We start from the raw sequence: 72,089 nt of genomic DNA, 5'->3' as shown, positions 1-72,089 counted from the left end.
ACTCAGTGGCATTGCATTGAAACGCATATATATGTGTGCTAGTGCCCCTGATCTAGGTTAAAACTGATGTAAATTTGAAACTCTTTCTGATGCAAGTTTGAAATTTTGCCTTTGTGTAGTACCTTCCATGTGTCCACACTATGTGACTTGGTCTTAGGGGTCCATAGTCAAACTTATGTTGACATTAGCATGACATCACCAATTCCACACAAAACTCTCTAATTTGTGCCACGTGTCACCCAAAATTTGGCCCTATTAGACAATCAAAATTTCCAAATCAGCATGCCATGTGGAACCTTTTCATGTCTCCATGTCATCACCATACTACCACATCATCATGTCCATGTCATCATCCTTGAGCCAAACTCATGCTTCCATGTGCCACTATGCTGCCAACTATGGGTGCACATCAGATGACCATGTTAGTTGTCATACATCACTTTCCATATAGTTGAGGGGTCCATTGTAACACACCCCCTTATCTAATCTGAAAACAAGGGGTGGTTACTTAACTAACCCGACTTCCAATGTGCAGTTATGGAAATGGGGTATAATTTTTTTTTTTTTCGAAGTGGCTTCAAGAAACAAACCTTGAGATTTGGGTTTATACCTTCGCTAGACCTATATAAAAATTCTCACATCATATATTTATATTCATATCTCAAGGAAATATCACATAATTTTGTTGTGATAGGAACAATTCAACATATGATGTTTATCTTATTTGCAAAGATATGTGGATGGAAAAATGATAATTCTCTTTAACTAAGTTTCCATCAAGGTCCAGAAAAGGCTCAAGAATTTCTATCAAATAAGATGTAGATGAATAATCCTAAACCTACTAAAAGAATTACTAAGGAACAACTTTATTTCTTGTTGCCTTGTTACAATATTGCATAATAACATATCTATTCCCATTTCTAGAACCATCAATAACAAGAAGGACACATTTATGTCCATGACTAGTCTTCACTTGTCCACCTAGGAAATCAACTAAAATATGAAGATTTGATAGGACTAGTAGTATAGTATATAACCATAGTTTTATGTTCACCAACATACAGTGCACAATGTACAACCTATGATATTTTCTCCGTGCCTATTGGCTACAAGAGCTTAAATGTCAACAAATGATATTGACATCACTTTAAACAAATGCAATGATCTACCAACTCCTTAATAGGAACACTTCCATCTTTGATATGTTCAATACCCAACTATATTTTCCTATGTGCATGTTATACAATTGATCTGGATACATAAATACATGTATTTACATAAGCTTCATAGTACATACAAATTGTGAAGTGTTGCTTCACAATCTGGCTTGAAAGAATGAACTTTTTGTCATCCCTGACATATACCACATATAATCTACCTCCTTAAGTCACCAATATGAGATATTTGTAAGCATTTTCCCTAGACCTTTAACCATTTGTACTCATCAAACCTCAAATAAAATTTTGATGACATCCAATGTGGCAAAAACCTATCCTATGTCCCAATCTCCAGATGAATATTTGCACCTACACCTATGAGCCATGCATCTCCAATTGAATTTTTTATTTCATGAGCAGCACAAATTTTATGCTTTTTAACCCCTTCACCACTTTACTTTTATGTTTCCCTCGAACATGCCAATTTTTGACCAAGACTACTAATTGATCGAACGCTTGAAAATCTGGCTAGAAGGTGAAATTAAACTTATTGCATCATGAAAAATTATATCCTCTTCTATTGTCATTTTCATGAGTATCAGACACCCCTTGTCTTAGACCTAAAGGTGATAAGGCATAATTGAATACATATCCTCCATAATTTCCATTTTCTTTAGTACATGACTATCCATATGAGGTGTTCAACCCATCATAACACAAATGTATTGTCAAGGTGGCAAGGGATGCGTCCTTATAATGTACTTATTAGTGGTTTCGCTATAAAGGGTATAATGAATCAAGCCAATGAATCTTTTCATGAAATCCGATAGTGAGGGTTCACTCCCAACTCTCCAGTATACAATATACAAATGCAAGCTTGTAGAAAATATTCACACCAACAATTTTGATGGTTCCACTTGCATCTATTTTTTAGGGAAGGTATAAAGAAAGATGGTTGCATCTTTTTTTAGGATCTATGGATGATGTAGGGGATGCCTTTATTAAGTGGGGTCAATGGGGGGATATACATACATACATACATACATACATACACACACATATATATATATAGATATATATATATATATATATATATATATATATATATATATATATATATATATATATATATATATATATATATATATATATATATATATATATATATATGTACACATATATATACATATATATATATAGATATAGATATATATATATATATATATATATATATATATATATATATATATATATATATATATATATATATATATATATATATATATATATATATATATATATATATATATATATATATATATATAAAAAAATTTGTATAAGGCGCTGCAAAACTCCACAAAAAGGCACCCGCGCATAAATTTTCATATATACATTAATCTATTGAAAAAAAAAATTTCATATACAATTGATGAAACCTTTGAGAACTTTGAAGAGGAGCCTATTACTTCTGGAAATATTTCCCAGGTGCATAAGGCTACTCTAAAATTTCAATATCCTAGTAGGAAGGTAAAGCCTATGATTGTTGTAGTAAAGGTAAGACACCTTAGAGTTAGTGAATTTGGTTCCCATTCATTCATTAATAGTGTACTTATTGTTGTGTTGAGGAATGTACTAAACCTATCATATTTGGAGGCTAATGATGTAGAATTTATTGTCTTGTCTAACAATAGTTCTCCTTCATTGACTCTACCCTATCTATGTCATTTTTCTTTATTATATAGGTTTCTAGATTCTTCATCTAGATATTTTCAACACATTGGATCTTGGGGGAGTTCAATAGTGCATATGGCTAACGATTATGAGAAAAAATGAAGATGATATTTTAGTAGAACTAGAAGAGCTTCAACAATTGGGATTGTTATTTCAAATTCCATATATAGAAACAATACTTGAAGATAAAAATGTTCATGGTCTTACCTTGAGATAGTGTCAATACCTTCCCAAAGAAAAAATATCTCGATCAAATACGCATGTATTGTGAATTATCCCTTCTCATTCATTTGGATATAGTAGTAGGATTATCTTTGAAGGAGTGCATATTGTTGATCCAAATTAGGTTGATTTTATATGCCGTATTTGTATCCTCACAAATTCAGTTTTTATGGTACTTCCTCATGGTCCAGTTGCTAACATGTATAGAAAACATATAATTGTATCTAAGCCCCATATGTTGTTCACAAAGGAGTCTCTAGTGGTTTCATCCTTTGATTTTAAAAACCTTCAAAGTTGTTCACAAGCTTTATCTTTGCTTCTCAATACTAAAGAATTCACTGACAAATGTGGATACCAAAAAATGGGATCATGAAAATTTTGTGAATCTACAAAAATGGTGTTTGAACCACCTTTCCACAAGTTGTATGCAATATAGTTTATAGGGAAGGGGCATTTGTTAATCCCACTTCTAGAAGGAAAGATCAAAGATTAATTTTCTAGGTTGTATTTAGGTATTCTTTGTTATTAATGGAGTTAGTTGTTTTTTCATAAAAAAAATTAGATGACATCAAGACTATTGTATGAGAGATCAAACTCTAAAAAAATACGTAATTAGATAACACCATAATATTGCAACCCTTAAATGTAGATCACACAAGTAAAATATATGAAGAAGCTCAATATCTCCATTCTCTGAAGGAATTGTATCCTCTATATTGTTTTCCCTAATTTTGAGAATAGATAGTTTTTCCAAGATCCCTATGTCAAAAGGAGAATTGCAGGTTGGCCTAAAACTAACTTCCATAGATTTTGAAGGGTGTCATAATACACAAAACAACTGTAAAACAAGGTGAATATTACTTCGAAGGAAAATGGAGTTACCCAAAGCCCAACAACCTTTATCCAACAACCCTTACACACACACACACACACATATATGTAAATATGAATTTTCATCCCTATGTGCAATGTTATTCTCATACAAAACTATGTACATGATACTATATCATCAACCCTTTGTCATGCAATCATACACAGTTTCATCAATAGCATAAATAAAATGATAACATGAGTAAAAAAATACCATAAAAGTACATGAATCATACCATCAAGTGGTATATAAACATCTTAAAGACTATAAAAATGAGTTCTATTACTCACAACAATTGTGACAGATACTTATCTCAAATTTAAGACTGGGCAACTAATCCATGGACTGCAACTCTCCACCCAACCATAGATTGGGATGCATGGTGGTATTTATTGTAGCTCAATTGACCCCAAGCCAGATTCCATAGCATGAGTGAGGGACATGTTCATGGTTTTCTTGGTCAGAACTGGGTCTCCAAAGAGGCGACCCCCTCCACCCTCCAACTAAACCTATAATGCCTAGTGGAAGTCATGCCTAGCAAGTTGAGTTTTGAACCTCCAAGTTCCATGAAAGCCAACTTTCATTGATGAATGTATGAAATGCATGGTCTTTGTCTTTGCCATCAATCTCCTTTCCAAACAATAAATACTAACTCTTGTTCTAATATATCTATGCATTGCTCCACTCTTTCACCCATTTTGAAGCTCATAATCTCCTCCATGAGGACATGAAAGTTGACAACATGAATATTTATATTCGTGTACCAATCTATGTACTTTTTCAAATGATTCTATTTTTCCCCCAACCATCCAAGTAAAACAACGTTTACAATAGGTTTGTTGTTAGAAACAAATCTTTCATTCTCGTCGTCATCCCCATCAGGGGAATGCCATACATAAGAAAAATTGTGTTGAGTAGTATAAGGAGACATAGGAAGGGTATAATCTGATGCTAAAGAAAATAACAAAGGTAAAATTAAATATAGGAAAAATAGTTGAATACTAGTGGTCTAATGTATAGTAAGGTATTTCTTCTAGCCAAGACATAAGTGGTCCTTCAAGATGTTTTAGCCCTAAGGGGTTGTCCTATTTTCCAAATTATGCTTCTCAAAAACACTATTAGAGAGAACTACGAGATTCAACTCCTCTATCTACTTCTTGTTCTCTTCCAAGCATTGCGTGAAAATTCCTCTTAAGAATTTGCACGGTTCTTTGGACCCATCATTGCCTAATAGATGGAGCTTGAATCCACTAATTGCAGTTCATTAGCTTTGAGTCCTCCGACTGTAGATCAGACAAAACAAGTAAGTTTCATCAATTAAGATGTCATTGTTGTGATTCTAATTCCAATACAACCACTTAAACACTAAACCATAACTGAGATCATCAGTGGTTCCGATGAATGGACTATAATTTTCTCAAAACCATTGCAACTACACTCCAAAAACCACTATATCATCACCATTTCTCAATTACATCATTGAAAGAGAGATAAGATACATATATGGCCACTATGTAGTCCCATTTCTTGGTTCTTGTGTGTTAATTTTTTGGACTATATATTGAAACCATTTATTCCAACTATCATGGTTTGAAGTTGCTCTACTTATCAATGATAGCATGTTTTATGTGTTGCTTGGTTGTGGTGGACAATCAACACTCAAATACCTGTAACTTTGGATTCTTTTTTTTCTCCACCTTGTACGCATTCCCCCACATTTTGTTACTGCCCTCCTTTTTTCTAGCCTTTCCATGATATGCCATGCTTTTAGTATCATCCAGTGCTATTATCATATGATTCCCCAAAATTTCTCATTAAGAAACCAACTATGGCATCACATCCTCTTCATTAAGAGATCAATCAGAACATAGAGGAAGACTCCTTGGTGCCTTTGAATAGAGGAAATAATTCAGACCATATCCCTCGATGTGTAAATTGATTGATGATATCTATATCTTAGAACTTGCCAAAAATATTCTTTCCTGCTAGTAGTTAGTGCCTATTCTAGAACAGGCCCTCTAAACCAATGAAAAGTGTCACATCTATCGTATGTCTCCATATTTTTAGGTGGTTGGCCCTGTCATCAAATTTTTTTGTGTCATCCTAGTCTTGGAAGCCAATCATCCTCATGCTATTTTCCCATTTGTCCCTTGTGTACACTTGTCAACCTCCATGGATTTTCGTCACATCCCAAGTAATTTACCGCCTTCCTCAATCTAGAATTTGTGTCCTTGACTCAACCTATTTAATTTAATTAAATTTGCAATGCTTAAAATAAGCGAGAAATGTAACTGTGTTTATTACAAACCCCTCCCGCTTGGGGGAACACCATCCTCGGTGTTCAATAATAGTATAAAATATACAATAACTTCTTAAAAGACACAACACAACTAATATAGAGCTTTATATATACAAATCTCTTCATATTTTTAAAATAAAATTTATATGCATAGTGGCTTACCCAACCACTCAATAACCTTTATTTTATAAAATTAGCCATTTTCCAATGGCCCTTTCTTACCGTCTTTTGATTCAATCCAATCTTTTATTTTTTCACTTTCCTTGGAGTTTCATCTTCCTCCAATATCCAACACTCCTATCCTTATGCTCCTTGTTCCTTCAGCGAATAGTTCCTGGCTCATTTTTCCTGGGCACACCCCCAATGTGCTTATGATTCAATCTAACTATGCTCATGATAAAAAACCAATTTATTTTCCGTCCTTCCCTTCTCTGCTTCCCAGTCCCTTAGAAAATTTGGTCAGCCCCCCTTTCGTGCTTCCTTGCATTAGAGGGGTATCAAAACCAAGGCAATCCTTGCCTCAAAACTATCATATTGGTCATAACATGCTTTATGGAAATCAATTGAAACCATTGGTGCTAATGTCCCACAATGACTCTATTCCTGAAATATTTTCGTTTTATATATTATTGTTGTTCCAACCTATGGTAACCTTATTCATTCGAACTTAGTAGTCTTATGTCTATTCCTACATCATAAGCACATAGATTCCATGAGACTCATCATAAAGAGAAATACAATGAATGTAATTTATACTTTAATAGAAGTTTATCCTTTTAGTGAACTTGGAAGTTTCCATAATTCCTATAGCAAAACAGTTTAGTGCATAATAAAATCATCATAAACTAAATCATATCATTAATTTATCTCAAAAATCCAAGTTATCATAAATCATGTTCATATTTTAAAGATTCAAAGGATCAATAAAACATTCGTACTTATCTTGATTTGATGGCTTCTTATTTTCTCTCACATCCATGGGGTCGATTTCCTACCATGGCAAGCACCTAGATGACAACATGTCCTCCATGGCCAAAGTGTCAGTCCAAAGTGGTTTCTCCAAAGCTCTAGGTACCCTCCAGACTATTCGTCAAGGTACCAAATCAATAGTCATGCTTCTCTAGGGCTCCAAGTACCCTCCAGGCTAACTACCTAGGTACCCACCCCATAGTCATGTTGGATCACAGTCATGTTGCTCCGGGTTTCTAGGGCTCCAAGTACCTTCTAAGCCAACTCCCCAGGTACTCACCCCAGAGTCATGCTGGATCAATTTCCAAAGAAACAAGGGAATCCATAAGCTCACCTACACACTGAATCATCAAGGGAATCCATAGGTTTATATCTCCACCAAATGATGATCATATATATAAGCCCACTCATGACTATGGACACTACCAAACCAGGTAGTCTTTTGTTGACATAAATATTGGCAATTGAGAGGCTATCCCACCTCCACCCAGAAGCAATAGATAATACATAAGCCCAAATAAGTAACATACATGTATACATATACCTGTGGTTTCATACCACATACACATATCACAAATGCACATATACACAAAGAATAATGGCATCCAAAGGCTTATACCTCCACCCTCAAATCAATACAGGAATCTAGAACTATGTTCGAGCTCCACCGAATACACAAAAAGATTCCAAAGTTCTTGCTCCACCTCCATGTCTTTTCCTCATTGTACCATGTGCATCTATATATGCATTAAATAACTATATCCCATCATCTTTCCCCAAGAATGACTCATGACAATACTTGTTAGTAAAAATGGCATCATTATATATACATATATGTCAACATAATCATGTATACAATATATAAGCACATGTATAACTAACATTAGGGTTAAGAGAACTCCCTTTACCATTTTTTTCTCCATCACCTTTATGGACTCAACTAGCCTACTTGGTTGGCATATCACGTGGCACTTACCCTTTTCTTTTGCATATGCATTTTGCCATGTTTCTACCATCTTGCCTCATGGTGTTCCATATTACCCTTTTTTTCCCTTCAACATGTTCTAACCCATGTAAACCATACATTAACTCTTCCTTATAAATCCATGTCATTCCCTGCTACCCAACCATATTTCCCCAGTGCCCCCATACATATAAATCAAGGGACATCTATAAAATCAAGGGGTAGTGAAAGATGTTAGTGTCAGTCTTTGAAGCCTTCCACCAATGATCAAACATGCTCTTACAAAGTGGTCTTAGGGTGTCAAAGTCAAATTTTCTCATTTCAGTGAGTCTTCAAGTAAAATTTGGTCAATAGGTATTAGGCCTAGGATTTGTTTTCACTCCTTTCAAATTTTTCCAAGCGTCGGTCCATGTCACCATTTAGCTGAGTATACCATCATTCAAAAAGTTGTCATCATCATTTCAGGTTCCAATGGGTCATTTTACACCTTGTTCGTGCTTCAGTTGTACTTGGGTAAGGCTCATTTCCCTCTCCTAGGGTTTTGAAGGTAATTTTTCTTGGATGGTCAAATCATCAACAAAACTTGTATCCTGATGCTCATACACCTTCCCCTATCCTTAATATACCTTCTTAAGCACTTCCCATCACTGATATCCCTCAAATTCATCATTTTCCCACAAACCCTAGCTTATTGCTACAATTTGACAATTTTCTAGGCTAGGCCTGTGTTTTGCCATTTTGGACCCCTTCCCCTCACTCAATATTTGAAATTCAACTTTCCCCTACTTCCTAACATCCCTCTCTATTTTCCAAAATTTTCTCAAGAATTTATAAGCCCCTTATCCCCTTCATTTCCCTTCATTTCTACAAATCCCCTGTTCCACATATCGGGATAGGTTTTATTCAAATGATGTTTCTGAGAAATAGAAGATGAATTTGAAAAAATTGAGAGATTTTTTTGAGTTTTTTGTCCATCATAGACCCAAGAAGAAAAAACTCATTCACTTTTTACACAGGTTTCATGGTTTGGGAGAAATGTCGAAAATATCATTTGCCTTAGGAGGGTTGATGCACCTCTGGAGTGACCTTCGTAAAATCAATTTTCTCCTAGATGGAATGACCAAATAACTTTCTTGATGAGTCAAAAGATAATTAAACACAAATATATTTCCAATGAGCTATTGTGAGCTCAATTTGGAGTTGAGAAAGACCTTCAAAAGTTGACTGCAACAACACTATGCATTTTTGCAGCCTCATTCTGCACATTTTGACCAGTATTGGGAGATTGAACATTTGATAGGGAAAATGAACTCCAAATTGAAAAATTCAAGATGTTCTGGAAAGTAGGCTCGACAAGATTTCCAAAGAGATATCCCACGCCCAATTTAGACACCGGGAAGGCCTCCAAAAGTTGCCTGCAAAAGGCGTTGTGCTTTGAGAGGGTTGCATTGCACTTTGAGGGCAATGTTGTGCTTTGAGGCAAAATTTCCAGTGCAAAAAACAACTGGCACTGCGCTTTGAGGTAGGTGCTACACTTCTGTAGGGTGGTGCTTTGCTTTGGCTAGCAAAGCCAAAAATCACTCCAAACTTCAAATTTCACTCAAATTTCCTCCAATTTCATATTTTTCAAGTAGTTCCTCCTATATAGTGTCCAGATTGCACATCTCATGTTTTGAACCTCTGCTCTATTCTTATTTCTAAACCCTAATCCTCCTCCATAAAACCCTAATCTCTTTTTTCATTTCACTAAAACCCTAATCTCTCTGTTCATTTCACTAAAACCCTAATCTCTTTGTCCATTTCACTGTTTAGCCTCAAAACTCAAGCCTTTCACTTATCATTCCTCCATCCTCACCTAATTTTCATCACTTATATTTCAGTCCCATAAACCCTCCTTTCACCCTTACTATTTTTGTCCTAACCACATACATTCACTCATAAACCCTAGGGCATACCCTTCACACCATTTACATTGTCCCATCTACATTGTCAACATTTGTGCAATTAAACAGTTAGTTCAATGGACAAAGGAAGTGATTCTGACTATGATGAAGAGATAGTTGGGCCTTCAACTCATGTGGAAACAGGAGATGAACACCAAGAGACAAAAACTGCTGAGATACCGGTGTTCTTGACATATCAGAGAGGGTCAAGGAAGTTGTTTGCAACTGCCAGGCAGGTGTTTACTCCACAAGGTGTGGAAGGGGCTTTGCCTTCTTCGTCAGCGAAACAGGTACAGGTTGAGCAGCTAAGCAAAGGCAAGGAGAAGATACTGGAGGATGACTTGGATGATGAACAAGAGAGGGAATTTTAGTTAGAATAGCATGATGATGAGCCATAGCACCATACCCATCATGGAGTAGAGATCATTGATTTAGAAAGCCAAGATGAAACTACAACTCAAAACATGCTTATGATGGAAAAGGATGCACACATTCGAATGTTGATGGACACTATAGCAAGGGGTAGATATATCCACACATATTTAGAGTAGGAGAAAAAACAGTTGAATAATAAGCAGGTCCTCCTGGAACTTGAAATTCTGAAGATGAAGAGGCAAAGTGATAAAGAGGCTCATGTCACTTTGACTTCCATTGAGCAAGAGATTGAAATGATAGGGAAACATGGCTTGAGAGGGTCAACATACATCTTGAAGGACTAATTGAGAATGCCAATAGGGATAAGAAGATGCTCTGACACATGGCCTACCATTACATGACCCGCAACAAAATCTGCAATATGAGGATTAGGAAGCTAAAAGCTAAGTTTAGGAGAGCCTTAGAGGGAAAGAAAGAGCAAGATAGGTTGGAAATATTAGTTGAAGCCTCACTAGCACATCAAAATAGCTGATGGTGGTGTCCAATGCCAAATTTGGGCAAGTTTTAGGTATTTTTTGCATTTTTCAAATTTTGAAATTTTCAACACAGAAAATTGGCCCAGAAGCGCAGCGCCACCGGTGCTGCGCTTTTTCTTGGAGCATCAAATGGAGAAAAAGTTTGTATTTTTGGATTCATCATGATGAGAACATATACCCTAGAAATTTTCATAAGTTTTGGAGCAAATCTGGGTCACCAAAAGGTCCAAAAACTACCAAAAAATGACCTTTCTGCCTCATTTTGGACACACAGAAGCAGTCTTGGGTGATTCAAGTTTTGAGGGGGGAAATGACCTCTAAATTAAAAAATTGAAGTTGTTACAAAAACTATACTTGAATACCTTTCCAATGAGCTATCATGGGCTCAATTTGGATGCTAGGAAGCCCTCCAAAAGTGACCTGAAAGCGGCACTGCGCTTTTGACCAATTTGCCCAAAAAATCCAAATTTCGCCTGTTTTCACTATAAATTCACTTTCTCTCTCCTCATGGATGATTTCACTGATGTAATTGTTGACATGGCATGTAAATGTAATGGTAAATAGTCTTAGAAGGTAGATTCATTAGTTAGATGTGGTTTTGAGGCTAATGAATCAGTTTCCATGCTTATAGAGGCAAGTAGTTAGACTGTCTATATTCCTAGTCCATATTTGGAAATGGTTGTAACAACCCCTTTTCTCATGGATTCGACCCTTGATGGTTAGGATGGGTGATTTTTATGTCTATATTATGTATTTTATTTGTCATTGGGAAGGGTTGGACTCACTTGGATGCTCTGAGCTAGATTGTACATCATTGTAAGCAGTTTGGCAAGGAAATTAACAGGATTTGCAGCTATTTTTATGGGATTCCTGTGGTATGGTGTTTTAGCATAGTCTCTTCTTTGTTATCATTTGTTTATATGTTTATGTATTTCATCATCTATTTCACTACTTCTAATTGAATGATATCAAGATAGATAGGTAGAATTCATTGTTTGCAGTGCTCTACCTTGGGAAATCATTCAGTACTCTATGTTTTCTGTTGTTTTAGTAGGATCCATGATTTTCTCATGCTCTCCTCAGCTCCTCACCGGTCTTTGACATCTCAGCTCACTAAATTTCAAGTGTTAAAACCTTTACCTACCTTGCCCCATAGAACACTCTGCATTCTGGCCTAATTTCCCGGATCTAAAACTGGGTAGCTCCATCTGATCCACAAAAACCAAACAAATTCAATAAAAATCCTTTGAGCTGCTATACCTAGCCTAAAATCCCTATCTGATCCAATCATTTTGACTGAGATCCATAAGGAGAGAGCCCTCTCCTAACCTGATAGGGCTAGCTACCAGGTTAAGCTTGGTTTGTGGTTACCCTAGAATTGCTTCAATTCCACCTGAGGTCAATCTAGGTGATAACACAAGAGACAAAATAAAAGGCAACATCACAAAAGAAAAATAAAATATACAATCGTAGTCATAAAGGAAAACCACAAAAAAGACAACATGTCATGCATTTCCATAAATCAAATCACACAAATAAAGTTCAAAATCACAGCACATTAATCATCAAATAAAAGAGTCCTAAAAATTGACTCACTGTCTTGATTTTAGCATACATGGCACTCTCCACCATCATAGCATGCATACATGTGTAACAAAATTAACTTCATTTCCCTATCTTTTTCACTGGTTCTTTCCATGTGCAAGTAAACAAAACCTGTAGCCCTGTCGTTGTTCATGAATCCATAGGATTGTTAGAAACTATATATATATATATATATATATATATATATATATATATATATATATATATATATATATATATATATATATATATATAGCATTCACGTAAGTTTTCTTTCAAATTAAGGAACACATATGCACATGGTCATATTATCCTACATTTGAAAATGTTACATCTCTACTAATAGGGTAATCATAATAAGCCTATTTTCCAAAATTACTATTTAAACCAGATGTTTGAACACTTAGCAATATTTGGCTTTCTTACTATAGCACCTCCAACCTCATAGAATCAATTAGCATGCATCACATTTTTAAACTTTCCCTTTCGTAAAAGGAGAATGCATCACAACCTTCACATTCATAAAGATAATGTGCCACAATACCTATAGAAAATCTCAAGTTAGTAAAAAATAATGTCATCATACATAACCATTATTCACTTTCACCTATAAATATTTTTTATAAAATCCATGACCCTAGTGCTATAACCAATGCCTTCCAATAACTATTTGTCAATTGCTACATCCCCAAAAAATGTACCTCAAATCATACAAATCATGGGATCCATCCAATGCATGCATACACATATTCATAAACATGTATATACAATCAACAGAAAAGTATGAAACATAAGAGACACAAGTATTTCTACAATCCCTCACACTATGTGTTTACTCACATGCATACCTATGCAAAAGCACATCACTTTTCCATTAATGCCAAAGTCATATACTAAATCATTCATATAGTTTTGCAATGGTAAGGTTCAATATCATGCTGGAAGAATCTCTATGGCCATCATTCAATTTTGTAGTCAAATATTATAGTTAATCATATTTAAATTTAATTATAATATTCAAGGGTAGAGCTCCACTCCTATCTAAGGGTTCAGACTTTGAAACTCCTATTGAGTCAATTATGTGATGGGCTACTAGCTTTCCCCCCCAAATTCTGGGGTTACACCTTTAGTATTTCATTCATTAAACAATACAAACTATTAGGTCCAAGTATTGAACATAGAAGCTTTGATACCATTTGTAACAGACCCCCTTATCTAATTCAATAACTAGGGGTGGTTACTAAACTAACCTAACTTCTAGTATGCAGTTATGGAAATGGTGTTAAAAAAATTCATTTTTTTTTGTTGAAGAGGCTTCAAGAAACAAACCTTTAGATTGGGGTTTGTACCTTCACAAGTCCTATATAACAATTCTCACATGATATATTTGTATTTATCTTGCAAGGAAAGATCACATAATTTTTTCATGATAGGAATAATTCAACATATTTATGTTTATCTAATTTGAAAATATCTATAGATGGAAAAAGTATAATTCCTTTTAACTAAGTTCCCATCAAGATACACAATCTCCATCAAATATGATGTAGATGATTAATCCTAAATCTACTAAATAAAAAATTACTAAGGAACAAATTTATTTCTTATTGTCTTGTTACAATCTTGTAGAATAGAATAATTATTCTCATTGTTGAAACCATCAATAACAAGGACACAATTATTTCCATGACTAGCCTTCACTTGTCCAGTTAGGAAATCGACTAAAATCTTAAGATTTGATAGGACTATTAGTAGAGTATATAACCATAGTTTTTTATTCACCAACATATACTACATAATGTATAACATTTGGCAGTTTCTCCATGCATTCTCAGTGCAGGAGCTTAAATGTATAATTTCTTGTATCTTAAATTTCAACAGTTGATAATGGCATCACTTTAGAAAAACACAATGATCTACCATCTCCTTAAGAGGAACACTTCCATCTTTGATATGTTCAATACCCACCTAGATTTTCCTATGTGCATCCAATACAATTGGTCTAGATACATACATACAAACGTACATAAGCTTCATAGTACATACAAATTCTAAAGTGCTACTTCACAATCCAGCTTGAAAAAGATTTTTTTTCTCATCCCTGGGATATACAACACGCAATGTACCTCCTTAAGTCACCAATCTGGCATCTTTGTAGGCATTTTCCCTTGACATTTTACCATATGTATTCTACAAACACCAAAGCAGATTTTGATGTCATTCAATGTGGAAAAACCCTATATTATGTGCTAATCTCTAGATGAATATTTGCACCTGCATCTATGAGCCATGCATCTCCAATTGAATTCATGCTTTCTTGTGAAGCACAAATTTTATGTTCTTTAACTCCTTCACCACTTTACTTTTATCTTCCCATCAAACATGCCACTTGTTCACCAATACTATTAATTGATCTTGAGGCTTGCAAATCTCACTAGGAGGTGAGATAAACCTATTACATCTTGAAAAATTCCATCCTCTTTTTTTTTCAATTTCATAAGTATTAGACACCTATTTTCTTATATCTAAATGTGATAGAGCATGATTAACAACATAGCCTCCATAGCTTCCATTGGCTTCAATACTTTACTATTTCGATAAGGTGTCTAGCCCTAAGCCCATCATAACTCAAACGTATTGTCGAGGTGGCACGAGATGTGTCTTTATAATGTATTTATTAGTGGTTTCGATGTGAAGGGTATAATGCATCAAGCCAATTATTTTTTCCATGAAATGCAATAGTGAGGGTTCACTCCCAACTCTCCAATATACAATATTCTAATTCAAGCATGTTTCAAATATTCACACCAACAATTGTGATGGTTTCACTTGCATCTATGTTTGATGGAGGGTATAGAGAAATATGGCTTCATCTTGTTCAGGGATATTTGGAGGATGAAGGCGATGCTTTTATTAAGTGAGGTTAGTGGGGGATACATATCTATATCTATTCTTTATATATTTGTGTAAGGAGCTAAAAAAACTACACACAAAGGAATCCACACATAAATTTTCATATATACATCAATCTACTGAAAAATTATTTTAGTCATATAATTGATGAAACCTTTGAGAGATTTGAAGAGGAACTTGTTACTTCTAGCAATATTTCCCAAGTGCATAAGGCTACACTAAAATTTGAGTATCCTCGTAAGAAGGAAAAGCCTATGATTGTTGAAGTAAAGGTAAGACGCCTTAGAGTTAGTGAAGTTGGTTCCCATTCCTTCATTAAGAGTGTACTTAGTGTTGTGTTGGGGACTGTACTAAACCTGTCATCTTTGGAGACTGATGATGCCTACTTATTGTCATGTCCAACAATAGTGCTCCTTCATTGACTCTACCCTATCTATTCATTGTGCATTGTTATATAGGTTGTTAAATTCTTCTTCTATCAATTTACAAGAGATCGACACTTGGGGGAGTTCAATAGTGCCTATGGTTGATGATTATGGGGAAAAACAAAGATGGGATTTTAGTAGAACTAGAGAAGATTCAACAACTGGGAATATTATTTCAAATTCTGTGTCTATAAACAATACTTGAAGATAAAAATATAAATGTATTACCTTGAGATAGTGTCAATAACTTCCCAAGGAAATAAGATCTCGATTAAATAGGCATCTATAGTGATGTCTCATTGCACATCCATTTGGATATAGTAGTAGGATTATCTTTGAAGGGGTGCATATTGTTGATCCAAATTAGGGTGATTTTATATGCCATGTTTGTCTCCTTGCAAATTCATTTTTTTCTCATACTTCGTCATGGGCCAATTGCTGACATGTATAGAGAATATATTATTCTACCTAAGCCCCATATGTTGTTCTCAGAGGAGTTTCTAGTGGTTTCATCCATTGATTGTCAGAACCTTCAACTTCAACAAGCTTTATCTTTGCTTCTCAATGCTAAATAATTGACTAGCAAATGTGGATACTGAAAAATTGTCATGGCAATTTTGTTAATCTAGAAAAATGGTTTTTGAACCAATTTTCCAAAAGTTGTGTGCAATGTAATTTCTAGGGAAGGGGAATTTGTGAAGCCCACTTCTAGAAGGAACAAACAAAGTTTGATTTTCTGGGATGTATTTAGGTATTCTTTGCTATCAACAGAGTTAGTTGTTTTTTCATAAAGAAATCAGATGCCATCAAGACTGTTGTTTGAGAGATCAAACTCTAACAAAAATATGCAATTAGACAACACCATAAGACTTGCACCCATTAAATGTGATCACAGAAGTCAAATATATGAAGAATCTCAATATATTTTTTCTCTAAAGGAATTACGTAATCTATATCGTTTTGCCTAATTTTGAGTATAGATAGTTTATCCAAGCTCCTCATGTCAAGAGGAGATTCAAATTAACATTGCAAGTTACAAAACAAGGTGAAGCTCCCCATGTCAAGGGTTACATAATATACAAAACAACTAGAAAACCTATTCTCCAATAAGGTGAATATTATTTCAGAGGATAATGGAGTTACCCAAATCCGAACAACCTTTATCCATAAATATTAATTGTAATCCATGTGTGCAATGTTATTATCATCCAAAACCATGTAGAGGCTACTATAACATAACGCAATGACATGCAATCATGCACAGTTTGATCAGTAGCCTAAATACCATCATAACATGAGTAAAACCAATACCATACAAAGGCATGAATCGTACTATAAAGTGATATATAAACAACTTCTAGGATATAAACATGAGGGCTATTACTCACAACAATTGTGACAAATACTTATCTCAAATTTAGGACTAGGCAACTGAGCCAAGGGTTGCAACTCTCCACCCAAGCATAGATTGGGTTGCATGATGGTCTTTCTTGCAGCCCAATCACCGCTTAGTCAAATTCCAAAGCTTGAGTGAGGGACCTTCTTGTGGGTATCTTGGTCATAACTTAGTCTCCATAGGGTTGTCCCCATCCACCTTTCAACTAAATCTGTAATGCCTAGTGATATTCATGCCCAACAAATTGAGTTTTAAGCCTCCAAGTTCCACGAGAGACAACCTGCATTGTTGAATGTATGGAATGAAAGGCCTCTATGTTTTCTATAATTCTCCTTTATAGAAAGCCAATGTACCAGTTGTTGTGGTAATATCTCTATGTGGTGATCCACTCTTTCACCTAGTTTGAAGCTCAGGACCTCCTCCATGGGGACATCAAAGATGACACCATGACTACCTCTAGTCGTGTGCCAATCTACTTACTTATTCAAATGATTTTGTTTGGAATAGATCCATCCAAATAAAATATTGATTACAAAAGGTTTCCTGTTAGAAACAAATCCTTCATTCTCATCGCCATTCCCATCACAGGAACGACATACATTAAAAAAAAATAATCTCTAAGCAATATAAGAAGACAAAAAAGGGTATAATATGATGTGAAATAAAATAATGAAGGTGAAATTAAAGATGGGAAAAATAGTTTAATGTTGGTTGTCTAAGGTATCCTAAGGTATTTATTCTAGCCAAGACATCAAAGGACCCTTGAATACACTTTAGCCCTTATGGGTTGTCATGTTTTCATAATTACGCATATCATAAACATTATTAGAGATAACTGCGATATTAAACTCCATTTTCTTCTTGTTCTCTTCCATCCATTGCATGAAACTTCCTCTTAAGAATTTGCACTATTATTTAGACCCATTGTTTCCTAGTATATGGAGCTTGAATCCACTGATAATGGTTCATTAGCTTTGATTCCTCCAACTATTGATCAAGTAGAACAAGTAAATTTTATCACTGAAGATGAAATTATTGTGATTCTAATTCTAACACAACCATTTAAACCCTAAACCATAGTGTTTACAAGCCAATCTCATTAGTGAATCTAATGAATGGAGTGTAATTTTCTCAAAATCATTGCAACTACACTCCAAAAAATACTATATCATCACCACTGCTCTGTTATATCATTGAAATAGAGCCAAGAGACATAGATGACTACTATGTCCTCCCACTGCCTGGTTCTTGTGTTTTTATTTTTGGCCTATATATTGAAATCATTTATTACAACTATCATGATTTGAAGTTGCTATGCTTGTTGATGTTAGCATGTTGGATGTGTTGTTTGGATGTGGTGGGAAATTGACACTCAACTTCCCATAACTTCCACTTAGTTTTTTCTCCATCTCATACGCATTCTCCCACATTTTGTTACCCCCCTCCTTTTATCCATCCTTTCCAGGCTCTGTCATGCATTGAGTCTCATCCAACGCTATTATCATATGATTTTCAAAATTTTCTCATCATGAAACTAGCTATGGAATCATGTCCTATTCATCAAGTGAAAAATCAGAACATAGAGTAAGACTCCTTGGTGCCTATGAACAAAGGGAATACTTCATACCATATCCCTTGTTGTGTAAACTGATCGATCATATCCAGATCTCAGAACTCACCCAAAATATGATTTTTTGTTGGTAGTTAGTGCCTATTCTAGCCCAAACCATATGAACTAATGAAAATTGTCCCATCTATCATTTATCTCTAGATTTGTCTGGTGGTTGGCCCTATCATTAGTTTTTTTGTGCTAGCCTAGTCTTGTAGGCCAATCATCCTCATGCCATTTGGTCGTTTGTCCCTTGTGTACACTTTTCGTCCTCCACAACTTCCACCACATCCCAAAAAATTTACCCCCTTCCCTAACTCCAAAATTTGTCCTTGACTCAACTTATTTAATTTAATTAAATTTACAATGCTTAAAATAAGTGAGGATGGTAATTGAGATTATTACATCCATGTGGCACCTACCACGTGTCACTTCGTGATTGTTCCACCTGTATGTTTGCCTGTTGTGTCCACGTGGTAGAAGGGGCTCGAATATTTTTAATGTTCATGCAATTTTGTACATAATCCACCACTCATCATGTCATAGTTCATTCATAACCCTTAGATTTTCCCAAAGTTGCATGAATGTTGACCTATTAAATTTTGTGCAAGTTGGATGCCAACCTCCTTTGATTGCCCAAGGAAATATAGATTTGCTTCGAAACTTGCTCAAACTTTAATGATTTTTGGATTTGTCCCATTTCACCCTTTTCCTCCAGTGTGGACTTTAAAACTGACATATATTCTCATTTAAGAGGATTTTGGCAAAGTAGTATATTGTTGGAAAGGTCTCGAAGAGAACTATCTAGCCATATCGTCTACATATTCATTTGAACATCAAAAATTCAACAAAACTCAATAATCTTCAAGCCACTTTGTCATGATTGATGTGATCTTTCAAAGCATCAAACTATCATGAGAACATTATACTCAATAGTGTCCTTCCTTTGACATACCATTTGACATCAATGGAACTAGTTTTTATCAATTACAACATTATGTCCAACAATTTTTAATTTCATTTGATTAAAAATTCCTTACTACTTTATTCTATAGAAATCAAATCAATATTAAATGGAAATGCATGTATTTCTTCCTTAACATAGGTCAGATTTATGCATAATCCTTCCAATTAAAATTACTAATTCGTTTACTAATATATTCAAAGTTTTAATAAAAAATTGAAGGAAAAGGAGAAGGTCGTATTGTGGCACTATGGATTCTAAGCACATGCATTATAACTTGATTAAACACATAATATTATTATTGATTCAAAAGTATATGGTCTTCTAAAATAAATGAACCCAATCCACTTCTAAATGTTTTAGTGGTGTATAATTCCAAAGAAAATGTCAACAAGCTTAAGCTTTTGGCAGTAGGACAACCTCTTCAATTAAAGGGCCCAAAGATTGAATTCCTACTTGCAATGCTATATGTATTTTGTGACTATTTATTTCCAGTAGTGTTATGTTTCCCATATACTAAAAAAAAATTAAGTATGAGCATGTCTCCATAGATTCCTATATTGTTTAAATCAATATCATTCTCCTTAAAGATAGATGAGCAATAGAGCTTAGTTCACCCCATGGTTTTGTTACTATATATAGTTTTATATATATGAATTTCTATAAAAACATAATCATTTAGATTTAAATGAAACTATAGGAATTATTTCCTCCCAAAAATTAAAATAGCATCTTCCCATATTGCATACTAATCATTTTATTATAGCAAGACGAAACATAGTTAGAAGACATATCTTGTCCTTACCTGATAATCGAATCAAATACAATGATAAGAGAACTTATGCACTCATGACCATTACTATCAATAATCACACCTGTCAACATTTTTCATAAATGTTTGATAGAGACAAATATGTAGAATAATTCTAAGTATGCAACTTAAAAAGGCATTCTACTTTTAATTTCTTTGGCTCCATATTTACATGGAGTTTACAAGTACTGTGTTCAATTCTCTCAAACAATAGTTTTAGGTTGACATGGCATACTTCTAATCAAATTTTCACTCTTATCAAGGTGAATAGTGCATTCATGGTGTTCACCCATGTAGGTATGAGTGATTTGCCTATGGTGATATGTCAAAGTCTTGATTCATGTGATAAAATTAGAATTGGATTATGTTGACTAGGCCAACATGGCTACATGTTAATAGAATACAAATAAATGTGGCGTGGTTAGGATTCTTAATAAATTTTGTATCTCTATGGTTTCTTGTTTGGATTTGATCATTATATTGTTTTTCATCCATCTTGATGCTTTCATAGTGGAAAAGGGGGAGGAATCAACTCACAGGACCATTTTTATTGATGGGACCTTGTTTCATTAGAGGAAATTTCATCCTAAAAGTGACCTCCTAAAGAAAAATAATAGATTTATAGTTAAAATAATAAAATAAGAGTTATGAAATTTGCATGGAAAAGAATAAAACTTTTTTTATTGTATTTTTGGAATATCTTCTTATAGTTTTACTCAAATTTCAAGTGTAAACACTCGTTGGATGCATAATTAAATTTCACATCCAATGATACATCCAAAAGATACATTAAAAAGGTGATTTGAACACTCATTTTTAATGTATATTAATTTTTTTTTATAAATGTGGGTCTTCTCATAAGTATGCATAATTTTGCATCCAATGAGTGTCTACACTTGAAATTTGAGTAAACCTATAAGGAGATAAGCTAAAATAAATAAATAAAAAATAGATTTCCTCTTTTCCCTCTAAAATATTTACATGTATCTCTTTTTAAATTTAAAGGATTTTGATTGTTTTACATATTATGACATGGAAATTACATGAAAATTTCATGGGCACTTTTAAAGTAAAATTTTCTCTAATTGATAAACTCGGGTCCAAAAGCTTCTAAGCTCATTTTGAGGCATAAAATGGAGTTTTTTGGGTGTAAAATTTTGTTGCATTATCAAGAAACATTTTCGCCTATTCTAAAAACAGATTCAATAACCTTAATCATAGTCTCTATGCAAAGGTTATGTCATTTCGAAGATGAACTTTTCTATTATGACCACCATAGTTCAAGAGGATGTCATGTCAACCCCATTTACTCATGGAAAATGGACTAGCCATGTCATAATGATGAAGAAGTCTCTGAAAGATTCAATATTGTAACTCTAGTTAAGAGTTGAAGGAATCAAACCTAACCACTAGTACGCTATTGGGATGTGTTATAACTGGACCACTAGGAGGGAGATGGTTTCCATTAATTTTGAGTGAATGTTGTTCCATATACAAACATAGTAGCTGAGAGGGATAGGGAGAGAGCACACAAAGAGGATTTGTGCATTGTAGTATCCCATGGACTATAAGCCTTTGCTTATTTATACTTGCATTATTTTTCTATTCAAAGAAAAATAGCAGAGTGGCCTCACATTCCAACTGGGTTTTCCATTGAAAGGGTTTACCAAGTGTTGTCATTGCAACAACAACCCTCCAAAAAAATTTCCTAGGTCAATTTCAGAGCCTACATGAACTATCATTTCAAGCCCCTTAGTGTCATCACATTGTTTGATTTATTATTTGTGTGTTTTCTCCTAGTGTCACATCCTCCTAAGTCAATGTTTCCTAAGTGTCATCACCTAACCCCTAGAAGTGTTTGTGTTATCTAGTCGATGTTTAGGTGGACTCTTGTATTTTATTGACTTAGAAACTAACCTTTTAGCCATGAAAACCACTCAAAAGCAAGCAAAAATCAAACAAAGTAAAGAAAAGTGCACTTCAAGTTGATAAAGACTCGCTCTTGTGTTGAACGCACTCCTTTGGGCTGAAGAGGTGCACCCCCATTGAGAACACTCCTTCGTGATTAACAAGTGTGCCATCCTTGAGTGCATTTATTTGTGTTGAAGACATGCGCCCTTCTTGAATGCATGCATGAACTTCCTTGTTGCATGTGGGCACACTCCTAGAAAATAGGAGCCCACTTAACTTCCTTCAACTAATCCATTCGCTTGTCGACAAGAAGTGATCGTTCATGAAACAATTTTGGATGTAATATCTTTTAAATTAACCCATTTAATCATTCATTCTCATAATAATTTTCATCTGGTTTGGGTGCACATATGTGGATCAAGAAAATCTTCATCTATCTACATTACAGGTAAGTTTTGCATGTTCAATCTACTGATTGTTTTTCATGATTTCACTGTCGATCTTGATTTTCTTGTTGGTATTTATTTGTTTACAGTTTATTTATTGGTGTTTCTATTCAATCTTGTTTCTACAAGTGTTAATTTTTTGTCACGCGATGAAACTTTGCATGTTCCTTGACCCTTCATATTCTAATAACGATTGCGACAACATCCGTAAAATCTTTTATATATTTATTCTTATCATTTATGTCATGAAATCTTCTTGTTAGACTTTTCCTTCAGCTTTCCTTTGGCAGAGTGCACTTTTGGAACCCGAAGCTTGATCATCTCTAAAAATTGAGCCCATAATAGAAAATATGGCCTCTTGAGCACATTCCTTCATCACGAATAAATGTGCCCTCCCTAAGTGCATGAGCACACGCTGAAGGCTTGAATTATTTCCCTTCGTCCCTTCGGCATGTGCCAGTGCGCTCTCCTTTCCCCTAGGTGCATGAGCACACCCTGAAGGACCAAAGAATTGTCCCTTCATCCCTTTGTAGTTCACTAATGTTCCCTCTCTCTCTCTCTTTGAATGCATGAGTGCACCATGAAGGCTTGAAGGCCTGAAACCTCACTCCTTTGTCCCTTCATAGTGTGTCCTTGTGCCCTTGATGTTTTTCCCTCTCTTGCTTGATCACATGAGTGCACAATAAAGCCTTGAATGACCCTTGACCCCCCTTCATAATTTGAAAGTGTGCCCTCCTTGTTTTCATGTAGATTTTCTGGCCATGCATGTAGTTATGTGTTTCTAGTGATGGATTTTGTATTCTTAGTTACGTCTAATGGTTCTTTATATATGATTTACTAAGATATTGTTGCATAGTTAGGTTTCGAAAGTTAATCTTGTCATTGTTAGAGTCGGTCTGGTCAGTCCTCTGTCAGAGATCAAAACTCTTTATGCATTTCATTTTTAGGTGTCCCGCTCCATTTACTCAGCTGCATTCTGCTAGGGGCATGCCATGATCTGACAGAGAAGATCATGCTAGTCATCTCCCCTCATGTCTGGCTCCTACTGACTTAGGTCTTGTGTCAATAATCACTAAAGTCCATGACAGTCAAGGTCTGGTCCTTCAACGGACAAAGGTCATTTTTGGTCATTTGGTCTAGGAATTAAACAATTTGGTCTTTAATATATCCATTAAAGCCATTCAGGCTAGAGTGATGCTCTTGCAAAGTAATGATCCGCAGAGTTTCATCATCATATTGATAGACTTCGACTGTTCTTCAATACTCCGTTTTGAAGAAAAGTCAAACTGTGTCATTTGTGACAAAATTTTCGAAAAGGGTCCACAGTTGATTTCTTCAGGTGCAATCATGGTTTCCTTGACTAGATGCTCTGTCATGCAATCCCTACAAAAAAGTGTCGAAAATTTCATCGTTTGAGCCAAAATTTCAGACGAAAAGTGAAAATCAGGGTTGTTTTAAAGTCAGTGAAAAAAGTGCCAAACATGACATTAGAAAGGTGGGTTTTTTGAAAAAGTAAATTTAATCATGACCTCCAAGTGTTATACACAAGTTTCCATCACAAATCAAACTCATTGTATAATCAAGGCATAGGAAAAAATGTTGCAAGGTCGAGGAGTGAGCAATTGCGTGGTTTGGAGCAGTTTGGAGGTGATTACAGGGGTGCGGCGCACACAGGCAAGGGCGCGGCGCACACACATGGCGCGGCACACACAGAACCCGCCCACAGTTCAAACCTATAACCAACGCGGTGGTGAGCTCCAGTATTGTAGCAATAATGCTACAACTCCTGGAACTCCCTTCTTTAATTTTATCAACCCGGTAGTTCGTAACAAACTTGGAAGTGACGGTGCTGTATGCACAAGTACTAGCTCTTGCCGTAGCTGTCACTTGGTCAGCTGGCACAAGTCCGCTAGGAGCTTAAGCCAATGTTGTGGGGAAAAATGCCTATGCAGGACGATCCTATCCACCTAAGGTGTGACAGTGCCTTAGCAACAAACGAGTATAGCTATACTGGTTTCTTCCTTTATGAAATGTGAAAGAAGAGAGATCAATAGACTTACTGGTGTCTTCTGTTTGTCCCTCGATCCGGTCTCTCTTCTCTTTGGGTGTTCACAGCTACTTGCCTTCTTGCTTATCCAACTTCAACTTCCTGCAAGATCACAAGAGAACAGCTACTTGCGACAAGAGAAGAACACTACACAAAGATAGATATTCACATTCATAGCTAGTTTAGGATTAGAAATAAACCAAATACGCTAATACATTCATACATCAAAATACATCAGCATATAGGAGAAACCAAGATAGCTTTATTGATGAATAACAAGGTTTAGGAAGAGATACAACCCAGAGGGCTCCAATCCAGCATCTCCTTCCCAGCAAATGGAATTCCTATCTTCAGCCCCTTCAAAGCATTAAGCACCCAATGATTCCAGTCTCAAACCAACAGCAATTCTTTGCAATAACAAAATTCCAGCCTCTAGATCTCATGGAGGAGAGATCCATATATAGATGTTTGGAGAGAGGATGAGTCAGCTTGAGATCTGACTAGTGTCCTCTCCCTCTGTCAGTTCTTGAGTCCACTTGGAGGTTCTTGCTTCCACTTGGAGATTTGGAACCTCTTACTCATCACCAGTCGAATTCCCTGAGGCAAGTGTCATTTTGGAAGCTTCCTGGGTTTTGACACCTTGAGAAATGAGCCTGCCACTTGTCCACTCTCGTTCAGCGCAGGTAGCCTTTGTTCCAGTTGACATTCAACGCAGGTAGCCAGTGTTGGCTTTGACATTCAGCGCAAACAGCTAGTGTAGCCACTGAAATGATCCTGAATTGACTTGTTTTTGAGCAGTTTCAGGTGGAGAACTTCTGTGAATTGATGTGGTTTGTTAGCCTTGTTCCTCTAGGGGTAGGAACAACATGTTTAGGGACTTTGGATCCCTTAGATTATGGACATTCCATGCTCAATGTTGTAAGGCACAAAAATGTCTATAACAGTTGCCCCCTAAAGTATGAGGCTGTTTATCGGGCGAAATGCTTTATCAGGGGGATCCGAAGTTCATCCAATGCTGGGAGGAGACCTGTAATACAATACAATACAATACATTATTTTTCATACTGCTTTCATGATCTAGCTGAGGCGGGCATTCCCATGCTTAGCTTTATAAATTCATTTTTCTGTACATAGAACAGACAATCGTCTGATGGTAGACTGATAATTTTGATGAAATTATCATCCTTTGAGTAGGATGATTATCTACTGCAATGATGTACATGTCAATGTCTTCATCTTTCCTGAATATATATCACAGCCCAGATGGATGAAACTAGATCCGGGGCCTTCAAACTCGTTCGATCTTCACTCTAAGTACAAGTCGATCCATGTGAGAATTGTTCTGAAGTCGAACATGGAAAGACATCGCTTGATTACCGGTCAATGATGTAAACCGTTAACAAGCGCGAGAGGAATCACCGATAATGATAATGACCCTCAAGGTACTGCAGTACAATTCACGTGGTGTGAATAAAGGACTTGGCGTCGAACACCACGCAAAATATTTCGGTCGAAGGTCATTGATGTATACCTGTCGCCGGAAGTGAGAAACTTGCCATTGTGGCATGCAAGCTTCAAAGTACTAAAGGGGTTGTTCCTAGATCAACTTCTTGGATAATGAGCTGATGTCGACAAGAAGCGATCCGTCAAAGGAGGGCCTTAATGAATCCCACATCAGTGACACGGAACGGAGCTAATGATTTTAATGGAGGTGAAAACGATCTGTGACATATGATTCAGGGTGGCGGTCATGAAAGGATGAAGGATAATGTATGGCAGTGGATGGGACACGGTTGACTTTTTCTGAACGACTTCTCTTGAACATATGGTGACACTGATACGATGGATCGGTAGCATTACCCCAAATATGGATGGTATGGCGAGACCATGGATGTGACCGGTGAATGAAACAACCCAACCCGAATGTGGTACGGAGGAAAAGTGTCGTGTTCAAGAGTGACTTGCTACCATCAAAGTTTTCTTTAGTTTCTCCCAATTTTTCCACAGTCATTGCTGACCAGTACCTCTTTATTTTTGTCAAGCTTGAGGAGGATAACATATGCTTGTTCTATAACCTGCCCTTCGGGCAAGCCCATCGCTATGTTTTAACGAGCCTAGCGATAGTGAAACTCGTTCTCGTCTAAAGACAAGTTTGTCGCTATTTAATGATTTTAACGAGTCTAACGACAAGGATAACTCGGTCCTTTTCATTTTTAGAGAGTCTGAAAAGGTACATAAAGTTAACTCCAAAATTCCTTTTTCGTCATCTAATCCCTTAAGTCCGAAAAAGTATAAAACAATACAGAAGGGATGAGTTTTCGATAGTTTTAACGAGCCGAACACACAAGCGCTCGATCTTTTTGTGCAATAATCCCTCAGGTCCAAAAAGATTAAAATCTAGAGGAGGGATAGCACTTCCTGTCCCTTTAACGAGCTGGAAGGCCAAGGACTCGGCAATCTTTTCATATTTTACGAGTCAATTGAAAAGAGCTTAAAGAAGACTCGTCTTTTGAGGAACGAGTGATAAACAGGGTTAGCAGCTGATTCCAGGTACAGGTTGGAATTTTCCAATCACGGCAGTGTCACAAGGATGGCTAGGTGAAATCACTCTTCGCAGCTGTTCCTCAAAATGGGTAAACAATCATATGGAGGTGAACGATCGGCCAAATGAAAAGTGGAGGTGACGGTGCAAACACGACCAAGGCTTTAATGGCTGATAAAGTTACGTACACAATGGTTATTTACCGAAATAGGTTCATTTTTTATTTTAAAATGAGCTTAAACGCTGGTGGAAACACTTGCTCATTGCTTATGTTTATTTTTTAACGAGCATGAAGTCCGCGTTAAAACTGCTCGGATCTTGCGTTTATTTTTTAACGAGCATGAACTTTATGCTAAAACTGCTCGATTACCCAGTCATATGATAAGAGTGTCTCATTGAAGATGTTATTTTTTATGGAGCTTCATCTCACGTAAGCTTTGCTCCGGATCCTTTCTTTATGCAAGTTAGGAAACGGCTAACCTAAAAAACAGATAAATAACCGCTCTTTGCTTGCACTCCAAAAGGTTTGCATGCCCCCAGGTATAGAGTATGATTTCAAGGTTACCCCTACTTCATTTCTGTCAAAACTTTCGTTTCACCGAGAGAGGCCTACCTCTTTCAGGTTACCCAAAGATTGTCTCGTTAATCTTTCAAACAAAACACTTCCTCAGCAATGTCTACCGAAATAGACAAAGGTGAGCGACGGGTCCCGTCCTCTCACATAACTTTGACAAAAGAATCTTATTCTAGAATAACCCTCTTCCTAGACGGACGGGGTACAGACTAGTCATATTCTCCCGCGGAAACCTACTTTATACCCAAAGTTTCCCTGCCGAAGCAGACCAGGACGCATGCCCCCTGGGTTCCAGTCATATCCTCCCGGATTACTCGCGCTCATCAGGAGGACGGACCGTGGGTTGAGACACTTCTTGCGTGAATAGACCATTTAAGGATGGTTCATGACTATTTGCGATGCGTGATCCGGGAAACGAAAGTTGGTCCACGAGCTTGACCACTCTTCCTTCATGCGGAAAACACATTACTCTAAAGAGTGAGGAAACGATAGCTCCCATGCAATATGCATAGTCTCGTCCAAGGAGTAGGTTATAATCCAAGGGTCCTTGAACGACCATCACGTTCATTTGAACGGTCTTCCCTTTCAATGTTATGGGCACATTGGGGAGGATCCCTAAAGGTCGACTGGTTCCTTTATCAAAGCCTGATAGATTTCTCATTTCAGGCAAAAGCGCAGGCGAACCAAGCGCTTTCCAAGCAATAGAGGAAAGGATACTCACAGATGCCCCTTCATCAATGATAGTGCCAGCCATTACCATTCTGTATATTTGGACAATAATTCTGAATGGTATACTGGCTGGCAACCGGGGTCTGCCTAGTTGGTTCTAGTCGAACGAGACAACTAGGTTGCTTGGTGGTGGGACCGAATAGACGGCCGGATATCACTCTGACGAACTTCCCTCCTGTGATAAAGGAATGGTGGCATTGCCCCCTTGTTCATCAGAGTCAGTGTTGATGAAGAGAATTTGGATGGTGTCGTCTTTACTCTCTTTTGTGATGGTATCATTCGAAGATAGAGCCTCTGAAGGCAAAACCGGGTCAACTGCCATTTCAACCTTTAGACTTTCGTCAGGTACGGATTCAGACGGTTCATCTTCAATGACAGGTGCTTCGGCTGACCACCTGGGCGGGTCAGCCGGGTTCTCAACTAGCGAAGGACTTGGCAAGAGTTTTTGATATCCAGGAGGAAGTTGCGCTCGTAAAATCGGGCGATCTTCTAGAACTCTTTTTGCCTCGTCTAAGAAGGGACAACGGTGGATGGCATGATCGCCTTCACACAGTCTGCAGGGAAATTTAGCTTTCCCTCTCTGTCCTGGGGCTTCACTTTCACTAGTCGACGGTGAGCAATCAACATGGCTATCAGAGGTTGATGCTACCGAATTGTGCAAACGGGGAGACAAGTCCCTTAGTATTCGAGCGATACAGGGACAATCTCTGTGGAAATGGTCTCCCTTGCATATAACACATGGCGATTTAGGCCTGGTCAGTGCTGTGTGTGGATTTTTGTCAGACGACACTTGTTTGCCCCCAGTCGCCTTTGGCTCCTTCTTCTTCTTTTCCTTCTTCTCCTTAGGAACTCGGTTTTTGTTTTTACCAGTTCCGTCAAGCGAAGAGGAAGGAGGAGAGGAAGATGAAGTAGAAGGTTGGTGGGCAACTCTGGTCTGGTCTAACTGTTGACTCGACTGTTCAGGAATGTTGGTGCTCTGAACGACATTGGTTGAAAAGAGCCAGACTGGCAGGCCAATTGTCAGTCCTGGAAGCGACAATGTGGCCATGTGGGGCGCACCAACATCTCCCCAAGAGGAGAAGGGACTAGGATTTCCACCAAGGGGAATTCCTTGGTTGGTGTGCTCCATTTTTTCAACCTAAAGATCAACGCAGGAATAGGGGTGATTGTTCCATTTAAAATAAATTTTAACGACGCTTTTATACACAACTTGCTTTTTCAGTTTTAAAGAGTCGAGAAAAAGCTAAAGATGACTCTAGTCTCCTTCGATGTTTTAACAAGCCCGAAGTGACAAATGCTCGGATGGACTTTTTCCGTTATAGAGTCTGAAAAAGGCCAAAAGGAACTGCTCTGGAGTTCTAGGCAGAGGGTGTGCCAAACTTTTCGCAAAACCGCAGAATACTTTTTAGGGTACGGGCGGTCGATCTTCCTGAATGCTGTGTTCAGTGCATTGCGATCAGTAGGGCGGCCGACACGGCTTCCTAAGGATAAAGGTTTTATGCCTATAGGGGTCTCCCAATATATACGCGACGGTACGTGGGAGCACAATCCGTACTGGCGCTATCGTCCCTCAGGAGGAATCACCCACCATCAACGAGATCGACAGTCACCAGGCTTTACGACGCCGGAACACGTCTCTAGCCTAGACCTCTATGTTGTGCGTTATGTTGCAAAGCGTTGTTAAGTTCATTCAATTTATTTTAAGTTGATCTTTTTAGAAGTTTGCCTTTTGAGGTTCACCACGAGATGTATGATACAATTCCTAAATGCAATCTAAAGATGATAAGCAAGCTTTATATCTTTTAACCTTTGAAAATCCTAGCTACTAAGGGAAAAGAAAGACACCATCTTTTCTCAAAGAGCAATCAGCACACTCTAATGCACTTTTCCTAAATCAGACATGCAAACTATCAAATGAAAATGCACAATGCAGGTGTTTGTTTTCCGCTTTCTTAGTATTGATGCCTACAAAGCAAGGAAAATTTTAAGGATGGAAAATTTTCTTGGAGTTTAAAAAAATTGGCGAATCTCACTAATCCCTAATATGAAAACTATAAATTTTTTAATGATATATTTGCAAAATTATTCAAATTTATAATGATTTTATATATAGTCTCTATATAATGTTGGCGATTTTTAAGGTAAAATAATTTTATATTCTAAAATTTGGGCGAATCATCTTTTATAAAAATTGGAAATTGGCGAATCATTTTTTGGAAAAATCATGGAAAATTAGCCCACTGGGCGAACATTAGCCCCTAAAATTTTCCATGCTACAAAGAAAGCTTTTTGTACAACTTTGAATTTTCTTTTAAATGATCAATACAAACAAGTTTACTTTTTCGAAATCAGAGAAGATAGAAGAGATTACAACACTTAACGATTTTCGAAATAAAGACTTGTTTCGACACTTAAAAGAGACAAATTCAAAACAATAAGCAAAATTAAATGTATAATCAATCTGCAAACAGCCAATGAACTCTCTTCTAAGATCACAATCAACAGATCTGAATCAAGGGCTACAGGATGACTATTTCACTCATGCAAAGGAAAACTGTAAATGATGCCACAAACACATAAAAACACTCACAGTCTTTTTGTACAAAAGGAGGCGGAATGTAAGCAGAGAAAAGGAGTTTTCAGACTGGTACCTATGCTAGTTACAGGCTGCAAAAATCAGAGATCAAAACAAGGCAAAACAGAGCAGAGAACCCCAGCTGCACAAGGCAAAACTGGTTCAGCGCAACCTCAACATAGGGGTTTCGACATTCAGTGCAGGTAACCTTCACGGGACCTGCGTTGAAATGCAGAATCCCTTCACTGGGTCTGCGCTGAAGGAGAAACTCTCGTTTCCCTCAGGTTCTGGGTCACAGATTGCTATTTAATTCACTGTTTTAGGCCAAATAAAAGCAACAAGCAAGGTGTAATCAAAGGGATGCTTTGAAGGGCTACTAAGATCTATCACAGGGATCATCAAATCATTTGTGAATCCATTGTTAAGATCATAGACAAGTCCAGCAATTGGATCAAAGCAGCAACTTTCTACTTTGCATCCGAGAAAGATGCAGTTCGACTGTTTCTGTCAAGTCTATGATGCAAAAAATGATAGAAACACAAATAAAATGACTAAACAGATCTCCCCAGTGGAGTCGCCAATTTTTTGTGGGGAAAAATGCCCATGCAGGACGATCCTATCCACCTAAGGTGTGACAGTGCCTTAGCAATAAACGAGTACAGCTATACTGGTTTCTTCCTTTATGAAATGTGAAAGAAGAGAGATCAATAGACTTACCGGTGTCTTCCGTTTGTCCCTCGATCCGGTCTCTCTTCTCTTTGGGTGTTCACAGCTACTTGCCTTCTTGCTTATCCAGCTTCAACTTCCTGCAAGATCACAAGAGAACAGCTACTTGCGACAAGAGAACAGCTACTTGTGACAAGAGAAGAACACTACACAAAGATATATATTCACATTCATAGCTAGTTTAGGATTAGAAATAAACCAAATACGCTAATACATTCATATATCAAAATACATCAGCATATAGGAGAAACCAAGATAGCTTTATTGATGAATAACAAGGTTCAGGAAGAGATACAACCCAGAGGGCTCCAATCCAGCATCTCCTTCCCAGCAAATGGAATTCCTATCTTCAGCCCCTTCAAAGCATTAAGCACCCAATGATTCTAGTCTCAAACCAACAACAATTCTTTGCAATAACAAAATTCCAGCCTCTAGATCTCATGGAGGAGAGATCCATATATAGATGTTTGGAGAGAGGATGAGTCAGCTTGAGATCTGACTAGTGTCCTCTCCCTCTGTCAGTTCTTGAGTCCACTTGGAGGTTCTTGCTTCCACTTGGAGATTTGGAACCTCTTACTCATCACCAGTCGAATTCCCTGAGGCAAGTGTCATTTTGGAAGCTTCCTGGGTTTTGACACCTTGAGAAATGAGCCTGCCACTTGTCCACTCTCGTTCGGCGCAGGTAGCCTTTGTTCCAGTTGACATTCAAAGCAGGTAGCCAGTGTTGGCTTTGACATTCAGCGCAAACAGCTAGTGTAGCCACTGAAATGATCCTGAATTGTCTTGTTTTTGAGCAGTTTCAGGTGGAGAACTTCTGTGAATTGCTGTGGTTTGTTAGCCTTGTTCCTCTAGGGGTAGGAACAACATGTTTAGGGACTTTGGATCCCTTAGATTATGGACATTCCATGCTCAATGCTGTAAGGCACAAAAATGTCTATAACAACCAACTTCTATGAGCTCTTAGAAGAAGCTTTTTAATTGATGGATGAAAGCTACCTCGAAGGAAGCTAATCTAATTGCGAAAAGAAAATGAAAGCCACAAAGGAACGCAAACCCTAGCAAACCCTAATTCTACCAGCTAGTCCTACTGACGCAAAGGAGAGCATGCAAACTACTGAAAGAGATGCCATTACTTCTATGAAGGTAAAATGCATGTATCTAAGTTATCACTATCTGAAGAAAACATCTTTTTGTATTTTTGATTAAGTTATTGGAATTATCATGCATGTGCTTTTAACTCGCTTTTCACTGTGCAGAGGTGGATCAAGGAGGAGAAATGCATGGAAGAGGTCAGGAGGGTACAGAGAGGGTCTAAGGGATCCCTAACATTCTTTCCGAGAGTTTCACAAAGTCTGGATGCCATGCAACTGTGTTTATGAACTTCTACAGGAAGTCTGCAGGGGTTTCTACAGGATGTTCTGAGATTTCTACAGGATGTTCTAAAAAGAGGATTTTGGAGAATGGATGGAGGGAAAAAGATGGAGGAATGAGTATGGAGGTGAAATAGGGGTGTGAAGAGGTCTAGGGCTTGGTGGATGAGGCTAAGGAGCAATTGGATTTGTTCAAGAATGGATGAAGCGATGTTGCACAAGAAGATGAGAATCATGGCAAAGTAAGCGGATGAGGCAAATGTAAGGTAAGGGTTATAAGTGAAGGGCGAAGCAGGTAGGTTGGATGGAGTATGGGTAGGTAAGGAAGGATAACAGGTACTCTACAAGTGGTTTTTCAAACTGAACAAACAAAGACATGCAAGAAAACAAAGATCTAGTTATAAAACCTATGACCTAGTTACTTCACTCTAATCTGACCTAACAACAAAGGGAAATGAACAGAAGTTTATTTGCAGTGAAACCATGTGAAACAACTATGAAACTAAGTGATCATAAACCTAAGCATGCATCCAAACTGATATCAAGTTCTACGAACGAGATTCAAACACTAATGATTGCATGGTGAAGCAAAGAAAGTGTTTTTGTTTGGGACAGCATGGTTACTTCAACTCCAGCCCCTGATCCAATAAGGAAGAGGTGAAACCAAAAGCGTTTGCTGACCCTTTTTTGGAGTTTTTTCCTGTTATTATCCTACCAATATATTCTAAACATAAACAGCTACTTTAACGATCAAAAGAAATCTAAATAATGAAGCAAGATCTAAATCTAAATAGCAGATTTTATTTTAAGAACGCAGCAAACACATAAAGATAAACGAAGGAGGTACTCGGCGCTTGAGATGGGCCCAACCCCAAGAGCTACAGCCTCCCAAGAGAGATTTAGAGCTGGTGCAAAGCTGGATTCATCTTTATTGATCAAGAAATGAAGAGTTACATCAAAACTGTCCACAAGAAGGACTTGAAAATGAGCTGAAAGCAAAGATAACCTATTGCATAAAAATCGAACTACAAACTAGCTAACTAATGGCTGCAAAATGACTAACCACTAGCTACTATCTACTGGCTAAGTAGCTAACATCCACTGGCTAACCAAAATGAGGCCCTAAGGCTTCTTATTTATACAAATTGAGGACCCAACAGTCCTCCTAAACTTTAGGGACTCGGCTGCCCAAGATTTGTAGTTAACAGCAGTCCTACTTGACTTGCTTGGCTCCCCTTGTGTTGATTGATTTGGTGGCCTTTGAACTCCGAGCTGATGGTGGAGAATTCGAGGTAAGGGCCCATAAATGAAGGGGACATCTTCCTACAAATCCTCTCCCTTGTCTTCCCACGAATTTGGCTGCCAAGTGCTCATTAAGACCTTCAATTTTGTCTCCAAATTAACCAAAAAGGCTACACAAAGCACCCATTAGACTTGTTGGCATAATGACTAACCAAATTCACTCTATTAACATAAATATAATAAAAAACATGCAATAAACTAATGAGAATGGTGGATTAAGTCAAATTAGGAGGTTGAATGAGCCCAAATAATTGTCCATTTTTGGGGCTCATCATCACCCCCCTACTGAAAGTGTTGCTCATCCTCTGAGCAACCAATCTCTCTCCTCATCTTTGATGGCCCTGGTGGCCTCCTTGGCTAAAATCTCGGCCAATTTCTCCTTCTACTGCCCTTTCTCCAAACTTCCTGTAGAAACAGTTCTCTGTCTTCCTGTAGAAACAGTCTGCTAACTTCCTGCTGAACCAATTTTCTCTGATTTTGCCTGCTGCTTTTCCTAGTGAATTCTCAGCCTTGTTATGAGTGTGCAAGTATATACAATCATATGGAAGAAATGGTGGCCTTGGCATTTCCTAAAACCTGCAACGTGAGGGCACTCGTATGTTTTGTAACAAGGAAGTTGGTTAAATTCACAAGATAAGCCATGGTCATGTTTCCAAGCAACAGGAATATGATAAAGGTGTTTTCTCTGGCTTTTTCAATAGCAATAGCTAATACATTACCCTCCACAAAAAGAGTAACAGGAAGCAATAACAGCGCAGCAATTGGTGCCATGTACATGAGCAAATTCATAGAGTGAAGCTTCTCTGCCTCAGAGGTAAGCAGGAGCCCCTGAACAACTGATTTCAATGCTCTGGCAGCAGTTGATCCTAGGCAAACCAAAAAGCCAAAAAGGTGGAATAATGGCTCACTGTTGCTTGCAATAACAATGCCAAATACCACAGGCACCAAGGCCATATAAACCACAGAAGACTCCCTCTTACATGTTATTATAAATGCAAAATATTGCTGTGAAGAAGGGAGTTGTTGCCCCAATAGCTTGATTGAAGGAGACTGGCAAATAGCGCAGAGAAATATTGCCACAAACAACCGAGAAGGAGAAAATGAAGCTCAGTGCCAATATCTCAAGAAACTGTCTCCTAGAGATGATGAACTGCATTGGTACAATCTCTAACCATGAAATTGCCAGAAAACCATAAAATGAATAGGCACACATGTGCAACATTGTGAGGAATATTGGGTATCTGCATCCAAAAAACTAAGTAGGCATTTGTTAAGCAATAGCACACCAATATTGGAAGAGTACCAAGCTGCAATAATGAGAGCTGTTGTAATAGTTTGGGACACAGGAAATGCACCATATTTTCTGTCTAGTCAATTTAACGTCTTAAATTGCTCTACATAAATTATCAATCCGGGTATCGTAAACTGATGAAGTGTGGTGCACTATATGTGCTTAGTTAACCTTTCTCTTACTTCGTTGTTTTATAGTTTATGTTGTTTTGGGGGTTTTGTTCTAAGATGCAATAATCAAATAATGAGAGAATGACTATGAGACCCAGTATCCTTGCTACTTCAGCAAAAGGACAAGATGATTCTATCACGTCATTAGTTCATTAAAAGGCTATGTGCATCACTAATCTACAATCAACTTGAAAGCAATTTATGTACAATAATATACATGTTAAAAAGAAAATAAAATGCAGTAATTCAAACTGTACATTAATATACATGAAAATCAGAAAAAAGAAATGCAAGAAATTAAAGTGACAACTATACAAGGCAGGGGCCCCCTACCACCTATGAAATCAAATGCTTAAAGGAAAATAAAGACATCAAATAAAGGACTAATGACATCGGCCCAGTATCTCTGTTGCTGATTTAAAATGAAAATGAAATGTGAAATCTAAGTGACACTACATAAAGGAGACAAATCACACTACTTTAACCTTTTCTTAACCTTTTTTCCTTTCAGCTAGTTATGAACAAGTCAGCAATGTGAGTCTTAAAGCAAACTAAACCAAGCTGTACTAAGTGATATTTTGGCTCCAATAAAGTTATTTGATTATGGAAAAAGAACCATCAATAGATGAACAACTTGATATCTAAGAGCAAAAAGTGAAGTGCAAGTTAAAGAAATGAAAAATCAAACTAAAAAAATAAAGGTGAGCAACATAGACAAGATGATCACATATGACATTAGTCATGAAATCAAAGCAAAATTAAACACACTTGCATGAATTAAAATTGCATGAATGAAAAATCTAATCTACCTTACATTCTACAAAGCAATATTTACAAAATGAAATCTACTCTACTTACATCCTAATATGCTCCATGACATCTACTTCACATCTCCTTCCATGTTGAGAACATCAAAGCTTTATTCAATTTCTTCAAAAGTACAAAGTACAAAAGCTTTCAAAAGCCATGGGACTAACAAGCTAAAAGGACTAAGAAAAGACTAAAGGAAAAGACTAAAGACTAACAAATGAAGGAGAGAGATCTCCTATTTATACAAAAAGATGAGAGCCATCTCATTAATGAGAGTCCATGAATTTCTCCCTCTACCTCTAGAGTCCTAATCAAAATAGGAACTGATAAGACACATGTCTTTTTAGAGTTACAATACAATTAGGAGATGTGACACATATCCTCATGATCCCATGATTCTTTCCAACCAAATTCGAATTTGGCCTTGGGGTGCCACATAAGGGTCTTCTAGAAGCCTCCTTTCAACCTACACATGTCAACAATCTCAACCCATTTGTTAGGTATAAGCATATGCACATTATTTTCTAATGTTTAACCACAAATTCACTTAAAAGGCTTAGAAATAATAAAGATTGGAAAAACATAAAGGTGGCCCAATGATAATGAAAGTGGGATGAATGTGGTGACATAGTAGTAAAATGGAGGTGAAATGGAGGTGATATAATGGACATAATAGTGAAAGTGTAATGGAAATGAATGACATTTTCAAGACTCAACATACCCCCCAACTGAAGCTATTGCATGTCCTCATGCAACATATATTACATTGACTCTTTTGATCCTTGAGCTTTGGCTTAACTTTGCATGATATCATTTGATAACTTCATATTTCTGCAAAGTGTTTCACTTGAATTGCAACATGGTTGGTTCTTGTGTTACAACCATTTTTTTGTTGCCTTCTATTTTGATCTTTGAACTTTGCATAATGATATTTTGATTATTGTTGCAAAGTATATCTTTATTGGATTGCATGATGGTTGGTTCTTGTGTGACAACCATGATTTTGTTTGTATCCAATTTATCCTTTAAGCACTTTTTCAAAAGCCATTGTATGCTCATAATAGCAATGTAATAATTAATATATGTTGGAAGTATGTGAGCTCTTGAATATGATATGGACATGGCAAGATATGAATATGAATGTATTCCCCCCCCAACTGATGGTATTGGCAATTTTATGAAATGAGGAAGAGAAATGTTTTTCCAACAATTATCATTCTAGCTTTTTATGGAATTCTATGGTCAAAAGTTAGAAAATGATGTACCTTCACTTACCCTTTGGAATGGATGAGTTGTATGTGTGGTGGTTGAAAACTTCTGATCATATTCTTCTTCAAGTGGTTGAACAAGAGGAGTCATGGATAGAGAGATAAGATGACTTTTTATTGCTTCTACCAAAACTTGCTGAATCTGCTCCAAAATGCTGAAAATAATAGTCTTCATGTCTTCAAAACTCATTGGCACAATTCCTACTATGTGAAAGGATGTTCTGATGTCGCACATAGTAGGAAATTGTTGGCTTAGTGGCCATTAATGGATGCCACTTGTCAACACGAGAACTCTCACCATTGATGACAATGAGAGTCAAGATGCCCAAACACATCTTGCTAGGTACGAATGAATTTGCTGATGTCGAGTCACCTAGAAGATCTAACGAACGAGGGACATTAATGTATTCCCATTGTTTGTTAGCATGAGGACTTACCATTAAGGCATGCAAGCCTCAAGGTGTTTTTTTTTTTTTACAAATAAATTAGACTCAAAGGACTATGGACTCAATAATTTGCATTGAAGCAGGGCTTATTTGCGGAATGAAAATGACAAGGAATGGAAAATGAAAATAGAAGATGGCAATGAAGAACAGAAATGGCAATGGCAATAAGCATGTGAATGAGCCTCTTGCTTTTATTTGTGGGTTATGAATGGACAAAAGGAGATGGAAAGTGTATGTGAATGTAAATGAAAAGTATGGAGTGGAATGAGGTGAATGGTTTATTATGAAGTATGGATGTGATGGATGGATGTGATGGAGACAATAGTATCTGAAAGTTTTTCAAGTGTTTGGATCTGATTTTGCATCAGCATATTTCCTCTTTGTTGTTGATCATCCTCTTATGAAACAAATTGGTCTCTTAGAGAGACACCATTCTCTTGTAGTCATTTGTCCTTCCTCCTGGAACCTGCAAAAAAAACTAATACTTCTTATGCTATGGAATGTAAGATTATCAATAGGAGAGAGATGATCAATCTCTCTAGTTATGATATTTACACACAAAACAAAGAATTTGTATTAATGAAACAAGTTCTCAAAGGAAAAATCAAAAGAATTTATACATGCTTGGAATTAGTGCCTCAAGTTGATGTTGCTTCTTTTCAGCAATTTATTTCATTATTTGCCATTTCAAACTCTAATGATATATTTCTCATTGTATAGATCTTGTTGAAATCTTTCCAATGGTACTTAAATCATCAAAATCTGATTTTGTATGAGAAAGATAGGCTGATTTGAACAATGAGGTTTTTCTGGCTGCGGAATTGAGGAACATCTCTGTAGCTAAAAATCTTGAATAAAAAGTTAGCCATTCATCTTCCATTATCAGTCCAAAATTAATCAATACCTTCAGAAAAGTGATAAAATAACTTGTTCATTTCATTGATTCAAAATTATTATTTTTTCTTGACATGCAGCGACTTAGTGTGGCGACTCAGTGTGGCGACTTTGTGATAACACACAATTTGACTTCCCTTTGACCGGGGTCTTTTTCATCAAATTTGATCGAATGAATAGGACACCATCCATGTACTGACATTTCCCTAGCTACCCATGTGACTTGTTTTGCCTGATGACACCTGCAACCTAGAGTTTAACAAAACAGCTGCGGAATCTGGGATTGGCTGCGGAAACGCTGTATTGGCTGCGGAAAGTGCAGAGTGTAGAAAGTGCTGTGAAATGGAGTGGCTGTGTGGACGTTCAAGGGAAGAACAAACTAAGCAGTTTCCCCATCTCAACTTCGGCTGAATCTTTGACTGTGTATGGATGCTCAAGGAGGATGCTCACAGGAAAGATGGATAGACTACGGCTGTCAGTGGAATAGCCACAGTGTTATGCGAGGTAATAACAACACTGCTTACATCTATGACTGTCATAAATCTGGCATAGAAAAGAACTGTCATAAATCTGCCATTTTTTCTATGGTTCTGACATTATTAGTAGCAGGATTATTTGTTCATTTCGGCCAGATCTGGACTCGTTTTTTTTTTTTTTTTTGAAATGTAAATAAACACATCAACAGAACCGAAAACATAAAAATTTCAGTACATCAAGTTAACTCACTGGATAAGCGTCAGATTCACCCTTGTTAAGCTCATCAATTTGCTGCTCATGATCCCCTACAGTTTCTTTTCCTCCATATCCAATCTGTGAGGAAATGGCATTACAGGTAGAAAATGGAACCGTGGAGTTTAAAACAGAGCTGCGGGGTTTAAAGCAAGAACGAGAGCTGAAATGGTGTGAAGGTGAAAGAGTGGAAGACAAGCACGGGAGTGAGTTCGAATGCGTGCGAAAATGGAGTGATAAGGGAATGAAATACATGTTTCAGTTTTTGGCTGCGGAGATCGTGGTGGAGAAGAGCCGTATAGGTTTTAAACACCTCTTGCTTGGCAGAGTTTTATGGAGTGAAGAGCGGTTTCCAACCAAATCAAACAGAGCCGTATGAGTTTAAGACACGTCACATCTTTATTGATGGCTGAAACTAAAACACAATCAAGCTTGAATAACAGCTCATCGATTCCTATTTGGATTTCTCCTCCTCAGGCACGCGAAGTTAATCAAACTGTCAGTTAATAACTCAATCTTTTCACGCGGCGGCAGAAAAGAGGCTCCAAAGAACTGAGAATTTCTCCCAGACCGCCACGAATTTTCTCAAACGGTTTCTGGGTTATCTAATTAACCCACCTGGAAAAAAAACCCATGTTTTATTTTTTCTAAATTCGTCTCTGTTTGGGAGAATCGAAGGTGTGAATTTTGACATTTTTTCTGGCTGTTTACGTTTTTCCTGAGTTAACATTCTCTGTTCCGCCTTTTATGAATTTGCATTCGGCCTGTATGGAGTCACAGAAGGAAGGCTAGGATCCTGATTAGCAGCAGTAGCCTTTGAAGTATATCGTAAAGAATCTTACACAAAGCGATGCCAGCAATCACAGGTGTGAACCACAAAATTGACTGTTCCATTGCATATTTTCTTAAAAGTTAATCTGATTGGTCTTCATAAGCCTCTGACTCCACCAAATTGGTTGCAGTATTCAACATAGTGATCGGGTATATCAAATTGAATTGCTCGCAACAGAAAACACTCAGAAGATTAAAAATCATTTGAATTGGGGCAACAGAAAACACTCAGAAGATTAAAAATCATTTGAATTGGGTGGCTAGGTGGATTTCACGTAAATCTGCTCTGCAGCCAACACAACTGCAACCAATAATTGAAGGAAGCGGAGACACAATGTCAATGGAGAGGTTCAGATGGTTGTGGTTTCAGGAAAAGCTACTCCGAGCTAGAAAACTGGTCATGACTGAAGGACAAGCGCAGGGATGTAAGAAATTATCTATTTCTGACTGATAATGTAGCTATCCAAGGGTGAAATCAACTCAAAAATATGCCACTAAATGATGAATGCCTCCTACAGGAACCAACCTACAAAAATGCACAATTCGGTCCTCTTTTTTTCTCATATATACAGTGAATTTTTTTATTTTTTTTATGTTGCATGTTTATTTCAGGCCAAAGCTTGATCAAGGAGGCAGATTTTCTATTGAAGCCACAGCGAAAACTAGGAATGGAGATAGCCATAGATTGCTTTTCTCTTCTTTTTTTTTCTCTGAAATTGTAAAATTTTATAAAAAGGATTAATGATTTTCAATTTCAGGCAGCAAATACTTCAAGAAAAACATGCTAAAAACAAGACTTTGACTGAGGTCCTAGGCTGGTTTTTCATCGATCTGAGCTGGGTGACTAGGATAAGATCCATGTCGGGACAATTCTGGAGATGCCCATGTGGTCGGTTTTTTCATTAGATGCCTGTAACCTGCTAAACCTTGAAACAGTTGCGGAATTGTCATCTAGCTGCGGAATCAGGCAGTTTCCGCAGCTAAGTTGCAAAACCTTATTTGAACAGGATACAGTGTTTTAAAGACCACTACAAAGCAAAACCAGACAATTTTGGACAATTTGAACCTATCAAAGCAGTTGAGTTTTAATTTTTTTTTTTTTATTGAATCAATTGAAATGTTGAAGTTATTTTGTCTCCTATTTTTTTTCTTTTAACAATCATTTTTCTGATCCTCTAGATCACACAAGGTGTAGGAGGAGAGCATACTCAAGAATTATTAACCCTTTTTTTTTTTTTACATAACAATCATTTTTCTGATCCTCCAGATCACACAAAGTGCAGGAGGAGAGCATACTCAATAATTGTTAATTTTTTTTTTTTTAGATGTAAGAAATAAGGTCTCCTAATTACACTTCCCCGGCAACGGCGCCAAAATGTCTAGTCAATTTAACGTCTTAAATTTCTCTACATAAATTATCAATCCGGGTATCATAAACTGATGAAGTGTGGTGCACTATATGTGCTTAGTTAACATTTCTCTTACTTCGTTGTTTTATAGTTTATGTTGTTTTTGGGGTTTTGTTCTAAAATGCAATAATCAAATAATGAGAGAATGACTATGAGACCCAGTATCCTTGCTACTTCAGCAAAAGGACAAGATGATTCTATCACGTCATTAGTTCATTAAAAGGCTATGTGCATCACTAATCTACAATCAACTTGAAAGCAATTTATGTACAATAATATACATGTTAAAAAGAAAATAAAATGCAGTAATTCAAACTGTACATTAATATACATGAAAATCAGAAAAAAGAAATGCAAGAAATTAAAGTGACAACTATACAAGGCAGGGGCCCCCTACCACCTATGAAATCAAATGCTTAAAGGAAAATAAAGACATCAAATAAAGGACTAATGACATCGGCCCAGTATCTCTGTTGCTGATTTAAAATGAAAATGAAATGTGAAATCTAAGTGACACTACATAAAGGAGACAAATCACACTACTTTAACCTTTTCTTAACCTTTTTTCCTTTCAGCTAGTTATGAACAAGTCAGCAATGTGAGTCTTAAAGCAAACTAAACCAAGCTGTACTAAGTGATATTTTGGCTCCAATAAAGTTATTTGATTATGGAAAAAGAACCATCAATAGATGAACAACTTGATATCTAAGAGCAAAAAGTGAAGTGTAAGTTAAAGAAATGAAAAATCAAACTAGAAAAATAAAGGTCAGCAACATAGACAAGATGATCACATATGCCATTAGTCATGAAATCAAAGCAAAATTAAACACACTTGCATGAATTAAAATTGCATGAATGAAAAATCTAATCTACCTTACATTCTACAAAGCAATATTTACAAAATGAAATCTACTCTACTTACATCCTAATATGCTCCATGACATCTACTTCACATCTCCTTCCATGTTGAGAACATCAAAGCTTTATTCAATTTCTTCAAAAGTACAAAGTACAAAAGCTTTCAAAAGCCATGGGACTAACAAGCTAAAAGGACTAAGAAAAGACTAAAGGAAAAGACTAAAGACTAACAAATGAAGGAGAGAGATCTCCTATTTATACAAAAAGATGAGAGCCATCTCATTAATGAGAGTCCATGAATCTCTCCCTCTACCTCTAGAGTCCTAATCAAAATAGGAACTGATAAGACACATGTCTTTTTAGAGTTACAATACAATTAGGAGATGTGACACATATCCTCATGATCCCATGATTCTTTCCAACCAAATTCAAATTTGGCCTTGGGGTGCCACATAAGGGTCTTCTAGAAGCCTCCTTTCAACCTACACATGTCAACAATCTCAACCCATTTGTTAGGTATAAGCATATGCACATTATTTTCTAATGTTTAACCACAAATTCACTTAAAAGGCTTAAAAATAATAAAGATTGGAAAAACATAAAGGTGGCCCAATGATAATGAAAGTGGGATGAATGTGGTGACATAGTAGTAAAATGGAGGTGAAATGGAGGTGATATAATGGACATAATAGTGAAAGTGTAATGGAAATGAATGACATTTTCAAGACTCAACATTTTCCTTCTCCTGTTGGAGTTGGAGGTATGTCAATAACTTCTTGTTCAAGCTTTGGATTACTGCCCCGCCTCGTCCATGTTTGTGTTTCGGCCATAGCTGAAGAGGGCTTGAAAAATCAGATCTGATTAATATTCGGAAGACCCAATTGGTTTCCAGACCTGAGCATCGTCTGGGTACTTGTCTATACTGTGTAGGACTCAGATGGACCCAAAACAGATGAGGATGTCTCGTTATTATAAGCCTCCCCCAACTCTGCAACATGGTGATCTTTTTAGCCTCCTCGAGCTGAGAGATGAAAGAGAGATCAGTTCCTATTGGGAACAGCTTCAGATTGAGATTAAGGTGTATGAGAAGCGAGTGCAAACACAAATCTCATCAGAGAGCTCCACCCCAGTTCCGCTTGAAAACCAAGCAGCTTACTCTGCCCTGGAAGACTCTGCTGTATTTTCCTGTAAAATGTCTTCCTGTAGAACGCTAGCCGGATTCCATAGGATGTCTCTGTGCCTCTGCACAAGCTTGGTATGCTGGAGAATTTTGAACAGGCCAAAACAATTAGCGAAGGATGATAGGTTAATCATTTTGAGGAAGCAGAGGATGTATACTTCAGTTGAACATGATGCAAGTGCAAGTTAACATCAGTCTATGAGTTTCGGCTGAGCACTCATTAATTCTGCGTGATTTTTGGTGGAGTGAGGTGGAAAAAATGTGTGCTGGCCCATATGAACTGCTGTGCTATCATGAACTGCATGTCTTCTTCTATTTGTTAATCAATTGATGCCCTGTGCACTGAAGTTCAACAAATCTTCCATTGCCTGTGTTTCTCAACTTCCACGTGAATGACTATCCACGCATGCTGCGTGATTTTTTCGTGAGTGCTAGAGAACTGGGTGTCTTGCTACATTCATGGCTTAATTTCACCATTCCATTCGTTCATGAAATGCTTAGACTAGATTCATGCAATAGATGCACAAGGTTTAGTCACGTACCTGAAGTCAAACGGCTGCTTGTGAAGCTTTTTGCTGCTGCATGCTCATGTTCTGCTGCTGCATGCTTGGATCCTTTGGTTGCATGAGGGCTTGGCTGATGATTTTTGATTTCTTTTCCTTGTGCAAGTGTCCTCTGACCAGATCTAAGCTGCATGCATTTGTTTCCACGTTCAGATCTGCATGTTCAAGCTGCTGCTGCTGCAATGTCACAGAACCAGAACTTGTTTTCGCCATTGCTCCCAAACGGTAAACCGGATTGATCTGAAACTTGCTGAGCATGTTTCTATCATCATGATGCATCTCCCATAACAAAATCGTGATCAATGGATGTACGGATTTCGAGAAAAATGGAAAATGGCTGAAGATTTTAGAGATCGATTTCTCGGAAACCGTGCATCGGAATCGGCTAAAACTGCTTGGGTAGGTTACCATCACTCATATGCATATCCCCATGAAACAGGTTTTGAAACAGATGCACGGTTATGGAGAAAATACAAAAATGGCTGATGGTCATGGAGGCTGATTTCTTGGAAACCGTGCACCGGAACGACATGAAACTGCTCAGGCATGTTGTCATCACCCTTGTACAATTCCCCATAAAACGGTTTGTCAAATGGATGCATGGTTTTCAAGTTATGGCAAAAACAAATTTTGTTCTATGGATTTTTGCCTCAAGGCTTTTTGCAAATGTTTGCATGGAAGGAAAAACTGAGCTTGGGCTGTGATGCAGGTATGGAGATGATGAAGGAGGAGTTGGAAGATTGCATGAGGACTTCTGAACCCTTGAGGAAGCTACCATGTTCGGCAAACCACTTTTTGAAATCCATGTCTAGTTTCCCATAATTTCTACAGGAAGTCCCTGTAGAAGCACAATGAGAAGCACAATGAGGTGGAAAAAATGATGGAGAAAGGCAAGGGATGGACACACAAGTGCTTGTAGGCCTAATCAACAGATTCCCACCATCAGATTCCATTTTAGACTTGAATTTGGTTCGTCCAAAGGTTCTACAGGATGTTTCCTGTAGAAATACAGAGCTTCCTGTAGAAGGCAGAAGAAAATTCCTTTAACCTTGATTTGAGTGCTCCTCCTGTCATGAAACGTCCTTCTTGCAACCTGCAATTAGCCAATGGAATTAGTTTTATTTTTCTTTTTCTTTTTCTCTTTTGTTTTTTTTTGAAAAACAACTAGGGCGCCTCATGGAGGTTTTCACCCTAATTACCTACCTTGGGCGCCTCCAAGGGAGGTTTTCACCCAAAGATCTTATTCTCTTTTCTCCTTTTTTTCCAACCCATTGACCGCCTCATGGAGGTTTTCAATCAATGAGCCAATCTAAGGCGCCTCCGAGGAGGTTTTCACCTTAGATTTCTATTTTCCTCTTTTTTCATTTTTTTTTTTTTTTTTTTCTTCCCTACCCTACTTGAAAAACAAAATCGTTCTCAAGTATAAGAATACTTCCAATGGAGCCATGTGCACATCGATATTAGAGACAAAATGATGTGGAGGCTCGAAATGCATGCTTGGATAGGTATCCAGATCTCAGGGACCAAATGATCTGACCTTGAAGGGATCAAACATAGCTGAAGAAGAGAGTACTGCTGCAACTTAGTGACCTTCTGAAACCATATCTCTATATAGCTCTGATATCCTTGGTCCTTTTGCTGATCTGGATCATTCTTCATGTCACCTTCTATCATGACTTTCTCATCTTCCTCCTTTTGCTGATCTTTCTCTTGAATACATGGAAGATTTGATGGTAACCATGAAGGAACTCTCTCGATCTCTGATTATGATCTCTTCTCTTCATCAAGTGCAGCCCATGGTTCTTTGATCTCCTCTTTGGAATCTTCTTTTTCCTTTGGTCCTTCAATGTTGTCAATATAATCTCTGTTTTGCAACACTCTTCCTAAGCTTTGGTGAACATCATTGATCTCAAAAGGAGTCATTTGCACATGTTGTGCCTCCGATTTGCAATGGGGTTGAGCTGCTCCATTGTATGGCTTTGGAAATGGTACGGGTAGTTGAGTGGAGGTGTGAAATTGAGATGGAGATGGATGGCAGTGTGGTTGGGTAGGCATTTGGGGTTGCATTGGTGGAGGAGGAGGCGATGGTTGTGGATGAGCAGGTGGTGGAGGAAAATGAGCGGGATGAGAGTTGTACTGGGGCCTCCACTCCTGATAAGGTGCATTCCACTGAGGCTGTGGCTGAGCATAAGAGTGAAATGAATGAGCAGCTGGTTGGGCGTGATATGGATCTGTGAAGGAACAAGGAGGAGGTGTGAACCAGGAAGGATGAGCAGGGGGACCCCAAGAAGGCATGAAAGTGGCTTGATAGGGGTCATAATAGGTCTCGGATGTCCCTTGCAGTTCCCACTGATAAGATCTAGGTCTATGTGGCCTCTTTTGGTTCATATAATAGAGTGATTCAGTGGCTCCTTTTTCTCTTTGATATGCAACTTTAAGTCCAGGCAAGGAAGGGCACTGATTCGTAGGATGGTATTCTTCACAGACAAAACACACTTCTAGGGAGTGCATTGGACATTCGTTCCTAGGATGCTTTCTAGTGCACCTAGGACAAAAGATGACCAAAGCCCTCTTGGCTTCCTCTTGCTTCTTTTGGATCCACAGGGTATCCAATTGCATGGCAAGAAACTGCCTCATATCACTCTTGAAATCTTCTATCTGATCTTCAAATTCGTCTTTGGACAAGGGACTGCTCCCAACATTTCTGCTTGTAGCCATTTGCTCCAAAGGAATGGTTTCTTCTTCTTCTCCCCTAGAGGTTCTTTAAATATGTCTTTTTGGCCACTTAGGGGTTCTTCTCTCACAGCCATCGAAGAAGAGAGAAGGTTGGCTGTGTGAAGCAGTGGGGGTGTTGTGCAATCATTTTTCTAACTTATCTCTACTCCTACAAGGCATGAAAAGAAATCTTTTTGATTGATTTTTGTATTTTTCTTCTTGTACCTGCAAAACTAAAATAGATTGAACTACAACTAACTATCTTGCTGAAATAAAAATGCAGAATTGAAATGAAAGCAGGAAAGGACTAATCTACTTTGCTCAAATGGAATTGCAGGAATGGAAATGCTAGTCTACGCTTGCAGAATTGAAAAGCTAATCTATGCTTGCAAAATTGAAATTGCGGAATTGAAAGGCTAATCTATGAAAGCAGGAAATGTCTATCCTACTTTTCCAGAATGGAAATGAAATAAACTACTTGGCAGAAGGCAAGAGTAGGAAAATAGAAGAAAAGCAACAATTACTAATACTCTGACGCTTCCCCGGCAACGGCGCCAAAAAGATGGTGAGCTCCAGTATTGTAGCAATAATGCTACAACTCCTGGAACTCCCTTCTTTAATTTTATCAACCCGGTAGTTCGTAACAAACTTGGAAGCGACAGTGCTGTATGCACAAGTACTAGCTCTTGCCGTAGCTGTCACTTGGTCAGCTGGCACAAGTCCGCTAGGAGCTTAAGCCAACTTCTATGAGCTCTTAGAAGAAGCTTTTTAATTGATGGATGAAAGCTACCTCGAAGGAAGCTAATCTAATTGCGAAAAGAAAATGAAAGCCACAAAGGAACGCAAACCCTAGCAAACCCTAATTCTACCAGCTAGTCCTACTGACGCAAAGGAGAGCATGCAAACTACTGAAAGAGATGCCATTACTTATATGAAGGTAAAATGCATGTGTCTAAGTTATCACTATCTGAAGAAAACATCTTTTCGTATTTTTGATTAAGTTATTGGAATTATCATGCATGTGCTTTTAACTGGCTTTTCACTGTGCAGAAGTGGATCAAGGAGGAGAAATGCATGGAAGAGGTCAGGAGGGTACAGAGAGGGTCTAAGGGATCCCTAACATTCTTTCCGAGAGTTTCACAAAGTCTGGATGCCATGCAACCGTGTTTATGAACTTCTACAGGAAGTCTGCAGGGGTTTCTACAGGATGTTCTGAGATTTCTACAGGATGTTCTGAAAAGAGGATTTTGGATAATGGATGGAGGGAAAAAGATGGAGAAATGAGTATGGAGGTGAAATAGGGGTGTGAAGAGGTCTAGGGCTTGGTGGATGAGGCTAAGGAGCAATTAGATTTGTTCAAGAATGGATGAAGCGATGTTGCACAAGAAGATGAGAATCATGGCAAAGTAAGCGGATGAGGCAAATGTAAGGTAAGGGTTATAAGTGAAGGGCGAAGCAGGTAGGTTGGATGGAGTATGGGTAGGTAAGGAAGGATAACAGGTACTCTGCAAGTGGTTTTTCAAACTGAACAAACAAAGACATGCAAGAAAACAAAGATCTAGTTATAAAACCTATGACCTAGTTACTTCACTCTAATCTGACCTAACAGCAAAGGGAAATGAACATAAGTTTATTTGCAGTGAAACCATGTGAAACAACTATGAAACTAAGTGATCATAAACCTAAGCATGCATCCAAACTGATATCAAGTTCTACGAACGAGATTCAAACACTAATGATTGCATGGTGAAGCAAAGAAAGTGTTTTTGTTTGGGACAACATGGTTACTTCAACTCCAGCCCCTGATCCAATAAGGAAGAGGTGAAACCAAAAGCGTTTGCTGACCCTTTTTTGGAGTTTTTTCCTATTATTATCCTACCAATATATTCTAAACATAAACAGCTACTTTAACCATCAAAATAAATCTAAATAACGAAGCAAGATCTAAATCTAAATAGCAGATTTTATTGTAAGAACGCAGCAAACACATAAAGATAAACAAAGGAGGTACTGGGCGCTTGAGATGGGCCCAACCCCAAGAGCTACAGCCTCCCAAGAGAGATTTAGAGCTGGTGCAAAGCTGGATTCATCTTTATTGATCAAGAAATGAAGAGTTACATCAAAACTGTCCACAAGAAGGACTTGAAAATGAGCTGAAAGAAAAGATAACCTATTGCATAAAAATCGAACTACAAACTAGCTAACTAATGGCTACAAAATGACTAACCACTAGCTACTATCTACTGGCTAAGTAGCTAACATCCACTGGCTAACCAAAATGAGGCCCTAAGGCTTCTTATTTATACAAATTGAGGACCCAACAGTCCTCCTAAACTTTAGGGACTCGGCTGCCCAAGACTTGTAGTTAACAGCAGTCCTACTTGACTTGCTTGGCTGCCCTTGTGTTGATTGATTTGGTGGCCTTTGAACTCCGAGTTGATGGTGGAGAATTCGAGGTAAGGGCCCATAAATGAAGGGGGCACCTTCCTACAAATCCTCTCCCTTTTCTTCCCACGAATTTGGCTGCCAAGTGCTCATTAAGACCTTCAATTTTGTCTCCAAATTAACCAAAAAGGCTACACAAAGCACCCATTAGACTTGTTGGCATAATGACTAACCAAATTCACTCTATTAACATAAATATAATAAAAAACATGCAATAAACTAATGAGAATGGTGGATTAAGTCAAATTAGGAGGTTGAATGAGCCCAAATAATTGTCCATTTTTGGGGCTCATCACGCAGCGCACACCCGGAGCGCGGCACACTAGGCTTTGTGCGTGGTGCACAAAGAAAAAGCACCCAGAATTTGCCAAACTCACTCAAATTTTCTTTGTGAAGCACATAAATTTGCAAGGTAGGCTCTATTAACTCACTTGTTCATCAAATTGGATAAAGACATGGTGTTTTTTATGCGATGATTGACATGAAACAAAACTCTTAAAGAAACCATAAAAAGACACCAAGAAACCATCTTGCTAGGGTTGTGTAACAGTGTTATTGCTACCAAGGCTTATTTTTCCTACCCTACCCCTGTTCCTTATTCCCCTATGCCATTTTTCCTACTATCACTACCCTAACACTACCAAACTCATATTCCCTTACCCCTCCTCCTATTACTCAATACAAACCCTTAAACCCTACCTTACCAAAAAACCCAAACCCTACCCTATCAAAATACCCAAAACCCCCTACATATCCCCAAACAAAATTCTCCTATAACCCCTATTCCCGTTTCATTATTCCCCTCCTAATACTCCCTTATTTCATTGTCCCCCTTGGTGGCAGATATCAAAACAACACCCAGCTTCACCATCATCAAAGGGGCAGCCTAAATACAATTTATAAAGAGCAGTCATGGCATCTGAGGTTTCATCAGAGTATGAGGTGGAGACCCACAGTGATACAGCTTCAGGAGAACAAGCCCCCAGGAGACATCACCGGAGTGGAAAACATGTTAGAGATGAGCCAAACACCCTCACTGAGTTGCAGGCATGCCCTCTTGCTATGTCATGTTTCCAACACCTAGCATGTTTTGAATTTTGTCAAAGGGTGGCAAATGCCAGAGTTCATCATGAGTTGGCCCGTCTTTTTGCACTTCACCTACATGGAGGTCAGTCTATCTTGGCTAGGGTCACTTTCACATTGACACCCGAAGCCATATCAGTGGCAACAGGCATACCAAATGTTGGAGAACAGTGGCATAAGAAGAAGAAGGTGGAGAGGCATCATTATGAGCCTTACATTAAGGCTAGTTGTTTGAGTCAGCTCACGAGAGTTTTCCCATTCAGATTTTTGAGAGATGAGTATGCTCCGCTCATGAAATTGATCATGAAGTACTTCAGTTGTGAGGGGAGGTTTTCTCGCCTTTATGCCTATCACATTAGGTTGCTCATGCACTTTACCAGGGTGCGGATGATGAACCTCCCATTTTTCATTTGCGGGAACATAGAGAGGATGAAAAATTTCATGCAGCATAAGACCCCTCAGCAGCAGCTCAACAGTGTTTATCACTTTGCTCTTATCTGGATTTTGGTGGATCATCAGTTGCGATTACAGGGTATTGCTTCAGAGGACTTCATCTCCCATGACTTCTTCAGCGCTCCACAGGTAGTATCAGAGGCAGAGGATGAGATAGGTGGTCCATCACATTAGTATGAGTGCCATGAGACTGTTACTATGTCAATATTCATCACCTATTAGAGAGGCAATAGACATTTGTTTGCAGCGGCAAAGCGAGTGTTATCTCCACCCGGGGTGGAAAGGGCCTCGCTTCTGACATCAACATCACATGATCAGGGCAGAGGTAAGGAGCTAGTGCAGGAGGAAGGGCCATCAGGTGAACGAGAGACCAAATTAGTTCTCCTCCATGATGATGAGACAAATACAGAACCAACAAATGCAGAGCTTACAGAGATCATCTAGGAGCAGCAATTAGTGATTGAGGCCTTATACCTTGACTTGGAAAGGGCCAAGTGGAACATGAAGTACTTGGAGCAGAGAAACAAACAGCTAGAGGATCGGCAGGCGATTATGGAGCTGTAAAACATTCGTGAGCATCGCCAAGCTGCTCAAAGGAGAAGAGTTGAGCTCACATCAGTGGAGCAAGAGATCAATGAGGATCGGGAGGCCCATCTCGAGAGCGTAAACATGCACTTGGAGAGGCTGCTGGACAAGGCCGATTAGTACCTTTCCGTGCTGACACACATGGCTTATCATTACAGGACACGAAATATGAGTGCAGGGGCCCGCATAAGGAGCTTGAAGGCGAAATTGAGGAAAGCAACAAGAAAGGCAAAAGAGGCAAAAGAGAAATATCGGCTTTGAATCTTGGCTGAGGCTTCCTTGGCCCATCATAACACCCCATAGAGAACCTCCAGCCCAAATTTCAAGAAATTTGGGGAATTTTTGGTCACATGACAAATTTTTGGGCAAAACACAGGGTTTTCCTCCCTGTGCGGAAACCTCTTGTTTTACCTTCTGTTCTTCATGCTTTCCCCAAAAATTATGATCTATACTTGCCAAGATTTGACGATGAATGTAAGAATGTCAATGATGAGCAACATGTGCAGAATGTTGAGACTTTTCTAGACCCTTTCGAAATTGATGAAGAAGATGTCAGTATAAGGCTTTTTGCTCTTTCTTTGCAAGGCAAAGTCAAGAGTTGGTTCAAAGCCCTGTCGGATGTGAGCGTCACAGATTTACAGCAGTTCATCAAAAACTTTCTTGATAGATGGAGGATCGGACAGAACATTTTCCTTATCGTAGAAGAGTATAATCAGCTGAAAACACTGCCAGGGGAGACGGTACAACAGTTTTCAGCCAGATTTAATCAAGTTTATTATTCAATGCTAGTTGATATAAGACCCACTCCTGGATCTGCTCTCTTGCACTACCCGGGTGCCTTTGATCCGGAAATGGAGTTTAAGCTGAGAGAAAAGAATGTCGCAACACTTGAAGAGATGCAGAACAACGCAGTAAATGTAGAGGCTCATTTGCTGATCAGAAGGGCAAGGTTGAAAGAAGAAGAGATGAAAAACGTGGATCTAGAGAAAACTACACCTTCAGAGGAGAAGCTTGACATTTTGGTGAGTGCAGTAGAAGAGATGGTGAGAAAAATGACTGCAAAAGATGAAAATGGCGTTCATGAACAAGTGGCTGATCCAAAACATTTTGTTTCTTATCTCAGTAGTCATAAGGATTGTTTTGTAGATCATATTGGAGAAGAAAGACTTGTCGATATGACATGTATGATTGATAACGTGTTTTATACTGACGATTTGCCTCAGTTTGATCAGTATGATGATGATGATTATGCTCTCCAAACAGAAGCTAATCTTGCAGACAAATCAGCAGCTAGTTTATGGGATGAGGAAGTTCGCTTACAGCAGCTCGAGTACAGTGATCAACCGAGGCATATCAGCTATGGAAATGATGAGGAAAGTGCAGCAGATTTTGAAGTGAAGGATCTTTGCCTTTGTGCTTTGATTCATATCAGTTCATCAGAGATAATTTCCATACAATCAAACATCAGCTATCGACAAATCTTGATTTGGATCCTCTTGAGGGAGATGAAAACTTTGTTCCAGACTTCTTATATTCAGAGTTCCAGCCCCCAAATTCCATTAATAGTCAGGTTGCACATGAAGACATAGAAGCTGGCTTATATGATCAAACGATACAATAAGATTCCTTTCCTCTCTATTTTGAATCATTTCAGTTTTTGCGGGGTAAATTGCATAGTAAATATTCAAATGAAAAGCTTGTAGGAAATCAACAATCTCTCAGTTTTAATGTTGAAGATGAGATAGATGGAAAATTTCTTGAGCAGGTCGTTAATAAGAAATCTTCCCCTGAAATGATTGATGAAATCATTTTGGATACAGAACCAGATTTGCAGCCACCAAACACAATTCAAGGCTAGATTACAGATGAAGGTGAGGCAGCCGAAATACATGATTTAATGTTGCAAGAGGATTCTGTACCCTTGTGTTACGAAGCATTTCAGTTTATAAGGCTGAATCTTCGTAATATCTCTAAAGAAAAGGATGAACAACCAATAGGATGTCATATAGTTTCAATAGATACATCGCAGCAGTATCCTCAAGTTTTTGATGATCCTTTTGCTCATGTGTTAGATTTTGTTTGCTGTAAAACTTCTTTTCCATCAGCCAACCAGGAGACAAAAGAGAATGTTGATAATCATCTGTTTCAAGGGTCACCTTAATTGTCTTGTTTAACAGATTGTTCATTTCATAGCCCATACCAAAGTTTGAAGTCATATAAGGAGATTGGTAAAGGAGGCTTTGGTTCTGTTTGGAATCAACAACAGAGTTTGGTTCTTCACGAAATTCAGGATCCTTTTGGCTGCTTGCTGCAATCTTCAAAGAAAGATAGTGTGGATGTGAGGAAAAGTTTAATATCCAACTATGAAGATTACTTGGACCAGAGCAGTAATGTGTTAATGGAAATCAATGGCGATGCTTATGAAGATCCTTTTGCAGTAGTGAACTCATCCAGCCAATTCATGCTTTGCAAGTTTGTCAGTAGTGAACTTGATTCCAAGTTTCCATGGGAGCTGCCTTTTGATTCTTCCCTTTTCCTGTACATCAGAAAGCATTTGGGAAGAAATCAAATAGCAGCCATAATGCTTACCTGGTTGCATTGGCTGTTCCATCTCACTTGACCAAGTGGTGGAAAGAGTAATTAGGGTAGGTTTGCTAAATGAGCTCAAATATGAGCATCTTTCCAGTTTGTTAGTTAGGATTTAGTCATGTATGGTTTTATTATGGTTTTCAGTTTGAGCCTTCAGTCATATTTCGTCTGCATAATTTTATTTTTCGTGTTTTGACTCCATAGCCCAATGGACAAAGGCACTGTATGCTCACCCAAATATCTGCAGTTCTTGGCACCTCCAAGGAGCTACCATCCCCCATTGGAGCCAATGTTAGAGTTGGTCTGGTCAGTCCTCCGTCAGAGATCAAAACTCTTTATGCATTTCATTTTTAGGTGTCCCACTCCATTCACTCAGTTTCATTCCACTAGGGGCATGCCATGATCTGATGGAGAAGGTCATGCTAGTCATCTCCCCTCATGTCTAGCTCCTTCTGGCTTAGGTATTGTGTCAATAATCACCAAAGTCCATGATAGTCAAGGTCTGGTCCTTCAACGAACAAAGGCCATTTTTGGTCATTTGGTCTAGGAATTAAACAATTTGGTCTTTAGTATGTCCAATAAAGCCATGCAGGCCAGAGTGATGCTCTTGCAAGTAATGATCCGCAAAGTTTCATCATCATATTGATAGACTTCGACTGTTCTTCAAAACTCTGTTTTGAAGAAAAGTCAAACTGTGTCATTTGTGACAAAATTTTCAAAAAGGGTCGACAGTTGATTTCTTCAGGTGCAATCATGGTTTCCGTGACCAGATGCTCTGTCATGTAATCCCTGCAAAAAAGTGTCGAAAATTTCATCGTTTGAGCCAAAATTTCAAAGGAAAAGTGAAAATCAAGGTTATTTTAAAGTCAGTGAAAAAAGTGCCAAACATGACATTAGAAAGGTGGGTTTTTTGAGAAAGTAAATTTAATCATGACCTCCAAGTCTTATACACAAGTTTCCATCACAAATCAAACTCATTGTGCAATCAACGCATAGGAAAAAACGTTGCAAGGTCGAGGAGCGAGCAATTGCGTGGTTTGGAGCAGTTTGGAGGTGATTACAGGGGCACGACACACACAAGCAGGGGCGCGGCACACACAGAACCCGCCCACAGTTCAAACTTATAACCAACGCGGTGTACACCCGAAGTGCGGCGCACTGGGCTTTGCGCACAGCACACAGAGACAAAGCGCACAGAATTTTCCAAACTCACTCAAATTTTTTTTGTGAAGCACATAAATTTGCAAGGTAGGCTCTATTAACTCACTTGTTCATCAAATTGGATAAAGATATGGTGGTTTTTATGCCATGATTGGCATGAAACAAAACTCTTAAAGCAACCATAAAAAGACACCAAGAAACCATCTTGCTAGGGTTGTGTAACAATGTTATTGCTGCCAAGGCTTATTTTTCCTACCCTACCCCTGTTCCTTATTCCCCTATGCCATTTTTCCTACTATCACTACCCTAACACTACCAAACTCATATTCCCTTACCCCTCCTCCTATTACTCAATACAAACCCTAAAAACCTAACTTACCAAAAAACCCAAACCCTACCCTATTAAAATACCCAAAACCCCCTACATATCCCCAAACAAAATTCTCCTATAACCCCTATTCCCATTTCTTTACTCCCCTCCTAATACTCCCTTGTTTCATTGTCCCCCTTGGTGGCAGATATCAAAACAACACCTAGATTCACCATCATCAAAGGGGCAGCCTAAATACAGTTTATAAATAGCAGTCATGGCATCCGAGGTTTCATCAGAGTATGAGGTGGAGACCCACAGTGATACAACTTCAGGAGAACAGGCCCCCAGGAGACATCACCGGAGTGGCAAACATGTTAGAGATGAGCCAAACACCCTCACTGAGTTGCAGGCATGCCCTCTTGCTATGTCATGTTTCCAGCACCTAGCATGTTTTGAATTTTTTCAAAGGGTGGCAAATGTCAGAGTTCATCATGAGTTGGCCCATATTTTTGCGCTTCACCTACATGGAGGTCAGTCTATCTTGGCTGGGGTCACTTTCACATTGACACCCGAAGCCATATCAGTGGCAACATGCATACCAAATGTTGGAGAACAGTGGCATAAGAAGAAGAAGGTGGAGAGGCATCATTATGAGCCTTACATTAAGGCCAGTTGTTTGAGTCAGCTCACGAGAGTTTTCCCATTCAGATTTTTGAGAGATGAGTATGCTCCACCCATGAAATTGATCATGAAGTACTTCCGTTGTGAGGGGAGGTTTTCTCACCTTTATGCCTATCAAATTAGGTTTCTCATGCACTTTACCAGGGTGCGGATGATGAACCTCCCATTTTTCATTTGCGGGAACATAGAGAGGATGAAAAATTTCATGCAGCATAAGACCCCTCAGCAGCAGCTCAACAATGTTTATCACTTTGCTCTTATCCAGATTTTGGTGGATCATCAGTTGGGATTGCAGGGTATTGCTTGGGAGAACTTCATCTCCCGTGACTTCTTCAGCACTCCACAGGTAGTATCAAAGGCAGAGCATGAGATAGGTGGTCCATCACATCAGTATGAGCACCATGAGACTGCTACTATGCCAATATTCATCACCTATCAGAGAGGCAGTAGACATTTGGTTGCAGCGGAAAAGCGAGTGTTATGTCCACACGGGGTTGAAGGGGCCTTGCTTCCGACATCAACATCACATGAGCAGGGTAGAGGTAAGGAGCCAGTGCAGGAGGAAGGGCCATCAGGTGAACGAGAGACCAAATTCGTTCTCCTCCATGATATGAGACAGATACAGAACCAACAAATGCAGAGCTTACAAAGATCATCAAGGAGCAGCAATCAGTGATTGAGGCCTTATCCCTTGACTTGGAAAGGGCCATGTGGAACATGAAGTACCTGGAGCAAAGAAACAAATAGCTAGAGGATCGGCAGGTGATTATGGAGTTGCAAAACATTTGTGAGCATCGCCAAGCTGCTCAAAGGAGAAGAGTTGAGCTCACATCGGTGGAGCAAGAGATCAATGAGGATTGGGAGGCCCATCTCGAGAGCGTGAACATGCACTTGGAGAGGCTTCTAGACAAGGTCGATCAGGACCTTGCCTTGCTGAGACACATGGCTTATCATTGCAGGACATGGAATATGAGTGCAAGGGCTTGGATAAGGAGCTTGAAGGCGAAATTGAGGAAAGCAACAAGAAAGGCAAAAGAGGCAAAAGAGAAAGAACAGCTTTGAATCTTGGCTGAAGCTTCCTTGGCCCATCATAACACCCCATAGAGAACCTCCAACCCAAATTTCAATAAATTTAGGGAATCTTTGGTCACATGACAAATTTTTGGGCAAAACACAGGGTTTTTCTCCATGTGCATAGCGCCATTGGCGCGACGCTAAAAATCAGGAGCTCCAAATGAGGAATGGTTTGCATTTTTGGATTCAGCATGGAAAATCACGACTGTTAGTGCTCGGAAAAGAAATTTGGGCAAGATATGAGTCTCCAGGAGGTGAAAAACACCCAAAAAATGGCCTCTCTTCCCCTTTTTGAAACACAGGAAGCAGTCTTGGGAGAATGAAGATTTGGAGGGAAAAATGAGCACCAAATTTAGATATTCTAGTTGGGTTAGAAAGTAGATAGGACAGGCTTTCCAACAAGCCCACTTGGGAACATTTTGGACACCTGAAAGTGCTCCAAAACAGGCCCCAAAGTAGCGCTACGCATAGAGGAAAAATTGCCAAATTTGCTTCCGTTTCGCGAATTTTCGATTCGCGACTTCTCCAAGTGGACCCGCTTATCTACACTTCAGTTTTTTGGCACCAATGGCGGCATTTAAAGCATTTTCTTTCCAGATGGACTTCTATACAAATGGCTAAGGAAGGCAAACGGTCACCCAAGCCAACTGTCATGTTTGTAGCGCTACACCTGTAGCTGATGGTTGGCTCTTCATCTCCATTTTGTAATGATTCGAGTAACTCCCCAACCCTTGGGTGTTCTATCTCTTCATGGCACATTCTATATATTGTATGTAAGTTATTTTCAAAGGTTTGGTTGGCTTGTAACTTCTGGGAGACTGTGGGAAAGAAAATCTATTTCTTCACTATGTATTTTTGACAAAAAATTAATGAAAGGCAGCGGCTCTATTTCATGAGATTCTTGTGGTTGTTAGTGTAGCAAATGTGTCTCTTATGTTTTCATATGTATTTCATTATGTTTCATAATTCAATTCATGTTCATTTCCAGTGAAATTTTCTGAGTGAGATTAGGTAGAATTCAATTTTATTGCTCTGCCTGTGGGAAAATTTCATGTTCAATGTTCTTCTTCTGTCGAAAAGGATTCATGTTCCTATGCCCTTTTCACACTCCTCAGCAATCTCTCCGTTCCGTGTTATTCCAAACTAAATTGCTACACTTTCTGCCTGCCTTGCCTCACGAAGTAATCTGTGCCTTTGTAGTAAATTCTCTATTCTTTGCTGACCGTTGGTCCCATACCACCCCAGAAGCTCGGTCATTCATAAAAATTGTTTCTTGTATCCATATTCACTTACTAGCCTAAGATCAATATTTCACTGTAAGTCATCTCAGACCGTTTTTGCTTATCTATTCACTGAGCGTGAATCAGAGAGAGCCCTCTCCTGTTCTGGTAGGGCTAGCTACCAGACTGAGCGTGGTTTGTGGTTACCCTGAATTTTTCCTTCTTTCAGCCTAGGGCAAATTTAGGTGCTAGCAGTCATAATGATTGTGCTACCACAAACAGGTGTTTGAGCTATAAGTATTTTCACCGTTTCATCATCTATTGGAGCCATGCCTCCCACTACACGTAAAGTTTCCTCCAAGGAAGCTTCAGAGGAAAGCACAGAGGAAGCAGTGGAAGTAACAAATCCAACCATTCCCATATATGCAGACACATAATGCTTCATTGATAAGTCTATATAGGTCACATGGGGCGGTATAAAAGACACATTCATGCATAATTTTTTTTTGAGAACTTGGAACAATCATACATCAATATTAAGAGGTCCAGGATGCATAGGATCACATGATGATTCTCAGCCATCCCTTGTGCAAAAGTGATTTTGTGTATTATCACACACATGGATAAATCTCAGCTTGTGCTTCATAATGAACATGGCGTTCATATCGCCACCTATTATGGAGAATACATGCATACCTACTATAAGATGCTCAGGCTCACAAAATATGTATGTTGGGATGGGGTCCCCTGGGTCAGTTTTGGGTTAAAAAACCAAGTTTTGATGTAAATGTTGATAAAAGATGTAAAGTCTCCGTGAATTGTGGATGCAGAGCGCGTAGATGGTTAGGAGTCAAAAAGGGGTTTTACCCTTGTTTATGTAAATTTGAGTTGGTTTTTGAGATTTACCCATGGTCCGCGGACCATGGGATTGTATAAATAGGTGTGTCTTAGAGAGTCTAAGGCAGATCTATGTCTATGTCTATGGGTATGATGAATGGAGTCTTAGAGAGTTAGCGCAAGAAAGTAAATCTTAGAGGGGGAAAAGGGTCTGTAGTTGAGTGCTCAAAGGCCTAGAATAGTGTCTGCAGCTGAATGCATGGACCCTTGCAGCTGAGTGCACATGGAAGTTTTGAGCCTGTAACCTTATACTGAAGATCAATAAAGAAGACTGTTGGAGAAATTCATATGTTTTATCTGTTTCCTTCTGTTGTTTATGTTTGCGATATATGTTGTGATGAGATAATGTCTTTATGAAACAATGATATATTGATGCACGAAAATACTGGATAAGTCTTATTAATTGAACGCAATTCTTATTAAGTACTTACGCAAAGATCATAATACATTATGTTACGTTTGTCAAGCACTTAAGTATGTATGAGTAGATTCTGATCTAAGGATAATTTATGGTGTGCGTAAGTAGGTAATTCATCGGTTTAGGGTCCACAAAAGCCAATTATCGACCTTCATGGAGGTCTAGGGGCCATCCGAAGGGAGTTATAGTACCAAGCCCTAAGGGCTTATATATCTACGCGGAGGCAGATCTAGGGCATAAAAAGACATCACACTGATCTCTGGATGCGGAAATTTGGTTCCAACATCCCCCCATACTACTTTGGGTGAGACATATGTCCACACTAAGCGATTTGATGCGAAAGGGCCAGTAGTGCAGGGCTTTGTTTGGCACAACTAACTCTAAACCTGGGTCAAGACCCACTAATCCAACTAATGGTTTGATTGTCGAGATCGAGATCTTCTTAAGGAGATGTGTGATGTCGCATCACTAGAATCTGACCAAAAAGGAAATTGAGAAGTGGTTGGATAGAAAGATCCCAAATTCGCAACACAAGAAAATAGGAATCTATGCTTGTTAAAAGAACAGTGCTTGGGTAGATATTTGTACACAGAAATACATGAAATTTTCTTCTGCACCTTCCCGATCGAGCTATACGAGTGGATAGCTAAATTGGCATACGACCAAGGAAGGTGGAGACTTGATAGTCCAATAGTGTGGACTCCGGAACTAATGCAGAGGTTGGAAGCTTCTGAAGATAAGATTGCGTGCGCTATTGGTCACTAGCTTGATCGAGTCATAGGAGGATTTGTGACAAAGTTTGCGGTTGATACCTCAGTCAGCTACAGTGTAGTAGAGAGTCGATTCTTCAAAGGGCCGCGAGGTAGGTTGTAACAACCCAAAATAAACATGTAATTAATCAACTAGTTAACATCAATTTCGCTTACCTGTGGTTAAAGTCTGCTTACCGCAACAAGGTTTTGGGGATGACTCTACACCCAACCGTAGGCTCAGTTGCACAAAATCTTGCTACAACTAGCCACACCCGAGCCCACAATCAACGTACTACTGCTAGTGACTCCTCTATCTTAGAACACTATTCTCCCAAGAGAATGAATGATAGAATCTTGGAATGATGGAATGCCTCTCATCTTCCTCACCATCTATTAAATAGAGCAAACATTGGATGGGGAACCACATGCACAAACTCCATGTGTCTACATGCAACTTTATTGCTTTCTTGTTTTATTTCTTTTTGATAGCTTTACTGATTTTTTTACTGTTTTCTTGTTTTATTTCTATTTATATTTATTTAGAGCTTTAATATGGTTATTTATTATTTTTTACTATTTTTATTTTTATTATTTTTTTATTCATTGTTTATTATTTATTTTCTTGTATTTTTTTAATATTATTTATTATTATTAATATTATTATTATTTATTATTTATTATTTATTATTAAGGGACATTACATACTCTCCCAATTTTAAGGAACTTCGTCCCGAATTTAAGTTGAATTATTTTTATTATTTATTTATTATTATTTATTTAACATTTTGTTTTGTTATCTATTACTTCATGTTGCCGACACCCTCTGCTGAACTAGTATAACCAGCAGGCATTGAAAGTTTCACAACACCCGAGAAATCCCAAGGAATCTCTGTCCTTTTTCCAACTTTCAGCACCAGGCATAAGCCTGACCCGTCTGTATCCTAGTCCAAGGTTGGCCCCAAGGCTCGCACCTGACTCAGACCTCATCTGCCCCAAGGCAGGCATCCGATACAGTACTCAATGACTCTGGGCATCTCCCAAGGCTGGCCCACTCCGTCCAAAACTACTAAGGTGCACAGCCCCATCGAAGTCCTTACACCCCCACCAGACTTCAGCATCCCAATCCAATAACAGGCACCTAGCCTAGAACATCAAGCACTTGGCCTCCTCAAAATGGTCCCATAGCCCTTCAAGAGCTATCCATCAAGAGCTACACAAGACAAAGGAACCACTGGAATTTGTAGTGTTGATTGAGTTTTTCCCCAACCCATATGGTGTTACTTATTCTCCCTCATGCGTATGGGCTCGCACGAGATCATCAAATAAACCAGCCCTCTCAGCCCATTTCTGGAGTCCTGTGAATCATCACACCTGAACATGCAACCAATGCATTAACTATACCATTATAGTACCATAGAAAATAATCCACATGCCAAGTCTTGCACGTCATCATGTAACATTCATCATTGTTAATGGCATCATTATGAATAATAACGAACTGCATGCTCATGCATGTCATAAATTTGTACGCCACTATCACCTGCTTTACCTCATGAAAAACCATCATAAGTTATAACTTCAACATATTTGCATCAAAGACATATCAAAACTTCACATAATAAATGAACCACATGTCAACAAATGTCATATTATAGCATTATAATTCCTATGTTCCGTTATGCATATCATAATCATCATAATGATACATCAGCAGTATTGTAACAACTATATAAATATGAACCACATGTGTATGATCACCCTCATACCATCATATCATGAAACATGAGAAACATCTCAATAATACTCTATAAGCATTCTTATCATGATTCATCAGAAAAATGAATTTCTTTTACTTTACAAACATTCAACTATGAATTAAGATTATTCAACATCCATCTAGGATCTATGTTATCCCATCAGTGTTTTTAGTGTTATGTTTTCATCAAGATAGCAATTAGCTTTTCAATAATCATTTCCACTTATTTCAACTAGGAAGTTGACCATTTACACCATAGGTATAATCATCTAAGTACGTCGTTAAATTTCACATGAGCCTCATCATCTTGAGTCTTAATCTCTCGTTATACAATCATTATTTAAATCTTCTATCTCCAAATTAAAATCCCTTGGTTTTACATCCATTTACCCTTTGGCTTACTGATTCCAATACCACTATATGCAATTACATATAAACGCTAGGTCATCATGATTTAATTTTATATCGTGCTTAATTTACTTGCATGAGGGTTTGTTGATCCATGTTGACTTATACCTACACCACTTAACAATTATCATTTTCATCCACAAAAATATTTTCTTATCTCATCAAGTTCCTATCTCAATACCACTTGATTGATTTATCATAAATTCTCCCTTCATCAAGTTGGACAAAAGACTCTTTCTCATTAAATAGTATCATTAATTTAGATTTTGAAACAATTGGGAACACTACTACCATCATTGTCCATGAAAAATTTAAATGTGTGGTGTTATGTGGAAGCAACCTCTTTTAACACTATGGGAAAAAACTTCTTCACATTTTTGAACTATGTAGATCATCACTATGACCATTACCAATCATGTTTCTCGGTCCATTCATCAATACTCTTAAAAGAACTTCCTTCTTGATAGAACATCCCTTCATTTCCTCCTACCAGATATTCATAGATATATTTTTATTTTTCTCCCAGTCTTAATTTCCTAATATTCCATGTCTACTAGCTTCAAAAATGGAAACTTCTTCACTTCATTCTATTTTATTGACTTTAATTTCTCACCTCCAGTCATTGTGGTTTCTTCCCTCCTCTCTTAAAAACATTGCATTGATATACTTTGGAAATGTTGTTACTATTTCCCAACTTGGGTAATACCTGATAAATAAGTTCATTAAGATGGCTACCAAATGTAATCTGCTTATCATTTCCTGTTTTAAGACATGAACATAATATAATTGCCTGATCATACACCTTGTTATCCATAATTCATTCATATAGTTAGTCACCTATGGAAAACTTTACAATGTGGCTCTCCATTAGAGGAAAAACTATTATAGATGTTGTCATGCACACAACCTATCTTCTCCAATCATTCTATTTTGTCATACCTTCCAGGTTCCTTAAAAATGTCCTTCGTTATTACCATGATTATTCAACTTCATTAGTTGATTGCCAATATTTTCTTTTTTATGTGCATCATCCTTAGATAGACCTTATAGTGATACCTTTAGAGTACCAAGTTATGATTATACCAAACTATTTCGTTATGTTCTAAAATAGGTTGCCTCTTCTTACTGATTTCTTACCCTTGTTGTGACACTTCCTCTCAACCACCATAAGTATCTATCTGGCCATAATCACATGATCTATCATTAGTTATCATCATTAGAAAATTTGCAAGTTTTTTTTCTTTTTTCCATTTCTCCTTAGACAACTTTATCCAATGTATGCAATTAACCTTGAATCACGAAACCTCATGTAACATTATACTCAACATCGTAACAGTTAATTAAACTAAACTAAAATTATAGTGTACGATTTAGATGTATCATAAGTTTAAACAATAAAACATGATTTAGATGCTCCAAATCCAAATTTGTACAATTTTCTATTGAGAGTAAAATATACCATCCTGTGGTTTATATATATATATATATATATATATATATATATATATATATATATATATATATATATATATATATATATATATATATATATATATATATATATATATATATATGTATTACAAATCCAACTGATTCACTCAAGAATGAAGGAGACTTCAATGGTAGCTTGATGATGTTTAATATACAAATGATATGATTAAGAACGTTGATGCAAATGTAGTAAATGAGCACATACATGTAATTTGAATGGCAATTGCAATGCAAAATCAAATTTATTAGAATATTTTACATGTGTATTTCATGAAGGTACCCAAAGTTTAAAAGTAATGGTTTCATTCATTCATATGTTTAGTTCATGATACCACTTTAACCATAACAAAAGTGTGTTGTCTTTAGTGAAACCTATGTAAGAGGACTACATCTATTTTAATTTATTAGAAAGATATATAGAAAGATCATTGCATGCGATTAATGTGTCGTGGGACATGGTTCAATGAAGTATATCATATATGCTCATGGAACCCATGCATTGAAATGTAAATGTCACTTTTGTGTTAAGAGATCATTCACATATGAATTTATTAGTAATCAATCGATCTAGAGATCCACTAGTGTTGCCAAAAAATAAAGTATACCAGTGTTCCATAGATGCGTAGGATTGAAATTTGTTGAACCATTTAAACATTTGCCTTGATTGGAGAAGTGATGCAAATATTAAACTGTATTATCATCATACAAATGTCATTAGGAATTGATTTAAATTTACATACCCTTCCCAAAAAGAATTGACGTCAACAAATTAATTACCACTATTTATATCCATTTGCATCATAAAAAGGAATTTAGGAATTGAGACCCTGAAATCTGTAGGCATAGATCTTGATAAGCAAATGCAACAATTGGTTTAAAACAGAGATCGTTCCAGATTTATAAATGTTAATTGATTTGAAGTATCATCAGGAAGAATGTATTAGCCTTGACGTTAGCAAAAATTAATGGCTTATCAGAGTTATCATGTGATCTAGAAATGAAAAAGAGGTTAATGTTTGACAAAAAAAATATCAGATTCCTAGCTTGTAGCATCATCCGCTATTTCCTTAGATTATGCGTGATTTGAGTCAGAGTTGAAAATCCATTGAAATTCGCTTAACGGGTTGACACTGGGTATTACTTGCACAATTTGGGGAAGTGTCCAGGTTTACCCACGAGGTTTTGCTTTGGGAAAAAAAGAGAGAGTCAAACTATGGCTACTCTCCATCCACCCAATTGTTTGTAATCATGAGTGCTGATCACTTATCTTGAATCAACAATTGACTGTTGCATTTAGATATTAACAATTGATAAATAGCTTAAATCAATAATATGTTGTTTTCACTTTATATGCTATAGCTTCTAATTGATTTTCTTATTATAGTGTTCTTTATCTCCTAGATCCTGGCATCTAAATAGTTAAAACTTGTTGCAGATTTTATCATCATTGTTATAATGACATGTCTGGAAAAGGTTTTCAAAGCTAGATCAGGTTTGAACACATGATAACCAGTAGTTTCTAGAATGTAATGACACGAATAATGCCAACACAGAATCATGCCAAGTCCAAATTTTTCATAGAACTCCTCATTTTTAATCTTCATTGCCATGAGAAGTGATATAAAACCATTTGTGTCAAGAGAATTCTCACAAAAGAATCAAAATTTTAACATAAATTGAAATTCGGTGCTGTAGAGTGAAATATTTCAAGTATCTGTTTAAGCAATCATAACTTATGTTAGAAGAAAAATTAAATGGACTGCCTTTAACAAAATAAATTGTTAAACAAATTCATTGCATGTATCTTGGGATTCTTATGACCATTAAATGAGTACTCTATGGGCTTAAAGAAATCAAACAACCAAAGAGATATTCCAATAGAAACACACCATAAACAAGAAGAGACACCACCACCCGACCCAAAACCGGATCAGATGACTGGGAAGGTTATCCCTCCCCAAAACACAAAATAAAATAATTTTATTAATAAGATGGCTCGCCTGCAAGTGCACCCGCAAAGGCAACACCATATCAAACCCTTAACAAAGCTTTAATAGCTACCGGGTTTTACATTCATTAATTACAACATAAAGATAAAAAAAATACCAAGAAACTTGAAACAAACCTATTGTCTACAATACATTTTAGCTATAATGATTTTAGCACTTTGAATTCATGATGAGAGAAGGAGCTTCTTTTGGTGCTTGGATTTTGAACAGATATGCACTTAATTTGAGGTAACCTTGAGGTAACCTAGATGCTACACGAAGAGATTACACAAACCTAAATTCCAAAGCTTTTTCCACCAAAGAGTCGTACTGACTTCTTGTTAATTTGGAATTTATTAGTAATATAAGAAATGAAAGAGTGTGATCTGAAAAAGCTAACTAATTGACAGCAGATCAATTACCATTAAGTCGTTAAAAGAGTGTGATATGCAATAAGACAATCATAATGATGGAGTAAAGAGATCAACCTGCATTTAAATTCCAGATTTTCTGTGAAAGGTGGAAAAAATTTAGCACATGCAAATAAGTCCCTAGATCAAATCTGGTGAACAACTTTTGAAGATTTTTTTTTTTGTTAAAAGAAGGAAAATCGACAAAAGGGTAGAGATCATTAATTGGGAAAAAAGATTCATGAATTCATGAATTCAATGCAAATTCCAGTGTGTCATCCCTGCAATTCATTGACTTGTTCTTGTACAAGTCAATTTTCTGCGACAATCTCTCAAATTGGGATTTTCAAAACATATCACAATAGATGAAAGGCAACAGCTCAGATTCTTTGAATTTAAAAGTAATTAGAAGCAATGATCCCATACTTTTCGGCTGCAATTTTGTATGTTATTTTATTAGAATTGAGTAGAAATAATCCACCGATATCACATCCAACAATCCCTAAATGAATCCAAGCAAAACCAAGAATATAGAACCTAGTTCCACACCTACCAAATGAATGTTACATCTTTCTATCAAAGTCAATCTATAGGCCTCTATTAACGAAGATCTCTCTGTCTCTGCTTCGATGAAGGTATCTATATTTATGCACTAAAAGTGGTGATTTCCATGCGAGTAATTACCATGCCTTTCTATAAGAATAATTACCAAAGATGATGAAGTTTCAACCTATAGAGCCGTGAGAATATATTCAGTTCCGCTCCAGCAACACCATCTTCGTTGTTTCCTTGATCCATTAAATTAATATTTACTATATCATAAGTCAATCATTTCCCTCAAGATTTTAGAACAGCGCACCCTGTCCCCTTAGTAAAGCATGTTGATTGAATCAGTCCCTAACAAAAAACGTTCAAGAAAGTCTATCATATGAGGTTCTTAAGGGTAGAAAAGCTTCTAAATTCACCAAAAGCATACAAACTAGAATTAATAAAAATACACTCCCAACTTTCTTTTCGCTTAACTGTAAATCCAGTTATTTAATCACCGTAGCTATCATTAACCATTCAAGTCACCATAATTACCCAATACCCTATACATCCATAAAAATACCATAAAAGTAAAGGATAAGCATTCAATATCAACCCGTCTGCAACAGATTAAGATAATATACATGATAGTCTAACATTGCACAGAGACGTAGAAAAACATAACAATAATGTATAAAGCTTATGTAAATTAAACAAAAACAGCCAGAAGGAGCCCATATATGAAAAGGCTGGAGCCGAGACCAGCTCCTGGAACTCCAAACTTACGTGGAATAAATCACAAATTAGCAGAGTTGAACCACTTAGATCAGCAGATCAAGGATTTTGAGGAGGAATTGAAGAAGCTGGATAGCACAGACAGAGCGTCGACAGTTTGCAGAGAGGTATTAGCTCTTGGCCTGACATTTGTATGGAGCAAATTGTACTTCAAACTCCACAACGCATAGTGCTTCAAGGAACAGATTCATAATTTTATTTAAACATGCCAATCATATTTGTCTCATAATGATTCAAGGAATAGAATCATAATTTTATTTGAACCTGGCAATCATATTTTCATTTTCAAGGAAAAAAATAAACAGTGAGCTGGTAAATCTATGTATTTAGAACACAGAACTTGAAAAATGGTGAGGGATTCTCGTTGTCATCATTAATCCATGCACAAATTTAGCAATCTGTGATATGCAATAAACAAAAAATAGAAATAAAAGTCCAAAACAAAAACTTTTGAAAGTGCCTTGCCAATAAAACCCTTGTCTTTTTGCAATAAGTCTGCAAGTTTCCACCAGCGAAAGTGTTACCAACAAGAAAGGCAACCCAAAAGAGAATTCCAGTATTCATGCAGAAATAAATAAACTCATATTGGTTGGGAATTCCTTCAAAACAACAAAGTAAACCAGAAGCACTTCATTACTAAATATGTACATGATAAGATTTTCCATGGAAATTACTCATAGGAATGACTTTAAAAATGAACACCATCAAAATATAACTATGCAGCCAGTATGCACTAAATAAAAAAAAAATTACGTGTATAGCGAGGGTTTGTAGAACAAAAAAAGGACATGCGGCCTCTCGAAGTAACGATCCTGTGGTTTTCAAAACAAGTCGAGTTAAAAATCCAAATTTTTTTTTTTTTCTAAGATGCCCATAGGCCCTAAGGGTTGAGCCTAAGCTCTGATACCATATGTAACAACCCAAAATAAACATGTAATTAATCAACTAATTAACATCAAGTTCAAACTATGAGTAGCACTTACCTGTGGTTGAAGTCTGCTTATCGCAACAAGGTTTTGGGGACGACTCTCCACCCAACCGTAGGCTCAGTTGCACAAAATCTTGCTACAACTAGCAACCCCCGAGCCCTCAATCAACGTACTATTTCCAGTGACTCCTCTGTCTTCAAACACTATTCTACCAAGAGAATGAATGATAGAATCTTGGAATGATGGAATGCCTCTCATCTTCCTCACCATCTATTAAATAGAGAAAACATTGGAATGGGAACCACATGCACACACTCCATGTGTCTACATGCAACTTTATTGCTTTCTTGTTTTATTTCTTTTTGATGGCTTTACTGATTTTTTTACTGTTTTCTTGTTTTATTTCTATTTATATTTACTTAGAGCTTTAATATGGTTACTTATTATTTTTGGAGTTGTCTATAATGCGACTTTTTGGAGATTCCGGTGCCGGAATCCGGTGAAAATTTTGATGTGAAATCTTGATTTGTGTTATTTAAACTAGTTTTTTAACTGTATATATGGATTCAGCACCATGAAAAACCCCTAGGGCACTTCTATTGTGCAGTGTTTACCCATCAATCTTATGATTTCAATGAAATCCTGCTAGATTTTAGAGAAATTAGACCGGAAAAATCCACCAGAAAAGCTTCCAAAAAGTCGCGTTAAAGACAACTCCATTATTTTTTACTATTTTTATTTTTATTATTTTTTATTCATTGTTTATTATTTATTTTATTGCATTTTTTTAATAGTAATTATTTTATTATTATTATTATTTATTATTTTATTATTTATTATTTATTATTTATTATGAAGGGATTTATTATTATTATTATTATTATTATTATTATTATTATATTATTTATTATTTATTATTTATTATTTATTATTAAGGGACATTACATAAGTATCTAAGATCTTTGAATACCTCGATTAAGATGTTGTTGTGTGAAAAACGGGTTATGTCATTGCCTTGATGTTCGGAGCTACGCGGAGTGAAAATATTTTTAGAGATCGAGGGAAAACAAGTCCTGAATATAGCATATTGATTGGGCCTCCTTTGAGCAACGAAGAGGGAATGATACATGCTTCACCACGGAGTTCTATACAACTGATAAGGCAAGGTTTTCCACGAACTCGTCATCCATCCACTCCACCTCCACCTTCACCTCCACATAGCATACAACTTCGCCCACACCGCCACCACCACCGCCGCCGTTCAAAATGTTGAATACAATGAAGTTGCCAGTTTTTGAGGGAATAGGGAGTGAGGATGCAGATCAATTTTGGTTTGTTACGAATGTTATGTGGACAACACAAAAAAATACGGATGATGATATGAAGAAGGCGCAATTGGTTACTTCTCTGTAGGATTGCGTGCTGACATGGTACATCAAGTACTGCACTGATAATCCTTTGGCATCATTAGCAGACACTAAGGTCACTTTGAACAAAGAATTCAGTAAGCCTAAGTCTAACTCGCAATCAGTAGTTAGATTCAAGGAAATCATGATGAGGGCTGGTGAAACACCCTGGGAATTAGATCAAAGATTGAAATGTGTGATCCACGAAGATAATATGTAGCTCACAGATAGTCAACACCGCGAGTGGTTTATAGCCTTGCTCCTGCCCCACCTGAGGATTTCTTTATCGCAGCAGAAGATAGGGACTCAGGTGGAAGCCCTGGAAATCACGATGAGATTGCATGAAATGCCTATTCAGGGAGCTCAACAAATTCACTCGCAATTTTAGAACCTCTGCTTGGAATTGCAGAGCCTAAAAAAGAAAGGAGGCTAGGACAGAGGTGTGTGAGGAAGTTTGATGCCTCAATTGTAAGATCCAGGGGCATGATAAAGATCACTGCCCTATCTTCGTGAATTATATCGGGGGGGGGGGACCAATTCCCCGGAGGCAAG

The 72,089-nt window shown here is 37.6% G+C and overlaps 1 pseudogene; it reads right to left on the bottom strand.

The window, feature by feature from the left end:
* Positions 1–35,528: 35,528 nt before the first annotated feature.
* On the bottom strand, positions 35,529–60,180 carry LOC149252028 (putative sugar phosphate/phosphate translocator At1g12500 pseudogene; annotated as a pseudogene).
* Positions 60,181–72,089: the final 11,909 nt, after the last annotated feature.

The sequence above is a fragment of the Pinus tabuliformis genome, chromosome 7 (assembly GCF_031772625.1).
Source record: "Pinus tabuliformis cultivar Carrire ecotype Pingquan chromosome 7, CPIR1, whole genome shotgun sequence".
NCBI lineage: Eukaryota > Viridiplantae > Streptophyta > Pinopsida > Pinales > Pinaceae > Pinus > Pinus tabuliformis.
This window is presented reverse-complemented; position numbering and strand designations above follow the sequence as displayed.